Consider the following 59842-nt stretch of genomic DNA (forward strand, 5'->3'; position numbering starts at 1 on the left):
CATTCAGTCAAACTGCAAAGGCATGGACATTAGTTTTGTCTCACTTTAGGTTCCTGGGTACATGTGCACAATTTGCAAGTTTGTCACACAGGAAAACATGTGCCATGGTGGTTTGCTGCACCTACCAACCCATCACCTAGGTATTAAGGCAAAAATGCATTAGCGATTTTTCCTGATGCTCCACTTCCCTGACCTTCCCACCCCCATCGGCAGGCCCCAGTGTGTTGCTCCCCTCCCTGGGTTGATGTGTTCTCATTGTTCAGCTTCCACTTACAAGTGAGAACATGTGGTGTTTGGTTTTCTGTTCCTCTGTTAGTTTCCTGAGGATAATGGCTTCCAGCTCCAGCCACGTCCCTGCAATGGATATGATCTCATTCCTTTCTATGGCTGCATAGTATCCCATGTTGCATATGTATCACATTTTATTCAGTCTATCACGGATAGGCATTTGGGTTGATTCCAGGTCTTTGAACGTTTCATTTTTTAAAACCATTTGTTACATTTGTAAGGTTGCTCTCTAGTATGAATACTCTGTTTCCATTTTGATGTTGGGGTAAAAGCCTTAGCATGCACATTATGTTTCTGTGGTTCCTCTCAAAGATGTATATTCTTTTTTTTTTTTTTTGAGACGGAGTCTCGCTGTGTCGCCCAGGCTGGAGTGCAGTGGCCAGATCTCAGCTCACTGCAAGCTCCGCCTCCCGGGTTTACGCCCTTCTCCTGCCTCAGCCTCCCGAGTAGCTGGGACTACAGGCGCCCTCCACCTCGCCCGGCTAGTTTTTTGTATTTTTTTCGTAGAGACGGGGTTTCATCGGGTTAGCCAGGATGGTCTCGATCTCCTGACCTCGTGATCCGCCCGTCTCGGCCTCCCAAAGTGCTGGGATTACAGACTTGAGCCACCGCGCCCGGCCCCAAAGATGTATATTCTGATGCCTAGTGAGTTCTGATGCCTGGGGAAAGCCTCTGACACACACATTTATATGATTTCCTTTCAGTATAAACTCTCTTATGACAAGTAGTGATTGAACTCTACTAAAGGTTTTGCCACCCTCATTTCATTTCATACATCCCTTTGAATTACCTAGATTCACAAGTTTTGGCTTTTGAGTAGAATTCTTGCCACACGTATTATGCTTCTGTGATTTTTCTCCAGTATGCATACATCCTGGAATATGTATACATATTCTTACACCCAGTGAGTAGTGAACACTAGCTTAAAACTTAGGTATATTTACTGCATGTGTAAATGTATTAGGTCATAACTGCATTGCTACAAAAAAATACCTGAGGCTGGCTAATGTATAAAGAAAAGAGTTTAATTGGCTCACACTTCTGAAAGCTTAACAGGAAACATGGTGCTGGCATCCGATCACCCTCTAGGGAAGGCTCAGGAAGGTTAAAATCATGGTGGAAGGCAAAGGGGGTATAGGTATTTCACATGGTGAGAATGAGAGCAAGCAACAGGGAAGTGCTATGCACTTTTAAACAGTCAGACCTCAAGAGAAGTCACTATTGCCAGGACAGCACCAAGGGGATGATGCTAAATCTTTCTCAATTTGAGAAATCCACTTCTATGATCCAATCACCTCCCAACGGGCCCCACCTCCAATACTGGAGATTACAATTCCACAGGGATTTCAAGAGAAGGGAAAAATATACAAGCTATAACAGTAAGTATGAATTATTCAGTGATTCTAGAAACTAGGACAACGTCTAAGGCCTTGTCACATTGAGTTTAGTTGTAAGGTTCTCTCCAGTATGCCTTATTCGATGTTTAGTGAGGCCTGAGCGACAAATAAAAGATTTTCCACACTCATTACATTTATAAGGTTTTTTGCCAGAATGAATTCTTTGGTGTTTGTTGAGGGAAAACAACCGCCCAAAGGCCTTGCCACATTCAATACATTTGTATCTTTTCTCTCCAGTGTGGATTCTCTGGTGACTTACAAGATGTGAACTGTGCCTGAATACTTTGCCACATTCATCACATTTATATGGTTTCTTTCCTGCATGAATTATCTGATGTGCAGTGAGGTTTGAGCTCCGTTTAAAGGTTTTGCCACACTCATTACATTTGTAAGGTCTGTCTCCAGTATGAACAGTCTGATGAAGTCTAAGATGGACACGCTGACTAAAGGAATTCCCACACTGATTACATTTGTAAGGTTTCTCTCCAGTATGAATTCTCTGATGTCTATTCAGTGTGGAGCCCTGATTAAAGGCTTTGCCACATTCATTACATTTGTAAGGTTTCTCTCCAGTATGAACTCTTCGATGCCCTACAAGATGTGAATATTGACTGTAGACCTTGCCGCATTCATTGCATTTGTAAGGTTTCTCTCCACTATGAATTCTCCGATGCACTGTAAGACGTGAACATTGACTGAAGACCTTGCCACATTCTTTGCATTTGTAAGGCTTCTCTCCGGTATGAATTCTCCGATGCCTTGCAAAAGCTGAACGGTCACTGAAGACCTTGCCACATTCTTTGCATTTGTAAGGTTTCTCTCCAGTATGAATTCTCCGATGCACTGCAAGACGTGAGTGTTGACTGAAGACCTTGCCACATTCATTGCATTTGTAAGGTTTCTCTCCAGTATGAATTCTCTGATGCGCTGCAAGTTGTGAATGTATGCTGAAAACTTTGCCACATTCATTGCATTTATAAGCTTTCTCTCCGGTATGAATTCTCCAGTGCACTGCAAGATGTGAATGCTTACTGTAGACCTTGCCACATTTATTGCATTTGTAAGTTTTCTGTCCAGTATGAATTCTCTGATGCACTGCAAGACTTGAACGTTTATTGAAGACCTTGCCACATTCACTGCATTTGCAAGGTTTCTCTACAGTGTGAATTCGCCGATGCACTGCAAGACTTGAACGTTTACTGAAGACCTTGCCACATTCATTGCATTTGTATTGTTTCTCTCCACTGTGGATTCTCCGGTGACATACAAGATTTGATCTATGTCTGAATGCCTTACCACATACATCACATTTATATGGTTTCTTTCCTGCATGGATTACCTGATGTACAGTGAGATTTGAGCTCCGTTTAAAGGTTTTGCCACACTCATTACATTTGAAGGGCCTCTCTCCAGTATGAACTGTCTGATGAAGTCTAAGATGGACACGCTGACTAAAGGATTTCCCACACAGATTACATTTGTAAGGCTTTTCACCGGTATGAATTCTCTGATGAACAGCAAGGTGGGAACTTTTACTAAAGGACTTACCACATTCATTACACACGTAGGCTTTCTGTCCAGTGTGACTCCTTTGGTGTCTTACAAAATATGAATTTTTTCTGAAGATCTTGCCACATACATCACATTGATATGATTTCCCTCTTGTATGGACTACCTGATGTACAGTTAGTAGTGAGGCCCGATGAAACGCTTTGCCACACTCTTTGCATTTGTAAGGTTTCTCTGTAGTATGTATCCTCTGATGATTAATAAGGCTGGAAGATGCTTTAAAGGCTTTGCCACACTCATTACATACATAATGTTTTTCCCTAATGTGTGGAGAAACTAAGCAACCGTTATTACCTGTCTTCTCCGTTTGATTACATTCAAACATTCTCCCTTCAGTTTGAACTTTCTGCGGTTCAGTCAGACGTGACTGAAAGCTTGATGTAAGCTGGTTTTCAATATGATTGTTTTCTACATCCCCTTGACTATGTTGATCTCTTTTACCAGTAAGATTGTTTTCATGGGGCACTGGCACTTCTTTATAATTTGTTTCACCATCTTTCCATTGAAATTCAAGGTCATATAGATGTTTCTGTATTTCCCTGAAGTATAAATTTTCAATATCACAGCTTTGATGTCTTTCCAGTGCCACTGTTTGGAACCTTTCTCCTGTATTACTGTTCTCTGTTGGTGGTAATTCCTTGATCACACATTTAGGAGAGATACCTGCAAAATATAATGAACATGAGTTTTTTTAAAATAACCACTATTGATAAATACTTTATATTGGAAACATACTACACTAAGCATAATGTTTATACCAGACAGGTGTGAAAGTTCTCCACCATGATCTTTTATTTTTAGAAATACAAAATGAGTAGAAGTCTATAGTAAAGAAAGGATGACTACATGTAATTCAAATTATTTAGGAAAGCCTAGTTTCAAACATCCTATGACCAAAAGATTTATGTTGTGCAAACATATATTGGCACTAAAACAAGTATTTTGCAACCAATGACACCAAATTACACACCAATTGGCAGAAAACGTGGCTCTCTCATAAGAGAATAAAAGTTATATATGTTCACTTCATATTTGCTGTGTACAAACAAATGTCAAACTACAGCAAGATACAGTGTAACAGTAAATATTCACAAGTTCAACTAATTAATAATTATCATAAAAATTAATAAATAAAACACTCTAATAACCCAGATAAAACCAGCACGTAAGTAAAATACAATATACATATTTAGAATTCCATACTATACATTTGTATATTGTATATACAAATTTGCATCATATGCAAATATACAAATTTATAGTATGGAATTCTAAACAATTCTCCCTTCATAATAAGCAAGAACGTATATTCTAGAGACAGCATATGATAACTAGAAAATATGTTGAGATCACTGACTTTTAAAGATAAAAGAAAGATAAATATGTCTTTGGCCATACCACCCAGAACACAGCTGATCTCAGAAGCTAAACAGTGTCAGACCTGGTTACTACTTGGATGGGAGGAAGGTAAATATACAACATAATATAGAATAAAAAGTGGGGCAGGAAGTCAGAAATACTGACTATGACTTCATGCCTACAACTATGTAACAATCAACACAGCAACTCCCTATCTATTGTGCTTTTTTCTTGAGATGGAGTCTCACTCTGTCACCCAGGCTGGAGTGAAGTGGCATAATCTTGCCTCACTGCAACCTCCACTTCTAAGACTCGAGCAATCCTCCCACCTCAGCCTCTCAAATGGCTGAGACCAAAGATGTTCACCACCATGCCCACCTGATTTTTTTGTAGTTTTGGTAGAGACAGAGTTTTATTTTGTTGCTCAGGCTGATCTCAAACTCCTGAGGGCAAGCAATCTGCCTGCCACAGCCTCCCAAAGTGCCAGGATCACATACAGGCACGAGTCACCACACCTGGTCCTATTCATTGCCTCTAATTACCTAATTAACTGGCCACAAAATATATATCATACAGAGATTCTACTTGAAAAGCATATAAAGTAAGATAAAAGACAACAAACATTGTTTGGAAGAAACTACAAAATGAAAACTTACAGATACAATGAAGCCTGCTTTGATATAAAGACTTATGTCTGCCAAAATTCCTATGTTGAGGACCTAATCCTCAATATGATAGTACTTGGAGGTGTGGTCTTTGGGAGGCAGTTAGGTCCTCTGCCACGTAAGGACACAGAAAGAGAAAGTCATGGTAAACCAGAAAAAGGGCCCATGCCAAGACCCAAAATGGTGGTTCTGACATGTTAGACTTCTCATCACCCAGATCTGTGAAAAGTGAATTTCTGTTGTTTCAACCACCCAATCTACAATATCTACTATAGGTAGCCATGCTGACTAAGGTGAAGCCAATATGCTATCTCATTATAAACATGGAACAATATTGATATGCTTTATTTAACAAAGAAATCTGTGAGTCTTTACTAAAAAACACAATTTCTAGACTAGCTAACAGTACTAACTTGTTTAAAAAGTCTTGAGGTAAATTATCACTATTTAACACACAAGCAAAGTATGCCCACGGGATTTATATGTTTACATCCAATTTACAAAGAAAGTAAGATACGCACCTACCTTTGCAGGATCAAACACTGTTTTTTTTTTTTCCAAAAACTGCCCAAGCAGTTTCTGCAGATAACAGGTCACCCCAAATACTAACAGTGTAGAAAGAAATACTTCAAGATCCATGCTGTGTTGCCAAAAGCATTATTCAGCCATCCCTATGAATAACAGTATCTGAGTCATCATTCCCTGCATATAATGATTTAGGCAGTGTTCTCAGAAAGTGATCAGGCCAAGGCAGGTGGATCACAAAGTTAGGAGTTCAAGACCAGCCCAGCCAAGATGGTGAGACCCCATCTCTACTAAAAATACAAAAATTAGCTGGGTGTGGTGGCAGGTCCCGGCTACTTGGGAGGCTGAGGCAGGAAACTGCTTGAACCTGGGAGGCGGAGGTTACAGTGAGCCAAGATCGTACCACTGTACTCCAGCCTGAGAGACAGAGCAAGACTCCATCTCAAAAAAAAAAGAAGTGATCAAGTGAATGAGTAGGGTCATCCCTTACAGAGTGAGAGTAGTGTGGGAGGTGAAGGAGTTATGCAATAATGGGAGTGTAAAACTAATATACTAGTAAGTAGCCAGGTAGTCCGTCTGGAACAAAGTACTATTTTAGGAAAGGCCAGGGAAGAGAAAAGGCAAGAGGAAAAGGGCAAGGAGTAATGTGCATGGGGCAGCAGTGTTTGTGCTTGCAGAGCTGTGGGTATATAATTTCACAAGCAACAGTTAAAATCCTGACTTTGGATGAAAAAAGAAACTAATTTAGAAGTAGCATTATACTGACCAATACTTAAACATGGGAATTATACTATGTGCACAGGACAAGGGAAGACAGTTAAAAAGGAGGCAGTGTGAGGACACGGGAAGAAAGCAGACTTATGTCTTTATAATATATGCTATGAAATTTATCAAATTGAATGTCCCATGAGTTATATTTCCAGGCATATGCTCAACAACCCTACATATCAGGAGAGATGCGAAAAAAAAGTTCCTACAGTATAATCCTGAAGAAAAAATTTGGTAACAGCCATGAAGAGGAGATGGATGAATTCATTTTGTACACATACAAAAAGACAACATAAAACCTTATTGATAGTACAACAATGTTAAGGAGACTTGGGGTACAGAAGAAACCCTAGCAAAATAGGCAAATATTAGTCTGAAAAAACTAAGAAAGCAGGAAACTGCTGTCAAGGTTTAAATACATGTTAATGGAGACACAGTATTTATGGAAGTAATCTGGGATATCAAAAACATAACATGGGAGCAGACCTGTAAAGGAGTCATTTTTGTATGTGACTGAAGTCAAACTGTTATCAGTTTAAAACAAGATGTTATAAATCTAAAGTGTTTTCTGTAATTGCAATGATAACCACAAAAAATGTATAGAAGACACATACAATGGAAATAAAAGTATGTCAAGACGAAAGAATCAACTAAACAAACACAAAGGCAGTAACAGATATGAAGAACAAAAAAATCTAAGAGATATAGGAAACATTCTGCAAAATGGCAACAGTGAGTCCTTCTCTATCAGTCATTACATTAAGTATAAGTGGCTTAAACTCCACAATCAGAAGATACAGACTGGCTGAATGAATTTTTAAAATAGGCTCCAACTACATGCTATCCACAAAAGATTCATTTTTATTTGAAGGACACACACAGGCTCAACTGAAAGGATGAAAAAAGATATCCCTTATAAATGGTAACAGAAAGACATCAGAGGTGGCTAAACCAATATCAGTCAAAATAGACTTTATGTCAAAACTGGTACAAGAGACAAAGAAGGGCATTATATAATAATTAAAGGGTTAATTCACTAGGAAGATATACCAATTACAGATATATATGCACCTAATATTAGAGATCCTTAATATATGAAGCAAGAGAAACATAACTAAAGGGAGAAAATTTCCACAGTAATAATAAAATACTTCAACGGACCACTTTTATAAATAGGACAATCAGATAGAAAAAAAGTAGGTAACTAGGCAACCTAACCTATACGTCAAATTGGACCTAATCTACATATGCATAACACATCACCCAAAAACAGCACAAAAGAATTTTTTCCAAACTCCACACGGAACATTCTTCAAAAAAAATATTTAAAAATAAAACTTTTTAACACTTCTTTTTTTTTTGAGGCTGAGTCTCGCTCTGTTACCCAAGCTGGAAGGCAGTGGTGTGATCTTGGTTTACTGCAACCTCTGCCTCCCAGGTTCAAGTGATTCTCCTGACTCAGTCTCCCGAATAGCTGGGACTACAGGTCATTTTTGTATTTACGCCAAGACGCCAAGGTAATTTTTGTATTTTTAGTAGAGACGCAGTTTCGCCATGTTGGCCAGGCTGGTCTCAAACTCCTTGTGGGGAAAAGAAAGAGAGATCAGACTGTTACCGTGTCTATGTAGAAAGAAATAGACATAAGAGACTCATTTTGTTCTGCACTAAGAGAAATTCTTCTGCCTTGAGATGCTGTTAATCTGTAATGCTAGCCCCAACCCTGTGCTTGCAGACACACCTGCTGTGTTGACTCAAGGTTTAACGGATTTAGGGCTGTGCAGGATGTGCTTTGTTAAAAAAGTGCTTAAAGGCAGTATGCTTGGTAAAAGTCATCGCCATTCTTTAATCTCAAGTACCCAGGGACACAATACACTGCAGAAGGCCGCAGGGACCTCTGCCCAGGAAAACCAGGTATTGTCCAAGGTTTCTCCCCATGTGATAGCCTGAGATATGGCCTCGTGGGAAGGGAAAGACCTGACCATCACCCAGCCCGACACCAGTAAAGGGTCTATGCTGAGAAGGATTAGTGAAAGAGGAAGGCCTCTTTGCAGCTGAGATAAAAGGAAGGCATCTGTCTCCTGCTCGTCCCTGGGAATAGAATGTCTCATCCCTGGGAATAGAATGTCTCAGTGCAACACCCGATTGTATGTTCTATTTACAAAGACAGGAGAAAACCGCCTTAGGGCTGGAGGTGAGACATGCTGGTGGCAATATTGCTCTTTATTGCACCGAGATGTCTGTGTGCAAGCACATTAAGGCACAGCACCTTTCCCTAAACTTATTTATGACACAGAGACCTTTGTTCACATGTTTTCCTGCTGACCCTCTCCCCACTATTACCCTATAGTCCTGCCACATTCTCCTCTCCGAGATGGTAGAGATAATGATCAATAAATACTGAGGAAACTCAGAGACCAGTGCCAGCGTGGGTCCTCCGTATGCTGAGCGCCGGTCCCCTGGGCCCAGAGACTTTGTCTCTGTCTCTTATTTCTTTTCTCAGTCTCTCATCTCACCTGACGAGAAACACCCACAGGTTGTGGAGGGGCTGGCCCTCTTCGCTCCTGACCTGTTTAATACATTTTAAAGACAGAAATCATAAAGTGTAACTTATCCCATCATAACAAAGTAAAACTAGAGATCAACAGCGAAAAAAAATTAGAGTATCAACAAATACGTTGGAACAACATATTCCTAAACAGTCAATATGCCAAATTGGAAATCTCAAAGGAAATGATAAAATACCTCAAAACAAAGGAAAATGAAAATAGAACATACCAAAACTTATATATGCAGAGAAAACAGTGCTAAGATAGAAAATTGTTAGATATACATGCTTCCATTAAAATAGAAGATCTCCAATGGAACAGAATAGGGAACCCAGAAATACAGCCACAGATCTCCAATGGAATGGAACAGGAAACCCAGAAATACAGCCGCATACCTACAACCAACTGATCTTTGACAAAGTCAACAAAAACAATTGAGGTAAGACATTCTATTCAATACAGGGTGCTGGAAAAACTGGCTAGCCATATATCGAAGAGTGAAACTGGACCCCTATCTCTCATCATACACAAACATTAATTCAAGATGAATATAGACTTAAATGTAAGACCCCAGGCTACAACAATCCTGGAAGAAAACCTAGGAAAAACACTTCTGGATAAAATACAATTAAAAAAAAAAAATTTATTCCTCATTCCCTAAGCATGATGGAAAAAAATACATAGGTTTTATAAACATCAGTTGAGAAGTCCTTGAAGTGCAAGAAATGGGCTACATGTATAATAAAGTAAGGTTTGAAAATAATAATTCAGTATAACATGATGGACATGAAAGTAGACTGGAGAATAATTATTATAATATAGCTTTTGTTCCCCACCCCCCCAAAAAAGGGTGATTTAAAGAAAGTCCAGCGAGTTATAATTAGGAAACTGAAACTTACTACAGAAAAGCAATGTGTCTTATATAACAAAGTATGACCAGGCTGGACGCAGTGGCTTACATCTGTAATCCCAGCACTTTGGGAGGCTGAGATGGGCGGATCACCAGAGGTCGGGAGTTCAAGATCAGCCTGACCAATATGGAGAAACCCCGCCTCTACTAAAAATACACAATTAACCAGCCGTGGTGGCACATGCCTGTAATCCCAGCTACTCAGGAGGCTGAGGCAAGAGAATCGCTTGAATCTGGGAGACGGAGGTTGTGGTGAGCTGAGATTGTGCCATTATACTGAGCATGGGCGACAAGAGTGAAAATCCATCTCAAACCCAAAAAACAAAAAACAAAGTATGACCAATCTCTTTCATGGTATTTCTACAATTAAGATAGTAACTATATTTAAAAAATATATTCAAGGTATTAAAAAATTTCCAATGAAAAGAACCGTAATCAATTTCATTAACAAATTTTTTTTTTTTTTTGAGATGGAATCTCGCTCTGTCGGCCAGGCTGGACTGCAGCGGAGCAATCTCAGCTCACTGCAAGCTCCGCCTCCCGGGTTCATGCCCTTCTCCTGTTTCAGCCTCCCAAGTAGCTGGGACTACAGGCGCCGGCCACCACACCCTGCTAACTTTTTGTATTTTTAGTAGAGACGGGGTTTCACCGTGTTAGCCAGGATGGTCTCAATCTCCTGACCTCATGATCCGCCCGTCTCGGCCTCCCAAAGTGCTGGCATTATAGGTGTGAGCCACCGCGCCCGGTCTCATTAACAAATTTAAGAGTAGGAATTAAGTCAGGGGAAACGGGAGTAAAAGGAATAACTGAAACTATCTTATTACAACACTACAGAGTTTGTGTAAGTTTTAGAGAAACTGCTGCTGAACTATACCATCTGTAAAAGAAAGAAATCTTGTAAAATATATAAAATGATACACATTCCCCAATACAACACTACCTCAAAAAGAAACATAAAACAAAGGAAAACTGAGTATCCTCAAAAATATGGAACTGATTATTAAATAAATAAAAACAAAGTTCACTTATAATACATGAAAATGCACCAGATGAAAGTAGCGGTCACTTAAAACAAATTATGTGGACTTAAAAAATATAAGCTTTGGCCGTGCATGGTGGCTCACACCTGTAATCCCAGCACTTTGGGAGGCTGAGGCGGGCGGATCACAGGGTCAGGGATAGGCCACAGGGATAGGCCAAGCGTACTGGCTCAAGCCTGTAATATCGGCACTCTGGGATGCCAAGACCAGAGAATTCCTTGAGCCCATGAGTTCAAGAGCAGCCTGAGTGACATAGAAAAACCCTGTCTCTACCTGGGCATGGTGGTGCACACCCATACTTCCAACTACTTGGGAGGCTGAGGTGGGAGGATTGCTCTGAGCCCAGGATACAGAGGTTGCAGTGAGCTGTGATCACACCAGTGCACTCCGGCCTGGGCAACAGAGCAAGAACCTGTTTTAAACAAACAAAAAAGCATATGGACAGAAAACGGAATTGGATATTTTAACTCTGCCATAAAGTTCTCTGCGAACTTCAGCTCTGGAACCGCCACTGATGTACAAAGAAGGCCGCAGAATATATATACAAAGGAGACAGTGAAAGGCCAGATGCAGCATTAAGAAGCTTTTTATTTTTGAACCAAAAAGGCTTCAGTCTCAAATAATGGAGGGGTTCCTAAGAAAGACAACAGAGAAAATACAAAAATGCACGAAGGCAAATCTGAACTTCTAGAATGAAATTATACTCACCTAGGAAGACCAGGTTCCTGTAGTTCTCCAACATCACATCCTTGTACAAAGCTTTCTGCACAGGTTCCAGGCATTTCCACTCCTCCTGAGAGAATTCTATGGCTACATCCTTGAATGTCAAAGGTCCCTGAAATGAAAAACACATTTCAAAAAGAAGCAATATGAGAGCTCTTTTGTTTACATAAAATGAGGAGAGAACTATCACATCACTTTGAAGTGTGTGTTTTGACATATCTATAAAAGGCATCTGTGAGAAAGTTACGTCCTTAATTTTAGTTTGTTACAAAATACAATAGGAGACTATTATATTCTCTACATCAGTGTATATTTCTCTTTTTGTGGACAATGCAAGAAATACACAAATAAGAAGAACACATGGTTATCCCTTAGAAAGTGTTAGATATTATGTTCTATACATCAACTGTCTAGGTGAGCTAGTATATGAGTGGTGTTTTCAGAGATGACAATGTCTATAGCGGCTTTAAAGAAATGTCATAAACTAAAAACTGTGATGACCAGAGTAACAGCAATGACTAAAGTTTTGGAACACTCCCCATGTGCTGGGCATTACTCCAAATGCTTTACATGTTCTAATTCAAACAACAACATAATAGCCTATGAGAGAGAGACTTGTTCCATGTTACTGTGTCACAGACTCCCTAACAAACTTGCCTAGGTCAACAACCTGAAAATGGCAGAGCAAGCATCTGAACCCAGATGTCTGAGAATTAAGAGTTGAATCAAAACAATCAAACAGTTACATTACGGTTACAGAACGTAGTAGTCTCTCTGTGCTGCTATAACCAAATAAGACTGGGTAATTTATGAACAATAGAAATATATTTCTCATAATTCACAGGCTGGGAAAGCTAAGATCAAGGTGCCAGCAGGACTGATGTCTGCTGAGGGATGATCCCTGCTTCCAAGATAGTGTCTTATTGCATTTTCTGGAGGGGAGGAATGCTGTGTCCCCACATGGCAGAAGGGACAGAAGGGCCAAAAAGCAGTGAACTCCGTAGGATAAGCGTTTTGATATCTCATTGACCAGAACACCATATTCCATTGATGAGGGCAGAACCCTTGTGACGCAATCACCTACTAAAACCCAAACCTCATCATACCTGGAGATTGGGCATTGGGGATTAAGTTTCAAATGAACTATGGAGGAGAGAAAAACACTCAGACCACAGCATTCCATCCCGCCCCACCAAAATTCATGTACTCCTCACATGCGAAATGCATTCCATCCCAATGGCCCCCCAAAGTCTTAACTTTTTCTACTACCAATTCCAAACTCTATAGTCTACAGCTGCATCTAACTATAATCTAAATCAGATATGGGTGAGACTCAAACATGTGTTTCATCCTGAGGCAAACTGCTCTCCAGTTGTAAACCTGTGAAATCAAACAACTTAAGTGCTTCCAACATCCAATGGTGGCATAGACACAGGTTAAATATTTCAACTCCAAAATGCAGAAACAGGAAAGAAGAGGTAGCTGCTCCCATGTTAAGTCTGAAACTCAAATAGGGCACACATATTAAATCTTAAGGCCTGACAATAGTCGTCTTTGACTCTATGTCCCACCTTCTAGACGTCCTGGAGTAGGAGTTAGGTCCTGGGGATCCCTGCCCCATTAGTTTTGCTGGGATCACCCCACATGGAAGTTCTCACAGGCTGTGGTTTCCTCAGCTGCGATCACACACCGGTGACTCTACATCTCTGGACTCTCAGGGGTGGTCCTGCTTCAGGGCTACCCTTGACCTTGCCCTAATAAGGGCTCTCTAAGGTGTCCCTGCCTCCATGGCTAGGCTGACAACTGCCCTAGTGGTGACTTCCTGTGGTAGCACTGAAAGAACAGGATGAAAGGTTAGGGGCCACTGAGCAAAAAGATGACTGACATAAACCAGTGCCTGCAGTAACACAGAAAGACACGAGGGTGAAGATCTAGTACCACAGATATCTGCAGTACTAGAGTCTATCTACAATAGTACAGAAAATAGGGGAGCTTCTGACTAGAAAGCCGCAAACCTCTTCAATAGGGAGATGACAAGCAAAGGCCCAGAGAGGACAGAATCCCCAGGAAGAAAAAGCATGGGAAGTCTCCAGAATCTAGGGTAGTTGATCGGCGTGTCCTCCCTGAACAAAGGAGCCACCAAATCTGGGGAGGCAGCTGATTTTTCAAATGCTGAAGTCACAAAAGAAGACAATAAAACATACAAAGAAACAGGGAAATATGGTCTATAAGAAGAAACCAATTGAATCTCTACAAACCTACATGAAAGAAATGGCGATTTACATTTTGGCTTCGAAGAATTAAAAAGAAATGTGGGCCGGGCATGATTGCTCACAACTGTAATCCCAGGACTTTCAGAGGGCCAGGCAGGAGGATCACTTCAGAGCAGGAGTTCGAGACCAGCCTGGCCAACATGTATTAACTTAATGCCTGAACTGCATCTTTGCTTGAACTTTTACCGAAAAACAAATACATACATCATGTGATGTTTAAAATAAATATAATATTTAACAATAATTGGTGCAGTGGGAGAATTTGGCTCCATCTTCTCTGATAACAAATGCTCAGCTCTTATATCTGAGCAAAATTATAACCTTAAAACTTAAAACAACTGCTGGTAAGAGTCCCCACAGGAACAAAGCAGTCTCTGTGAGATGGATATTCGGACCATGGCTAGAAGAATCTGACATTCAGCTTGATTTCATATTTTTAAATCAATGATGGAATAAAACACGCTCTAATGTCTGTATCTAGTTTTCCATTCAATTCCCAGTCATTAAGGGTGGTGCAGTTAGAAATAGTGACTCATTCATACAGCTTCAAATGTAGTATAAAATCAGGCAGAAAGATCTCCCCTTACAGGCCTCCTTTTCCATAATTTTGTTGTTGTTGTTGTTGTTGTTGTTTTGAGGATGAAGTCTTGCTCTGTCACCCAGGATGGGGTACAGTGGCACCATCTCGGCTCACTACAACCTCCACCTCCGGGTTCAAGCTATTGTCCTGCCTCAGCCTCCAGAGTAGCTGGGATTACAGGCCCCTGCCACCATGACCATCTAATTTTTGTATTTTTAGTACAGACGAGGTTTCACCATGTTGGCCAGCTGGTCTCAAACTCCTGAGCTCAAGTGATCCGCCCAACTCAGTCTCCTAAAGTGCTGAGATTGCAGGCATGAGCCACGGCGCCTGGCCCCTTTCGATAATTTACTAGATATTTATGCACATTAATATGTGACTTCCACAGGCAGCTTCTCTATTCCTGGTCTACAGAGAGCTGACAGTGCCTCCAGTGTGGCCCCCAAACAATCCTTGCTGTCCAACAGCTCTGATACCACGGGGCCCATACCCTGTCCCCATCCATGTCTGGGTGTGAGCTCTCCCCAGGACCATGCTCGGCACAGCCTCTTCCCAAGTTCATGTCACTCGGTCATGCTGAGATGGAATGTAAATAAGATGAGAGGAACTGAGGAAAGGCATGGATGAGCATGAGCAAATGTGTCAGGAAGGAAGTTTCAGACGCAGAGAAGATTCGCAACTCCAATGCCCTGCACTTCACAAAGGAAGGAGACAGAATGACCCACCAAGAATGTCACTTTACCTGAGTAAAATATCACTTTACCTGAGTAGCCATCACTGACTCCTTTTCTTTCCTCTTCTTCCTCTTCTGGGTTTCTTTCTCAGTCAATGTAATTATTCACACATCAAATCTGAAAGTAAAAAATCTGTTGTTTAATGCTTAGAAACAACACATTACTTTCTGTATCACAATCATGCACACAGGGAAGGCCTCAACATGTGGAGCGACAGCCCACTGCACTGGGGGGATGCAAGGATAATACATTCCTACACAAAGACCAAGTGAATCTTTCACCGTTTTCTTCAGCACTAGCTCCCCTCCGGGAGACGCCCACACACAGGCTGCAGCAGAGGGTAGCTGGGCTGGACTGAGCTCCCATTCAGGGCAAGGACCTATCTCTGATTAAACCCCATGCAGAGCGCAGCACTCCCTCACCTCTGTGGGTCACAGGCTGAGCTCTGCCCTGGGAAATGGAGGATACAGAGGCTTGAAGCTCAATGCTGGATACAAATGAGAATCAATTTGGGGCTGGGAGCGGTGGCTCATGCCTGTAATCCCAGCACTTTGGGAGGTCGAGGCGGGTGGATACCTGAGGTCAGGAATTCGAGACCAGCCTGGCCAACATAGTGAAACACCCTCTCTACCAAAAATACAAAAATTAGACAGACGTGGTGGCACACGCCTTTAATCCCAGTTACTTGGGAGGCTGAGGCAGGAGAATCGCTTGAACCTGGGAGGCAGAGGTTGCAGTGAGCCCAGATCGAGCCATTGCACTCCAGCCTGGGTGACAGAGACAGACTCCATCTCCAAAAAAAAAAAAAAAAAGCATCAACTTGGGTACCTCTTAAACATTATGGAGGCTGGGCCCACCCTAACTACTGGAAGGAGAATCTCTATAAAGGGGAATGAACCATGTGTTACAAATGCCTTAGCACTCTAGTCTGAAGCCAGGATTGAGTACGTCTCAAAGGGGGCAAGACTACCACAGCCCCAATCTCCTAGCTCTGATCTCCCCTTGGGGCCTTGTTGTTACCAGTCTGTATAAAGTGGAAAGCAAAGAGCCAGAAAGAAACACATAGAGCAAAAATATGGACCTGCTTTTATTGGCTTTTATTTGCAATCCTAGAATCAGACAACACCTCATTCTTAATATGAAAGGCGTTGAGGGGAAGAGGTCGGCTTCATAAACTGAAAGGGCTGAATGGAGCAAAATCAGGAAACTAAAAGCAGGTTGGTTGTTTCAAAGTTACTTTTCTTTGCGTTGCCATTTTCTCCAGATCCTCAAAATGTAAAAAGAACATAGTAGTAAGTTTTGTTTAAATGAGTAGGAAACCCCATGTGATGCTGGTGGCAGAGGGCACCTTTGCAGCTCGGGATGGGGGAAATCTTGCCAGATTATCTGCAACTGAGGGGCCAGAGAGTTCTAGGCACAGGGACAGCCCAGGTAGACGCCCTCAGGCAGGAGTAACCTCGGCTCCAGGAATAGGAGAGGCCTGTGTGGCTGGAGCAGAGGGAGTGAGGAGGACACAGGTAGGAGGTCAGAGAGGTCCCGAGGCAGCAGATCAGGTAGGCAGGAGGTCTTCAAACATTTTTCTTCCACAGCTCACAACACTTCTAGAAACTATGCATTTCCCTACCATTTTAGGTAAATGTAACTTTTACTTATCATTTGAATTAAAACCCTTCTATATAATGTCATATCTTCTCTATTTCAAATATATGCTGAATGTAAAGCTAAAGCCAGGAAGTATAGGGCCACCGTCATCGGAGAGATGTTCAGGTGTGCAGGCGAATGTACCTGGGGAGTTGGGGAAGTCACTTTAGACACATATAGGTGGAGATGTCTCTTAGACGGTTGAACGGACGGCTGAGGAGACAACAGGATACAGAATTCTAGAGTTCGGGGGACAGGTCTGCAGGGAACATGGAGACATGTAGGTGGGTAGGTGGGTGATACGGATCGGCTCTGTGTCCTTGGCCCAAATCTCACACTGAATTGTAATCCCCACTGTTAATGGTGCATCCTCCCACCTGGTGGGAGGTGGTTGGATTATGGGGGTGGATTTGTGTTGAATGGTTTAGCACCACCCCTTGGTGCTGTTCTTATCATAGTGAGTTCTCGCGAGATCTGGTTGTTTCCAAGTGTGTAGCGCCTCCCCCCTCACTCTCTCTTGCTTCTGCTCCCGCCATGTAAGACGCCTGCTCCTACTTCACCTGCTACCATGTTTGGAATCTTCCTGAAGGCTCCCCAGAGGCAGATGTCGCTATGCTTCCTGTGCAGCCTGCAGAACTGTGAGCCAGTTAAACCTGTTTTCTTAATAAATTACTCAGTCTCTGGAATTTTGTTGTAGCAATTCCAGAACGCACTAATACAGTGGGGTTTAAAGCCATGAGATGAGATGATGAGGAAACACAGTGAGTGTGGACAGAGATAAGAAGAGGTTCAAGGACTAAGCCATGAGTCATTCCTACATTGAGAAACAATTCCGAGTCAGGACACAGCAGCAGAGGAAAGTGAAATGGTCAGGGAGGTGACAAGAAAATCAAATAGAGGCCGGGCGCTGTGGCTCAAGCCTGTAATCCCAGCACTTTGGGAGGCCGAGATGGGCGGATCACGAGGTCAGGAGATCGAGACCATCCTGGCTAAGACGGTGAAACCCCGTTTCTACTAAAAAAATACAAAAAACTAGCCGGGCGTGGTGGCGGGCGCCGTAGTCCCAGCTACTCGGAGGCTGAGGTAGGAGAATGGCGGGAACCCGGGAGGCGGAGCTTGCAGTGAGCCGAGAGCGCGCCACTGCACTCCAGCCTGGGTGACACAGCGAGACTCCGTCTCAAAAAAAAAAAAGAAAAGAAAAGAAAATCAAATAGAAAGCTTCTGACAGGAAAAGAAAGACTAAAGCAGGAAAATAAATACATTGGATTTAGAAATGGGGAGGTCACCGGTGACTCTGAAAAATAAAGTTATCAGTGGAATGGTGGATATGAAAGTTTGATTAGATGCATTCAAGAGGGAATTGGAGGCAAGAAGTGAAGACACAGAGTATAAATAAGATTTTAGCGCAGAAGAGGGGTACTCATACAGGCAGAAATGTAGTTAGTAGTATGTTTTGTTTTAATTAGGGCAGAGTGGAAGGAAACTATAAGCGTCAGGGTCGGTGTGTGTGCATGCATTTAATGGGCAATACCACCATCAGTAAACACTGTTTAAAACAATTCCCTAGAGGTAAAAATAGATGATGCAGTTGTTACACTTTATAAAAAGCCAATTGTTTTTTTCTCTTTTTAACTTATATTTTAAGTTCTGGGGTACATGTGCAGGATGTGCCGGCTGGTTCACAGGTAAATGGGTCATGGGGGTTTGTTGTACACATTATTTCATCACCCAGGTGTTTCTGTTTTTTTTTTTTCTTTTTGAGACAGTCTCGCTCTGTCGCCCAGGCTGGAGTGCAATGGCACGATCTTGGCTCACTGCAACCTCTGCCTTCCTGGTTCAAGCAATTCTCCTGCCTCAGCCTCCTGAGTAGCTGGGACTACAGGCGCGTGCCACCACACCTGGCTAATTTTTGTATTTTTAGTAGAGACGAGATTTCACTATATTGGTCAGGCTGGTTGCGAACTCCAGACCTCAGGTGATCCACTTGCCTCGGCCTCCCAAAGTGCTGGGATTACAGGCGTGAGCTGCCATGCCTGGCCTCGTCACTCAGGTATTAAGCCTAAAGTGTATTAGTTATTTCTCCCGATCCTCTCCCTCCTCCCACCCTCCACCCTCAGGGAGGTCCCAGTGTGTGTTGTTGCCTTCTATGTATCCATGTTTTCTTGTCATTTACCTCCCACTTGTGAGTGAGAATATGCAGTGTTTGGTTTTCTGTTCCTGTGTTAGTTTGCAAAGGATAATGGCCTCCAGCTCCACCCATGTCCCGGTCAAGGACATTATTTTGTTCCTTTTTTTGGAAAGGCCGTCGTTTTGTACTAGCCTCCCGCACTACCAGACCAAGCCAGAATGAAGCCTCTCATGCTAAGCGCCGCATTATCAAACTGACCCTGGAAATGAGCCACGTTTAGGAAAAAAAAAAATTCCAAAAAAGAAAACAGGAACAGGAGTTAAAAAATGAATTTGTAAGAATTTCCCTTCTTTTTTTTTTTGAGACGGAGTCTCGCTGTGTCGCCCAGGCTGAGGTGCAGTGGCCTGCTCTCAGCTCACTGCAAGCTCCGCCTCCCGGGTTTACACCATTCTCCTGCCTCAGCCTCCCGAGTAGCTGGGACTACAGGCACCTGCCACCTCGCCCGGCTAGTTTTTTGTATTTTTAGTAGAGACGGGGTTTCACTGTGTTAGCCAGGATAGTCTCGATCTCCTGACCTCGTGATCCGCCCGTCTCGGCCTCCCAAAGTGCTGGGATTACAGGCTTGAGCCACCGCGCCCGGCCCATAATTTCCCTTCTTATTACGACATCGTAACAAGGTTTGAGGGAAGCACATCTCACATGAGTGTGAAAACCCAATCATCACATTTATGAACTACAAAAGGATCGAATTTGTTGTGATTTTGTCCTTCAACAATAAGAAACTGGTAAATGTATTTCTCTAAGTTCTGTGAGCCATCCTTGGAAATTAATCAAACCTTTAGATGGGGTAGTAGGAATGCCAATTTGGAGTCAGTAGGTCAGAAGTATAGGTGACAACCTACTACTTTTGAATGATAGCTGAAGTGAGCCGGGGCAGTCTTGTGAGACTGAGCCCTTAACCTATGGGCAACCTGTGAGAGATGACTCTAACTCCAGGTAGATAGTGCCAGAATTAAATTGAATTATAAGGCAATCTAGCTGGTGTCTGCTGGAGAATTGTTTAGTGTGTAGGAGAAAACTCCCCAACACTGGCCACAGAAGAGTTCTGTGTTAAGTGTGAGAGTAGAGACAAAAAAGTTTGCTTTTTCCTTTATACCCAGCAATTACTAGGACTGTCATTCTCCAAAGAACATTATCCATCCTCTCCCCAAACTGCCTCCCCAGGACCTAGTGGACCCTCTTGACTGCAGAAAATATCCCTGTTCCACACTGAGTTTAAAGCATTTTGCCTCATAGCTCCCTGTGCCTGTTGCAGCAGACAGAGGTGGGGGAAAGTAATCACCACTGTCCTGGCAGTGAGAAAGTAACAGCTGTATCTTCCAAGGACAGTCCCAATTGAAATCTTTGTGCCGTAGGTCATTGTGATATCATATTCTCTAATTCTTTGAAAAATCTTCCCTAAGTCACCACCCTGCCATAGATCCACCACAGAAAACTCTCCCCTTTTGTCACTAGAGTTTGAGGCCCTAACGTTCCCCTCCTAAACTGAGACAGGTTTACAAACTTCCATGGGGTCCACACCCTTCCCAGATACTCCACAGTGCTCCCCATATCCTGCTACGAAATCCCACATGCCCCAGCAACTCATAAACTCATGCTGACCTCATACATAAAAAGATAGCCGAGGACTCAATGACCCAAGACGCCCTATTCCATTCATAATGACCCCACCCCTGAACACTGGCACCACCATCTACTAACACAGATGTCTCCAGTGATGCACATGCCCCAATGAGATCCCAACATCTTCCAAGGAAACTCTCCACATTGACATTTAGATATTCCAAAATGCATCTATAACCATCTTAACTTGCAGCCCAAAATACTCCAAAATAACAAATGTTGCCGCCAAAGTGATAGACTCCACAGAAGTCACTATCGAGAATGCTTGCTGTGCTGCAGCTCTGGGTTCCACACCCTCAGGACCAATGCACCACCTCTGCGGCTGCCCACCCTGCCCGTGGGCTCAGCTTAGGCCTTGATCCTCAATTCAGCTGACCCTTGAACAATATAGGTTTGGATTGTGTGACTTCACTTTTAATAGAATTTTCCTCCATAAACATCCTGAAGAATATTTTGGAGATTTGCAATATTTTGGCTATTATCAAATAGGCAAGAGATAACAGATGTTAGCAATGATGTGGAGAAAAATGAGCCCTTGTACACTGTTGCTGGGAGTGTATCTCAGTACAGCCATTATGAAAAACACTACAGACATTCTTCAAAATATTAAAACTAGAACAACAATGCAATCCAGCAATCCCATTTCTGGGTATAAATCCAAAGGAAATCCAATCAGTATGTTGAAAAGACATCTAGGCCAGGTGTGGTAGTTCATGCCTATAATACCAGCACTCTGAGAAGCTGAGATGGGAAGATTGCTTGAGACCAGGAGTTAGAGACCAGCTTGGACAAAACAGCAGGACCATGCCTCTACTTTAAAAAAAAAAAAAAAAAAAAAAGGAACATCTGCCCCCTCATGGTCACTACAGTATTATTCACAACAGCCAAGATACAGAAACAACCAAAGTGCCCATCCATGAATGAATATGTAAAGAAAATATGTGTGTATATATATTTATGCATGTGTATATATAGTGTGTGTGTGTACATTTACATAATGGAATATTATTCAACCATAAAAAAGAAAATCCTGCTATTTCCAACAACATGGATGACTCTGGAGGACATTATGCTGGGCGATATCAGACTGACACAGAAAGATAACTACTGTATGTTCTCACAAGTAGAATCTAAAAAAGTCCAATTCATAGTAACAGAACAGAACAGTTGTTACCACAGGATGGTGGGTGGGGAAAGTGGAGAAATGTTGGTCAAAGGGTACAAATTCTCAGTTATAAAATGAAGAAGTTCTGGCTGGGCGCAGTGGCTCACACTCATAATCCCAGCACTTCAGGAGGCCGAGGCAGGCGGATCACGAGGTCAGGAGATCCAGACCATCCTGGCTAACATGGTGAAACCCTGTCTCTACCAAAAATACAAAAAATTAGCCAGGCGTGGTGGAGGGGGCCTGTAGTCCCAGCTACTCCAGAGGCTGAGGCAGGAGAATGGCGTGAACTGGGCGGCGGAGCTTGCAGTGAGCTGAGAGTGCCACTGCACTCCAGCCTGGGCGACAGAGTGAGACTCCAAAACAAAACAAAACAAGACAAAACAAACAAACAAACAAATGAATAAGTTCTGAGGAATCTAATGTACTCTGTGGTGAGTATACCATACTGGACACTTCAACAGTTTGGAAAGTTTTTGAAAAATCTAATAAATTGTGTGGTAAAAGTAAAAAAAAAAAAAAAAGCAATATTTAGAAATTAATGACATCAGCTGATTACAGGATGACATCAAATCTTATTTCAGAAGTTAGTAATTATAGAAGAAACTGAATAAACTAAAATTTAAATCAAGCTTCCAAAATAACAATGAATTAACTGCAAAGCAACTACAAGGAAAAAGGTAAATCCATTAACAAAACAAAAAACAAACACTCTCAACCCTCCTTCAAAGGCATACATTGTAAGCCTGGAGAGGTGGTTCACACATATAATCCCAGCACCTTCAGGGGCTGAGAAGGAAGGACTGCTTGAGCCCAGGAGGTCGAGGCTGCAGTAAGAGGATATAATGCTACTATACTCCAGCCTGGGCCACAGAGAGAGACCCTGTCTCAAAAAGAGAAAAAACAAACAAAAAAACCAAAGCTCTATCTTGTAGTGACAGTCAGTCATTTCTTGCCTCTTTCTCCCCTCCTCCATCCTCTACTCCATCCCTGGAAAGAAGAGTTACAAAATGACTGAATCAAGTCACTCCCCTGTGGCTAAATAGGGATTTCAAATATCTTTTTATACAAATAAATACAAAATGCACAAGCCTTATAGAAAAGAGTGGTAATTTTCATCCTCATGAGTACAATTTAAAGAAACAAATTTTAAATTAGAATATAAAGTCACAAATCAATATATTAAAACAACCATCCATATCCAAGCAACTCGTGGCTCATCAGGATGGGGTCCTCTCCCACTCTCTTCACTGCTATGTGTTTCCCTCTCTCATGCTGCAGGTGTCTTTTTTCAAAACCCTTTTCTGTTGTTCTCCCCTTTCTTTATTCCCTCTTTTATGTCTGTTCTGCCCAGTGCTTCGAAACTTATTTCACCTCTTGTTGTTGTTTCTCCCCAAACTTTCCCATGGTCCCCAAATGGGGAAAAAAAAGACCCTCTCACATTGTTTTACATTGTTTTATACTCAGTACCTGTTTTAAGAAAAAAACAAGGAAGTAAAACCAAAGACAGGCAGCCCCGCGCCAGGCCCAAAACCAGGCCTGGGCCTGCCTGGCCTAAACCCAGTAGTTACAAATCAACTCATAACTTAGAAACCGATGTTATTCATAGACTCCTGACACTGTATAGAAGAACACTGTGAAACTCCCTGCCCTGTTCTGTTTCTGACTACCAGTGCACGAAACCCCTGTCACTATCCCCTAGATTGCTCAATCACGACGCTTTCATATGAAATCTTTAGTGTTCTGAGCCCTTAAAAGGGACAGAAATTGTGCACTCGGGGAGCTCGGATTTTAAGGCAGTAGCTTGCGATGCTCCCAGCTGAATAAAGCCCTTCCTTCTACCACTCGGTGTCTGAGAGGTTTTGTCAGCGGCTCGTCCTGCTACACCCAGCCTCTTTCCCCCCATCTGAGCTCCCTGTCTGCTCTCCCTGTTAAAATCCCTCTTCCCTGTTAAATTCCCTCTTCCCTGTTACATCTCCTTTGTTCCCACTCTCTAGCACCCCCAACTTCCTAGGCTTCCTCGCTGATGTGGTTCTCCGTCTACTCTTCCTTTGTTACCCACTCCCCTCTCCTTCAGTCCCAGCACCACGTGGCTCTGTCAGCCCCGGCTCCAACTCTCTTACCTTTTCCAGCCCCCGCCCCCTTCTCCACCCCCAGTCTGGCTGCAGTGTCTCCTCCTTTGCCGTCCCTTTCTATTTTGCTGCCCTTCATCTCCCTGAAGGTCTCCCTTTCCCCTAATTTCTTTATGTGCTTTTCTCCCCGTGCTACTTTCTCCATGCGTCCTCTTTCACTCTTGCTCTCTTTGCAAGTCCCTAAATTATCATCCTTTATGCCGTATACGCATTCTTTTCTCCCCAATTTTTCTTTCTGTCCCGTCACTCCCCCTCTTTTCCTCTCCTGATCCCTCTCACCCAACATTCAGGAGGAAAGGGGAGGAATAAGATGCCCACCTCCCGGAAGAGCACATTTTCCAGTGGAGTAAAAATTTGGGAGGGAACAACAGTGGATGTCACAAGACAGACTCGAAGACCTCCCGCAACGCGGAGTCAGGAAAAGCAGTGGCTGTGAAGGGGAAGCCTGGAGAGCGGAAGGACCCGGCGTGAGGAGCACACTAGGTGGCGCGGGGGACGGTGTCTCCGGACAGAGAGGGTCTGCAGAATCCCAGGACCTGGGAGGAGAAGCGCCTCCTTCAGGAGCTGGGCAGCGGGCGCTCCCCTCCAGGGGCCGACAACGACAAAGCTCGGGGGTCTCGACTGGTGGGAATCCACCTTGCGAGGGAGCACTTGACTTGGCCCGAGGCCGAAGCAGAGGTCAATAAGGGTTTTAAGCAGGAACACGACCTGAATGGGGTTATCTACATGGTTATCTACCTGGCATAAAGGCAGGGAGCAAGGAACAGCCTGAGAGAGATTTTAAACCGAAAGGGAAGCAATTCTCGGACTTACGTGGGGAGAAGTGGCTGTTGCAGGGGCGAAGGGGCTATGGATATTTTAAGGTCCGTAGCGATCCCCAGATCACTGGTATGGAGAAGTGCACGTTTAATGCACTTCTTCTCAGATGACTGCGAAGTGCACGTTTAATCCAGGCAGACGGAGCGAAGCAATGTTTAATCCACGTAGACGGAAACACACACCGCGATAAGGCCTTTCCCAGGCGCAGTCTACTTCCGGGAGTGACGGAAACTGCTAGCGGAGAGAAAAAACTGGGAGGCCAGGGGACCAAGCTTGGCAAGCCTCTGTTGGCAAGGGGCGGGTCGGAAAGAGGGCCCTAACTCGGGGAGGGACCATGAGAAGGTGGAGCCAGGAGGTGGCGGTAGTGGGCGTGGCTAGGTGGGGCGTGACGGAGCCGCGGCGGAGGATGGGGTGGGGTTTCATGGGGTAAGTGGGACCGAGCCTGTTATTTACTCTGCTTCACAGGCAGCATGTCTGGTTTTCTGCCTACTTCTTGTCCTGTGAAGCAGAGTTGCTTCCTGCCTATTTTAAGTTAATGTTTCAGAATTTAAGGTTAAAGCTTAAAGTTGTGGTCCACTTATATTGGAAACTAAGATGATTTCTTCTTAACAAGTTGAAGTGATTTAAGTCAAAACCGATTTTTACAATCTCGGTGGACTCCATCCACTCTTGCCAGTGATGCTGAAGCTACTCAGTAGTCAGGGAACTAGGATCTCGCTGGGGATTTGATGTGGAGCCCTGGCTGGATCCAGGAACCCGGGAGACATTATGCCAAGCGAAATATGCTAGACACAGAAAGACAAATACTGCATGTGCTTTTACACGTGCAAAGTACAAACGTCAAATTCACAGCAACGGATTAGAAGGATGGTTACCCGGGTTGGGGGATGTATCCTATGCCTTTATCACCATTGTGTTTTGGAAGTAGATAACTTCTCTGGCCTCATAGATTCACAACTGGGCAGAAATTTTGCCTCACGATGAATCACACCTTGATCCTCACCCATGTGTGGTTCAGATAATATTTAAGGGGTATTCTGGCCTAAGAACTGATATAGGAATGGATAAAGACTTTTGAGAGTTGATACTGAAATAGATTAAGTCTTTTGAGATGGACCAGGTGCACTGGCTCAGGCCTGTAATCCCAGCAGTTTTGGAGGCCCAGGCCCTGAGCTCAAGAGTTCAAAACCAGCCTGGGCAGCATAGTGAGACCCTCATCTCTACAAGAAATACAAAAATTAGCCAGGCTTGGTAATGCACTCTTGTAGTCCCAGCTACTCGGGAAGCTGAGGTGTCAGAATTACTTGAGGCCAGGGATTTGAGATCATCCTGGGCAATATAGCCAGACCCTATCTCTACAAAAAATTAAATTATCTAGACATGGTGGCCTGCACGTGTGGGCCCAGCAACTTAGGAGGGTAGGGAAGGAGGATCACTTGAGCACAGGAGGTCGAGGCTGCAGTGAGTCATGATCACGCCACTGCACTGCAGCCTGTGTGACAGAGAGAGACCCTGTCTCAAAAAAAAAAAAAAAAAAAAAGATTTTCATTGGGATGAGGATGAAGAGACCTTGCATGTAAGAAGCACATAAATTTTGGGAGTCCAGAGCACAGAGTGTTACAAGCAGAATCATGTCCGCAGAAAACCGTATCTTGAAGTCCTAACACCCACTACCTCAGAATATGACTGTATTTAAATATAGGGCATTTAAAGAGGTGATTAGGTTAAAATAAGCTTGTTAGAGTGTGCTGTGATCCTACTGACTGACTTCCTTATGAGAAAAGGAGATTTGGTTAGGTGCAGTGGCTCATGCCTATCATCACCACACTTTGGCAGGCCAAGGTAGCAGGGAGCTAACTTGCATTCTTCTGTTAGCTGAGGCATTTGATGATAAATGAAAGCAGAAAGTTTGTGAGTTATTTACGTTCTTTCCACAGAAAGGCAATATGTCCTTGGCCATAAAGAAAAAGAGAACTACAGCTTATCTGCTTCCTCTATTTTGTTCATATGTCCTGGACCATGAAGAAAGACAGATTTATAGCTTATTTGCTTTATCTCTTTGCTTTCTCCTGGTCCTTTCAGGCTGACTCCTTTTCCCCAATTAGGGCTCCACAGACTCTACCCTAAAAGGGCATTTTTTTCTCACCCTCCCACAAATAAACCAGGATCCTATTTCCCAGCATGAAACGTTTGTCAGAAAAAAAAACTGCGGCTGCATGGGACCTTCTTTCTCTTCTTCAAAACTACTTCACCTCTTCTCTCTCCTGTCTCTCTCTTCCTAGACTGCCCTGCACAATTCTAGGTCCCCAGTGAATCCTTCGGTTGACATGCAAGGGAAGAACCCATAGGGAAAGGAAATCTCTGGCTCTCAGAGGTAACTTTTTGGATGTCTGGATGCATTCATAACCATCCCTGTGTTACCAGAAAGGGGTCCTGATCCTGAACCTGAAACTGCCATTGCACAATTATAACTGAGAAAAGTATTACAGTGAAAGAAATCTGACCTAATCAACTCCATCTTGCTTTTAACCTCTAAGCTGCCCTTGTTCATTCCTGGGCATAGGCTGAACTAACTTTGGGAGGAACTTAGTTTATAGTTTGAATCATAGACATTAACAGCCCTTTCCCAAAACAAACCCCCTTGCTGCTTGGGGACTAGACTGCCTTTGTAAGACTAACAAATTAGGCACAAGGTGAGAGATAATAGTTTAGGAGTCACGTAGCTGGAAGCTACAAGATTCTCACCCTTCCCAAATTGTTCCTGGGGATAACATTACTATTATAAAACCTAAGCTCAGTGCTTGAGATATTTTGCAGACCCTGAACTTGATGGCTCACCTGACACCAACCCAGATCCATAAACTGGCTCATCTGGTCTTGTGACCCTACCCAGGAACTGACTCAGTGCAAAATGACAGCTTCAGATCTCTATGATTTCATCTCCTACCCAACCAACCAGCACTCCCGACTCACTGACCCCTACCCATCAAATTATCCTTAAAAACCCTGATCCCCGAGTTTTCAGGGAGACTCATTTGAGTAATAAAAAAATTTCAGGTTCCTGTACAGCCAGCTCCATGTGAATTAAACTCTCCATTGTAATTTCCCTGTCTTGATGAATCGACTCTGTCTAGGCAGCAGGGAAGGAGAACCTGTTGGGGAGTTACAACCAAAAGGAGGGTTTTTGGATCTCATGCAAGAAAGAATTAGGGGTGAGTTCACATTGTAAAGTGAAAGCAAGTTTACTAAGCAAGTAAAGGAATAAGGCAGGGTGCGGTAGCTCACGCCTGTAATCCCAGCACATTGAGAGAGGCTGAGGTGGGCAGATTGCTTGAACCCAGGAGTTCGAGAGCAACCTGGGCAACAAGACAAAACTCCATCTCTACAAAAAACACAAAAATTCGCCAAGGGTAATGGTGTGCCCCTGTAGTCCAAGTCCAAGCTAGTTGGAAGGCTGAGGTTGGAAATTGCTTGAGCCTGGGAGGTAGATGCTGCAATGAGCCTAGATGGCGTTACTGCATTACTGCTTAGGTGATAGAGCCAGACACTGCCTCAAAAAAAAAAAAAAAAAGTGAATTCAGACTCTTTAATTCAACACTGAATGTTTACTCTTGTAACTCATGCCTAGGTTGAGAAAGACTCAATTTTCCTCATGCTAAATACTTTATACATGTCCTTTCTTCATGCATACATAGGACACGTTACACAATATAATTGTTGAAAGTGCTTCTGAAATACTATTTAGACAAATTGTCTATAATATTTTTACACCTGCACTATAAAATTAATATTTATCAGACAATAAATATTAAATAGTTTAATAAAAGATGCATTTTCAAAGGTTCTAACAATGCATGTTTGAGGTTATCATAATAAACACTGTATTCTATGACTTCTCAACTGTAATATAATTTTTTTTGAGAGGGGATCTTGCTCTGTTGCCCAGGTTGCAGTGCGGTGGTGCAATCACGGCTCATGTAGCCTCCACCTCCCTAGGCTTAAGTGATCCTCTCACCTCAGTTTTTGTATTTTTAGTAGAGATGGGGTTTCATCATGTTGCCTAGGCTGGTCTCAAACTTCTGGGCTCAGGCAATCTATCCACTTCAGCCTCCCAAAGTGCTAGGAATACAGGCATGAGCCACAGAGTCCAGCCAAAACTACATTTTAAAAATAATTTTTTAATCATTATACACTCTGCTAGAAACCATTTAACCCAATGCATGGACTTACATTTCTTCCATTGAAGAACTTGAAGGATCCCTAAATCAAGGTGGCATTCTCAGATTTGTGTGGCAAAAAAAGTATAGAGAAATGATAGATGCAAAGAATGTGTTCTACCAATATGTGGAGGATCCCTTTTATTTTAAGTTCAGTGAAAGCATTGGAATGATACAAGAAAATAAACTGAAATTGTATAATGTGGAAACAAGAGCTCTGTTGCTAATGTGCAAGTTTATCACTGAGATTTTAAAAACACAACATGCTAATTATACCTTAAAATATGCTTCTCCCAGTCTGGGCAACATGGCGAAACCCCATCTCTACAAAAAAATTCAAAAATTAGCTCGGTATGGTGATGTACACCTGTAGTCCCAGCTACTTGGGAGGCTGAGGGAGGAGGATCACCTGAGCCCAGGAGGTGGAGGTTGCAGTGAGCTGAGATCGCACCACTACACTCCAGCCTGGGTGACTGAGCCAGACCCTGTCTTGAAATATTACAATATGTGACAGTGCAGCTTCCATCAGAAATAATTTGTTCCTCTTTGCCCACACATAATATTCACCTCCACGTCCTCAAAAAATTTTTTTAAAAGCCCAAACATAACTTTCAGTTGCAGGCTGGGATCCATGATAGTCTCATGAAACGTCTGTTCATTGAAAGCCCAATAGAGTCCTCATCGCTCACAACATTTCATGGTGGAACAGAAAAACAAAACCTGAATTAACCCTCACATTCAGAAAAGAAAAACAAAGAAGGTACCCAGTAGTTTCTGGTCCATAGCAAATGTGCAATTTTGCTGAGAAGATGAGTTAGGGCCTGGTTCCAGGAGGTCAAGAATGAACAACAGTACTTTACACGGCTACAGTTCTCCTGAGAATAGGTTTCCAGTCCATTATATTTTGTTGTTCTTGACTTCACCCGATGACACCCCTCATGCAGTATCAGAAAGTATGCCCTCCTTCTGCAGTAAGCAGCTTCCCCCAGCTACTTCTTTCGCACTTAAATTTACCATCCCAAAGACTATTATAAGTCTAAATTTAATTTTGTTTTCATAAAATACTATGGACTGATAGAGGTCTCAAAAGTATAACACTATGAAAAGTAAAACAAAAGATAGCATTTTATCTGATGCCATTTCAAAATAGGGACATTTTCAAAGCTAAACCCATGACTTTAGCTATACCCACAAGTTTTAGGAACACTTCCTTAGTTTCAGAATTTTATTCCAGGGCTTTTGAACTTCTTGGGCCCCAGTCTAGTATCTATTTACTACACTTGCCATTTCATCCCCCTGCAAAAAACAATTTCACAAGACTTACCTTAATCAACTGGCAGGTTATTTCAAAGAACATTAGGGCTATGGCCTTGATTTGGACTTCGCTATAATTTTAACTTGCTGTTGCCCCTCAAACCACTTCTCAAATGTGAGTTTTATCAGTTGCAGATGAGCTACTGCTGCAGACTTAAACACTTCTTGAAAATCAGCTAACTCATTTTTGAAGAATTTACAAAATATTGTGTTGAGTACAGTTGAAAGCCATATGGCACATTAGCACCTTCTGCTTTCTGTTTTTGTTTTGTTTTGTTTTGAGATGGAGTCTCACTCTGTCGCCCAGGCTGGAGTGCAGTGGCATGATCTCAGCTCACTGCAACCTCCGCCTCTTGGTTTCAAGCAATTCTCTACCTCAGCCTCCTGAATAGCTGGGACTGCAGGCTCCCACCACCACGCCTGGCTAATTTTTTTGTATTTTTAGTAGAGATGGGGTTTCACCATCTTGGCCAGGTTGGTACTGAACTCCTGACCTCGTGATCCACCCGCCTTGGCCTCCCAAAGTGCTGGGATTACAGGCATGAGCCACCACGCCCAGCCCCAGCACCTTCTGCTTTCTTGATCTCTATACTGGCAGGTGGTATTTCCAAGAACAACGCCCCCTCTCCAGGAAACGTTTACAAATATCTAGAGACATTTTTGATTGTCACAACTGGTGGTGTTGCTGGTATCTGGTGGGGAAGGGACAGTGATGTGTCTCCTCCATATCTCATGTTGAAATATGACCCAAATTGTTGAAGGTGGGCTGAATGAAAGGTGCTTGGGTAATGGGGCTGGGTCCCTTCTGAATGGCTTGGTGCTCTCCCCATGATAATGAGTGAGTTCTCACTCTTAGTACACACAAGACCTACCTATTTAAAAGAGGCTAGTGGCTGGGCTGGTGGCTCAAGCCCATAATCCCAGCACATTGGGAGGCTGAGGCAAGTGGATCACCAGGTCAGGAGTTCAAGACCAGCCTGGCCAAGATGGTGAAACCTCATCTCTATTAAAAATACAAAAGGTAGCCAGGCATGGTGGTGGGCACCTGTAATCCCAGCTACTCAGGACGCTTAGACAGACAATTGCTTGAACCCAGGAGGCAGAGGTTGCAGTGAGCTGACATTGCACCACTGCACTCCAGCCTCGGCAACAGAGCAAGATCTGTCTCAAAAAAAAAAAAAAAAAAAAAAGAATCCTTCTTATAGTACACAGATGCATTTTAAAGGGGTCTCCTCTATTGCTTTTTCTCTCAAAATCAATTTCAATTTGGCTTGTCTGTTCACATTTACATGAGGATCCGAACTGTTGTTTTCATAGGTAAATGAGTGACTGAGTATCCTTAGCTTTGAAGAGAAAGAGTATTTTGCTCCTCCTAGCTGATAGGCACTCCTAGGTGACAGGGGGGGCCTCATAGGAGTGTCTGGGAAGTCGACTCACCATGACATGTAGTGGCTCTACAGAGAACCCCCACAAAATTAGTTGAAAAAAGATTAATCCAGGAAGCGCATATGGGTGCTGGTAACTTGTGCTTTGAGCCCTCCTGGAGGTGCTTAGACCTTCAGAGAAGAAACTGAGACACATAGGAGGGGGGCAGTGACTCAGTGGTAACACACTGTGGAGTCTCCTTTGCAAGCAGCACACACTTTGACCCACTCCACAAAACCCTAGGCCACATCTCAGTTTCTCCTTTTAAGGAAAAAAGAAAAAAAAGTGGGAATGGAATAATCTAAGAATGAGGAGAAAACAAGAAGAATGACCCCCCTTTCAGGCACTCTTTTGGTTTTATGGCACCTCTTCTTGCAAGTGTGACATGAACATGAACTTACATGGTCTTTTTGTGCACAAGTACATCAAGGAAAATTCAGAGCCCAAAGGTCGGCCTGCAACTATAAAGTCCCCAAGTTCTCTATCTCTTTGCTTTCTTTTCTGCCTGCTTGAAGTCTACTGTTACTTTTCTACTAAGATAAAATCCACTGTTTGCCATTTCTTTTTGTTACTCTTTTTGAAAACCAATGAGTTTCTACTAATATCTCATGGCTGGAGTTCTGAAGTAAAAGCTATATGATCTTTGGTTATATGAGAATGTATGTTTGTGCTAATGTGTTTGTACACATATTCTGTTGTGTTTTGGACACAAGGTAACAAATTAGCTTAAAGAGTACTCATAAATTAAATAATATGCCAAAATGTTTTTCAAGTTCACATGACTTAAGTAAAATCTTTAATAACTTAGCTTTAAAAGTATTGGTAAAGCCGGGCATGGTGGCTCAAGCCTGTAATCCCAGCACTTTGGGAGGCCAAGGCGGGTGGATCACGAGGTCAGGAGATCGAGACCATCCTGGCTAACATGGTGAAACCCCGTCTCTACTAAAAATACAAAAAACTAGCCAGGCGTGGTGGCAGGCGCCTGTAGTCCCAGCTACTCGGAGGCTGAGGCGGGAGAATGGCGTGAACCCAGGAGGCAGAGCTTGCAGTGAGCTGAGATCGCGCCACTGCACTCCAGCCTGGGCGACACAGCGAGACTCTGTCTCAAAAAAATAAAATAAAATAAAATAAAATAAAATAAAATAAAATAAAATAAAAGTATTGGTAAAATAGGCCAGGCACGGTGGCTCATGCCTGTAATCCCAGCACTTTGGGAGGCTGAGGCAGACAGATCACCTGAGGTCAGGAGTTTGAGACCAGCCTGGCCAACATGGTGAAACCCCATCTCTACTAAAACTACAAAAATTCACCAGGCATGGTGGTGGGCACCTGTAACCCCAGCTACTCGGGAGGCTGAGGTGGGAGAATCTCTTGAACACAGGGGAGGCAGAGGTTGCAGTGAGCCGAGATCATGCCACAGAACTCCAACCTGGGCAAAAGGGCAAGACTCTATTTCAAAAAAAAAAAAAAAAAAATATTGGTAAAATAATATTAGAAACATCTTAAGAATTGCCAGCATACATTTTTGTTTGCACTTATTGATGAAGAAATGTCATACTTATCCCTGCCAAATACTACTGAGGCAGGAAAATAGCAGAGAGAATTGGAGTTTGGATAAAGGGTGGAATGAGTAGGAGCAGAAGCAAGGTGAAGAGGTGGGTGCCCAAGCATGTCATGAATGGTCTATGTAAGTCATTAATAAGGGGATTTATGAAAAAAAAACTTTTATATTTCAAGTTGTATATAAATTAAGGGGAAACTATAATGGTATTTCTAGTGACTGGGTTTTGATCTTTAAAAAAATCACTTATAGACTAAATAACTGGATCAAAATACAAAATTTTCCTAAGGTATTGCTTTACTCTTAATAAACTGCAAGACATTATAATTTTTTTTACAGAAAGTTCAACTTTTAATGTGTCTTGCTGTTTGCAGCTTTCTCTCCTCTTTTAAAAGGCATGAAATAATAACTCTATCCTTCAACTAATTTTCAGCTCCTATAAGTTTTTTTCTTTTAGTTTCTAACTGTTGTGGCCTCATGCCAACAACAACGAAATGGTTTATCCTAGAGGTGTAAAGGAAAAGTTTCCTTTCAATGTAATATTCCCCATAGGAAACAGCAGTTGCACTGCAGAAGGTCTTTTCTTTTGTCTTTCAATAACTGGCCTAATAAACAGGTATTACACTTTATCAAAATAATTCCTATGTCATTATTACTAAGTTTGGTTTGGTTAGAAAAAACTAAGATTAAAAATTTTTTTTTAAATTAAGGTTATTACATCCACGTAATTTTCTGTATGTGGTTTTTTTGTTTTTTTTTTTAAGACAGTCTCACTTTGTCACTCAAGCTGGAGTGTAGTGGCATAATCTTGGCTCACTGCAACCTTGTCTCATGGGTTCAAGGGATTCTTGTGCCTCAGCCTCCTCAATAGCTGCGATTACAGGCACACACCACCATGCCCAGATAATTTTTTTACATTTTTAGTAAAAATGAGGTTTCGCCATGTTAGCCAGGCTGGTGGCAAACTCCTCACCTCAAGTGATCTGCCCACCTTGGCCTGCCAAAGTACTAGGATTACAGGTGTCAGCCACCATGCCTGGCCTGTATGTGCTTTTAAAGTCCTTGTGTCACTAAGTTACAGGGCGTTGACGCCTGGGTCTAAAAAGGACACCAAGTCCTCCTAAATCTTAAACACTGACAGCAGTTAAAGCCTCATCTTTAGACCTAATAGAAGATGCCAATCAAAATAAACTGTGTTCGTGAGACACAGGACAAGAAAGTAAAACTATTCAACTCCTCAAGGCCCAGGGGCTATTACAGCAGAGATGGGCACATGAAATTGTAAGAGCTTACCTAGAAAGATAAAACAAGTTCAGTTTCTCTACAAATTAACCATTGATGTCAAAGGCACACTGATGCAAGACCAGCATATGAGCCTCTGTGTCAGATTAACAAGGTTTTCTTGGAGTATTGACCCACTCCTTGATAAAGATTATAACGGTTGTAAAAAGGCTTATGGAAATCATATCTTATGGGCAAGATGATTAAAATTTTAGATTGTTTATAAAATTTTGAATAACAAATTTAATTGGCCTCATGCTCTCTTTATTAGGGCTTACTGTTTGAGAAATTAAGTGTCCTCTCTCAAAAAATAAAGGTTTTTCCCTTTTTTTGAAATCTTTATGTATCACTTTGGTTAAATGAAGGACTTACTTTACAATGACCTGTGATCCTATTTTGTGATACTAAGCACTTTAAAGTTTGTCAAATATTTTTTGTCAAATTTTAAATTGGGTCCTCATTAATCTTTTGATATTAGTTCCCTAAAGTCCAAAAGAGACACATTCAGTTTATTTGGTATAAAAATCATACAGAAAGCATTGTCATACAGAAAGCTTCAGCCCCCCGAGGAGCTGGGACTATAGGCGCCTGCCACCTTGCCTGGCTAATTTTTCTTACTTTTAGTAGAGACGGGGTTTCACCGTGTAAGGCAGGATGGTCTCGATCTCCTGACCTCGTGATCCACCCGCCTCAGCCTCCCAAAGTGCTGGGATTACAGGCGTGAGCCAGCATGCCTGGCCGAACATTTGATTTTTTTTTTTTTTTTTTTGAGACGGAGTCTCGCGCTGTCACCCAGGCTGGAGTGCAGTGGCCGGATCTCAGCTCACTGCAAGCTCCGCCTCCCGGGTTCACGCCATTCTCCTGCCTCCACCTCCCGAGTAGCTGGGACTACAGGCGTCCGCCACCTCGGCCGGCTAGTTTTTTGTATTTTTTAGTAGAGACGGGGTTTCACCGTGTTAACCAGGATGGTCTCGATCTCCTGACCTCGTGATCCGCCCGTCTCGGCCTCCCAAAGTGCTGGGATTACAGGCTTGAGCCACCGCGCCCGGCCCGAACATTTGATTTTTTAAAAAGTCTTACTACATTTGTTACATTTGTAAGGTAGCTCTTCAGTATGAACACTCTGGTTTCCATTTCGATGTTCAGGTAAAAGCCTTACCACACACATTACATTTGTGTGGTTCGTCTCAAAGTTGTATATTTTGATGTCTAGTGAGTTCTGATGCCTGGGGAGAGTCTCCGGCACATACGTGTAGATTCTCTATCAGTATAAACTCCCTTATGTCCAATAGTGATTGAACTCTGGTAAAGGTTTTGCCACACTTTTCTCATTTGTAAAGCACCTCTGCACTTTGAATTATCTATAGATCCACAAGTTTTGATCTTTGAATAGAATTATTGCCACACATACTGCGCTTCAGTAATTTCTCTCCAATATGTATATTCTTTTTTTCCTTTTCTTTTTTTTTTTTTTTGAGACAGAGTCTTGCTGTATCACCCAGGCTGGAGTGCAGTGGTGTGATTTTGGCTCACTGCAACCTCCACCTCCTGGGTTCAAGCAATTCTCCTGCCTCAGCCTCCCAAGTAGCTGGGACTATGGGCACACGCCACCATGCCTAGCTAATTTTTTGTATTTTAGTAGAGACGGGGTTTCACTCTGTTGCCCAGGCTGGTCTCACACTCCTGAGCTCAGGCAATCTGCGCACCTCAGCCTCCCAAAGTGCTAGGATTACAGGCGAGAGCCACTGCGCCCAGCCTTCCAGTATGTACATTCTTATGATGAGTGAGTAGTGAACACTACCTTAAAACTTAGCTACGTTTACTGCATGTGTAAATGTATTGGGCCATATTTGAATTGCTATAAAGAAATACCTGAAGCTGGGTAATTTATAAAGAAGTTTAATTGAATCACAGTTCTGCAGGCTTTACAGGAAACATAGTGCTGGCATCTGCTCACCTTCTGAGGAAGCCTCAGGAATGTTAAAATCATGGTAGAAGGAGAAGGGGGAGTGGGCATATCACATGGCAAGAATAGGAACAAGAGAGAGGGAGGTTCCATACACTTTTTCTTTTCTTTTTTTTTGAGACAGGGTCTCACTGTCAGCCAGGCTGGAGTGTACTGGCACAATCTTGGCTCACTGCAACCTCTGTCTCCTGGGTTCCAGCGATTCTCATGCTTCAGCCTCCTGAGTAGCTGGGATTACAGGCCTGCATCACCATGCCTGGCTAAGTTTTGTATTTCAGTAGAGACAAGGTTTCACCATGTTGACCAGCCTGGTCTTGAACACCTGGCCACAAGTGATCTGCCCACTTCAACCTCCCTAAATGCTGGGATTACAGGCATGAGCCACCATGCCTGAACTGCCATACACTTTTAACCAACAAGATCTCAGCCGGGCTTGGTGACTCACGCCTATAATCCCAGCACTTTGGGAGGTTGAGGTAGACAGATCATGAGGTCAAGAAATTGAGACCATCCTGGCAAAAATGGTGAAAATCCGTCTCTACTAAAAATACAAAAATTAGTCAGGCATGGTGGTGTGCGCATGTAGTACCAGCTACTCAGGGAAACTGAGGCAGGAGAATCACTTGAACCTGGGAGGCAGAGGTTGCAGTGAGCTGAGATCATGCCACTGCATTCCAGCCTGGTGACAGAGACAGACTTCGTCTCAAAAAAACAAAACAAACAAACAAAAAAACAAGATCTCACCAGAACTCACTATCCCAAGAAGAGCAAAAACCAGGTGGTACTAAACCACTCTTGAGAAATTCACTCCTGTGATCCACTAGGCCCCACCTCCAACACGGGGGATTAAAATTCCACATGAGGTTCAGACAGAAGCGTCAAATATACAAACTATACCTGTAAATGTGAATTATTTGAACCCAGAAGTTAGGAGAACATCTAAAGGCGTTTCCACATTGAGTTTTGTTGTCAGATTCTCTCCAGTATGTTTTGTCTGATGTTTAGTGAGGCCTGAGCGACTAATGAAAGATTTGCCACACTCATTACATTTATAAGGTTTTTCTCCAGAATGAATTATTTGGTGTTTGTTGAGGCAAGAAAACCGTCCAAAGGCCTTGCCACATTCAATACATTTGTATGGCTTCTCTCCAGTGTGATTTCTTTGATGGTACACCAGCTTTGACCTTTCAATAAAAGCTTTACCACATTCATTACATTTGTAAGGTTTGTCTCCAGTATGCATTTTCTGATGATTAACCAGAATTGAACGTACTCTAAAGGCTTTGCCACACTCATTACACATGTAAGGTTTCTCTCCAGTATGAATACTCCGATGGCGTGCTAGTGTTGATTGATGACGAAACACCTTGCCACATTCATTACATTTGTAAGGTTTCTCTCCAGTATGAATTCTCCGATGCCTTGCAAGGTTCGAAGTGGAATTAAAGACCTGGCCACATTCAATACATTTGTATGGCATCTCTCCAGTATGCCTTCTCTGATGGTACGTCAGGCCTGTTATATGACTAAAAGTTCTACCACAATGGCTACATTTGTGTGGTTTCTCCCCAGTAGGATTTCTGTGATATCTTGCAAGTTTTGAACTTTGGATAAATGCCCCTCCAAACTCATTACAATTGTAAGGTTTCTCTCCAGTATGAATTATCAGATGTTTAGTGAGGCTTGATCGCTGAGTATAGGCTTTGCCACAATCATTACATTTGTAAGGTTTCTCTCCGGTATGAATTTTCCGATGACGTGCTAGGCATGAGTAGTAACTGAAGACCTTACCACATTCATTACATTGAAAAGGCTTCTCTCCAGTATGAATTCTCTTATGATTTGAAAGGTTTCCACTGTCATTGAAGACCTTGCCACACACATTACATTTGTAAGGTTTCTGCCCAGTATGAATTCTTAGATGACGTGCTAGGCATGAGTAGTTCCTGAAGACTGTGCCACATTCATTACATTGGAAAGGTTTCTCTCCCGTGTGTATTCTCTTATGGATTGAAAGGTTTCCACTGTAATTGAAGACCTTGCCACACACATTACATTTGTAAGGTTGCTCCCCAGTATGAATTCTTAAATGTCTTACAAGGCATGAATTTTCACTAAAGACCTTTCCACATTCACTGCATTGGTAACGTTTCTCTCTAGTATGAATTATCTTATGTCGAGTGAGTAATGACCCCTGTTTAAAGGCTTTGCCACATTTATCACATTTGTAAGGTTTCTCTCCAGTATGAATTCTCCGATGCCCCGCAAGATGTGAAGTCTGACTGAAGACCTTGCCACATTCATTGCATTTGTAAGGTTTCTCTCCAGTATGACTTCTCTGGTGCCTTGCAAGTTGTGAACGTTGACTGAAGACCTTGTCACATACATCACACGTATATGGTTTCTCTCCTGTATGGATTATCTGATGTGTAGTGAGGCTTGAGCTCCGTTTAAAGGTTTTGCCACACTCGCTACATTTGTAAGGTTTGTTTCCACTATGAACTGTCTGATGAGTTGCCAGGTTGGAACTTTGACTAAAGGACTTTCCACATATGTTGCATTTGTATGGTTTCTCTCCAGTGTGGATTCTCTGGTGGTTTACAAGATTTGAATTCTGCCTAAAGACCTTGCCACATATGTCACATTGATATGGTTTCTCTCCTGTATGGATTATCTGATGTGTAGTGAGGCATGAGCCTTGTTTGAAGGTTTTCCCACACACATTACATTTGTAAGGTTTCTCTCCAGTGTGAATCCTTTGATGTATTGCAAGGTTGTAACTTTGACTAAAGGACTTGCCACATTCGTTACATTTGTATGGTTTCTCTCCCGTGTGACTTCTCCAGTGATTTACAAGATCAGAATTTTGTCTGAAGATCTTGCCACATACATCACATTGACATGGCTTCCCCCTTGTATGGACTATCTGATGTATTGTTAGTAGTGAGCCCCGATGAAAGGCTTTGCCACATTCGTTGCATTTGTAAGGTTTCTCTGTAGTATGCACCATCTGATGGTTAATAAGACTTGAAGACACTCTAAAGGCTTTGCCACACTCATTACATATGTAAGGTTTTTCCCTAATGTGTGTTTTCTCAAGTTGGGTGGGTAATGACAGTTGCAAAAACTCATTCCCATATTTTTTAGAAATGTTGATTTGGACACTTGGAAGAATTCTTTGAAGTGGTGAGACTAGGGAACCATTATTAACTGTCTTCTCAGATTGGTTACATTCATAAATTTTCCCTTCAGTTTGAAATTTCTGCAGTTCAGTCAGATGTGAGTGAAAGCTTAATGGAAGCTGATTTTCAATACATTTGTTTTCTACATCCTCTTGACTATGTTGACCACTTTTACCAGTAAGATTGTTTTTATAGGTCATTGGCACTTCTTTATTATTTATTTCACCATCTTTCCATTGAAACTCAAGGTCCTGTAGATTTTTCTGGATTTCCCTTAAGTAAAAATTTTCAATATCATAACATTCATGTCTTTCCAGCATCACTGTTTGGAATTTTTCTCCTGTATTACTGTTTCCTATTGGTGGTAATTCCTTGGTCATACATTTAGGAAGGATACCTACAAAATATAATGAACATAGGGTTTTTTTTGTTGTTTTTTTGTTTTTTGGTTTTTTTTTGAGACAGAGTCTTGCTCTGTTGCCCAGGCTGGAGCAGAGTGGCACAATCTTGGCTCACTGCGACCTCTACCTCCTGGGTTCAAGCTATTCTTCTGCCTCAGCCTCCTGAGTAGCTGGGACTACAGGTGCATGCCACCACACCTGGCTAATTTTTGTATTTTTAGTAGAGGCAGGGTTTCACCATATTAGCCAGGCTGGTCTCAAACTCCTGACCTCGTGATCTGCCCACTTCGGCCTCCCAAAGTGCTGGGATTACAGGCATGAGTGAGCCACTGTACCTGGCTGAACATGGGTTTTACAAATAACTAGTATTATTTGTTTTTGTTTGTTTGTTTTTAAATAACTACTATTCATAAATATTTTATATTGAAAACATACTACACTAAAAGTAACGTTTATACTAGACAGTTACCAAACTTTACCACAGTGATCTTCTATTTTTACAAATAAAAAAGGAGTAGAATTCTTCAGTAAAGAAACACTAATCACATGTAATTCAAATTAATTTTAAGGAAGTCTAGTTTCAAACATTCAATGACCAAAAGACTCATGTCGTGCAAACATATATATTAGCACTAAAAGAAGTATTTTTCCACCATGCCCCCAAATCATACACCAACTGGCAGCAAACATATGGCTCTCTCAGAAGAAAAAACAGTTATATATATATTTACTTCATATTTATTGTGCACAAATAAATGTCAAATTACAGCTAAATATCAACAAGTTCAACTAATTAATGATCTATGTAAATGGCAAGCTAAATTATAAATCAAAAATAGTACTGGGAAAATGAGAAAGAATTTTTTGAAGTTATAAAACTAAGTTATTTTTCTGAATACTTATTATATAGGTATTAAACCTGTTCTAAAACTACCTATTTCTGGCTGGGTGCGGTGGCTCCCACCTGTAATCCCAGCTCTTGGAGGCCAAGGTGGGTGGATCACGGGGTAAGGAGTTTGAGACCAGCCTGGCCAACATGATGAAACAATGTCTCTACTAAAAATACAAAAATTAGCCGGGCATGGTGGTGGGCACCTGTAATCCCAGCTACTCAGGAGGCTGAGGTAGGAGAATTGCTTGAACCCGGGAGACAGAGGTTGTAGTGAGCTGAGATTGCACCACAGCATTCCAGTCTGGGTGACAGAGCAAGACTCTGTCTCGGAAAAACAAACTAACAAAAAACTATCTATTTCCATAAAAAAAATAGACATTTGCAACACTAACAAGCAATGCAAGTCAGCTATATTGACTTATGTCTGCCAAAACTCATATGTTAGGGTCCTAATCCTCAATGTAGTATTATTTGGAGGAGTGAAAACTTTGGGAGGCAATTAGGTCAGCATGGTAGGTAGAATTTCAGGAATGGAATAGGAATTAGAATAGATGTGAAAAAGCTTTTGCTTTTTGCATGACAATCCTTCTGCCATGTGAGGACACAGAAAGAGTTAGCCATGATACACCAGGAAAAGGGCCCACACCAGGAACCAAAGTGACTGGCTCTGACATGTGGACTGCTCATCACCCAGATCTGTGAAAAGTGAATTTCTGTTGTTCAAACCACCCTATCTATGGTATCTGCTATACCTAGCCACATTAAGTTAAAGCTAATATGCCATCTCATTATAAACATGAAATAATGTTGATATACCTTATTAAACTAAGAGACTTCTGAGTCTTTACTATAGAACATGCAATATTCCAAGCTAGCAAACAGCACTAACTTGTTTTTAAAAATCTTAAGATAAATTATCACTATTTTACAAATAAGGACAGTAAGTCTGCCCATAGGATTTATGTATCTACACCCAAATTACAAAGAAAGTAAGACGTGAACCTGGGTTTCCAGTATCAAACATGTTTTTAAATAAAACTGGTCAAACAGGCAGTTCAGATAACTGGTCACCCAAATACCAAGAGTGTAGAAAGAAATACTTCAAGAGCTGGCCGGTTGCAGTGGTTCACGCCTGTAATCCCAGCACTTTGGGAGGCCGAGGCAGGTGGATCATGAGGTCAGGAGATGGAGACCATCCTGGCTAACACAGTGAAACTCCGTCTCTACTTAAATATACAAAAACTTAGCCAAGTGTAGTGGTGAGTACCTGTATTCCCAGCTACTCAGGAGGCTGAGGCAGGAGAATGGCGTGAACCCGGCAGGCGGAGCTTGCAGTGAGCCGAGATGGCGCCACTGCACTCCAGCCTGGGCAACAGAGTGAGACTCCGTCTCAAAAAAAGAAAAAAAACAGAAATACTTCAAGAGCCAAGGTGTGTTGCCAAAACATTATTCAGTCATCCTTCATGAATAACGGTATCTGAGTCATCATCCCCTGCACATATTGATGTAGGCAGTGTTCTCAGAAAGTTGTCAAGTGAATGAGTAGGCGTCATCCCTTACACGCTGAGTGTAGTGTGGAAGGTGAGGGAGTTCTGCAATAATGGGAGTGTAAAATTAATACGCTAGTAAGTGACTGGGTAGTCCATCTGGACCAAAGTAATATGTTCAGAAGAGGAAGGGAGGAGGAAGGGCATGAGGGGAGGGGAAAGAGTTATGAGCATGGGGCAGCAGGGTTTGTGCTTGCAGAGCTGTGGGTATATACTTGCCTAAAGAATAGTTAAAATTCTGACTTTGGAAGAAAACAGAAAGACTTATTTAGAAGTAACGCAGTGACTCACATCTGTAATCCTAGCAATTTGGCAGGCCAAGGTGGGCAGACTACTGAGCTCATGAGTTTGAGACCATCCTGGGTGAAACCCCATCACTACTAAAATACAAAAAATTAGCCGGGTGTGGTGGTGTGAGCCTGTAGTCCCAGCTACTCAGGAGGCTGAGGTAGGAGAATTGCTTGAACTCGGGAGGCGGAGGTTGCAGTGAGCTGAGTTCATGCCACTGCACTCCAGCCTGGGCGACTGTGGGCGGCAAGCCACCCAGGTGCTGAGGCAACAGACCGAGGGCACGAGCTGTTTCAGTATAATAAAATACATAAAATAACAAGAGTTATACTAGATATAGATCACAGATATGATTATATGTAAGTATCACTAATCATTAGTTTGTAGTAATTACTCTTTATGCAAATATTATAATAATCCTCGCTCTACAATCATAACCTAGGAAAAGCCAGGCCATACAGAGACAGGAGCTGAAGGGACATGGTGAGAAGTGACCAGAAGACAAGAGTGTGAGCCTTCTGTCACAACCTGACAGGGCCACTACAGGGCTCCTTGGTCTAGAGGTAACGCCAGCGTGTGGGAAGACGCCCATTGCCAAGAGGACTGTGGCCTAGTAGTAGCGTCAGTGCCAAGGAAAAACACCCGCTACCTTTCCCCGGGGGAGTTTAGAGAAGACTCTACTCCACCACCTCTTGTGGAGGGCTTGACATCAGTCAGGCCCACCCGCAGTTATCCGGAGGCCTAACCGTCTCCCTGTGATGCTGTGTTTCAGTGGTCACCCTCCTGGTCTACTTTCATGTTCCATCCTGTATACCTGGCTCTGCCTTCTAGATAGCAGTAGCAAAATTAGTGAAAGTACTAAAAGTCTCTAATATATAGAGACTATACATCAGAAATAATGGCGTAAGCTGTCTGCTGTCTCTCTCTCTCTCTGCCTCGGCTGCCAAACAGGGAAGGGCCCGCTGTCTAGCGGACACGTGACCCACGTGACCTTACCTATCATTGGAGATGGCTCACACTCCTTACCCTGCCCCCTTGTCTTGTATCCAATAAACAACAGCACAGCCTGGCATTCGGGGCCACTACGGGACTCCGCGTCTTGGTGGTAGTGGTCCCCTGGGCCCAGCTGTCTTTTCTTTTATCTCGTTGTCTTGTGTCTTTATTTCTACGATCTCTCGTCTCTGCATGGGGAGAAAAACCCACCGACCCTGTGGGACTAGTCCCTACAGGTGACAAAGCTAGACTCTGTCTCCATTAAAAAAAAAAAAAAAAAGTAGCATTATACTGACTAATACTTAAATATGGGAATTATACTATGGGCACAGGACAACAAGGGAAGATATTCCAAAAGGAGGTAGTGTGATGATATGGGAAGTGAAAGTCCAGATGCAGCATTATGAAGCTTTTTATCTGTGAGTCAACAAGGCTTCAGTTTCAGTCAAATGACGGATAGGGCTCCCAAGAGAGAAAACACAAAAATGCACAAGGGCAGATCTTAACTTCTAGAGCAAAATTATGCTTACCCAGGAAGACCAGGTTCCTGTAGTTCTCCAACATCACATCCCAGTACAAAGCTTTCTGCACAGGGTCCAGGGATTTCCACTCCTCCTGAGAGAATTCTATGGCTACATCTCTGAATGTCAAAGGTCCCTGAAAAGAAAAACACATTTCAACAAGGAGCAATGGGAGAGCTCTTATCTATACATAAAATGACAAGAGGAGAGAACTGTCACATCAATTTGATTGAAGTGTGTGTTTTCACATATCCACGCAGGGTATCTGTGAGAAAGTCATGTGTCCCTAATTTTAGCTTGTTATAAAATTCAACAGGAGGTTATATCCTGTAAATCAGTGTACACTTCTCATTTTTGTGTATAATGCAAGAAATACACAAAGAAATGAATAAGTGCTTATGTGTATAAGTGTTAGATATTATGTTCAATATATCCACTGAATGTCCAGATAAGCTAGTATAAGAGTTGTGTCTTCGAGATGACAATGTCCATAGCAGCTTTAAAGAAAGGTCAGAAACTAAAAACTGTGATGACCAGAGCAACAGCAATGACTAAAGTTTTGAAACACTCCCCATGTGCTGGGCATTACTCCAAATGCTTTACATGTTCTAATTCAAATAACAACATAATAGATAGAGAGAGAGAGAGAGATTTTTTTCCCATGTTACTACGAGACAACTATGTCACAGAAAATGCTAAAAAGTCACCTAGGTCAACAACCTAAAAATGGCAGAGCAGGCATCTGAACCCAGATGTCTGAGAATGAGTCTTGAATCAAAAGAAACAAACAGTTAAATCATGGTGACAGTATGTCATAGTCTCTCTGTGCTGCTGTACTGAGTAAAACAGACTGGGTAATTTATGAAGAATAGAAATGTATTTCTCATGATTCTGCTGGCTGGGATATCCAAGATCAAGGTGCCAGCAGGACTGATGTCTGGTGAGGGATGATCCCTGCTTCCAAGATGATCTTGTTGCTTCGTAGGGGACGAATGCTGTGTCCCCCACATGACAGAAGGGACAGAAGGGCCAAAAAGTAGTGAACTCCGTAGAATAAGCCTTTTGATATATCATTGACGAGAACACCATACCCACTGATAAAGGCCGACTTCTCGTGACCCAATCTCCTCCTAAAGGCCATGCCTCATAATATTTAAAGATTGGGCACTGGGGATTAAGTTTCAACATGAATTGCGGAGGAGGAAAAAAAAAACTCAGACCATAGCATTCCACCCCGGCCCCCAAAATTGATGTACTTCTCACAGACAAAATACATTCTATCCCAATGGCTCCCAAAGCCTTATTTCTACAACCAATTCAAAAGCCTATAGTCTAGAGTTGTACCTAACTATGATCTAAATCAGATATGGGTGAGACTCAAATGTGCATTTCATCCGAAGGCAAACTGCTCTCTAGTTGTGAACCTATGAAATCAAACGAGTTATGTGCTTCCAAAATACAATGGTGGGGCAGACACAGGTTAGATATTTCAATTCCAAAAGAGAGAAACAGGAAACAAGGGGTAGCTGTTCCCATGTGAGGCTGAAACCCAACAGGGCACATACATTAAATACTAAGGCTTGACAATAATCTCTGACTCCATGTCCCACCTTCTAGACATCCTGGAGTAGAGGTTGGGTCCCAACATCCTGGGGATCCCTGTCTCACTGGTTTTGTTGGGATCACCCCACATGGACGTTCTCACAGTGCCTGCAGCTCTCCTGAGCTGGAATCACATACCGGTGACTCTACAGTTTTGGGGTCTTATCGGTGGCCCTGCTCCCAGGGCTTTACTGGACCTTATCCTAACAGGGACTCTGAAATTGGCCCTGCCTCCACAGCTAGAACTGAGCATTGCCCTAGTAGGGACTTCCAGGGACAGCCTCACTCCTACAGCATTTCTATGCCTAGGCTCCAAGGATCTCTGAGGCATTCTTTGAAATCTAGATGGAAGTAGCCATGAGTCCACATCTCATGCCCTCTGCACACTTTTAGTAACCACTGTGTTCATGTTGCCAAGGTTTACAGTTTGTGTGTTGTAACCGACCTCGATCCCTGGTGGACTGAACAAAAGGGGCAAACACGGGAACAAAAGACAAAGACAAAAGAGTATATTTGGAAGAAGGGGTCGGGGGCACCTTGCCTCTAGTGGACAAAAGCCCTAAGCTTTTTCAGCCCTCCAAATTTATTAGGTCAAAGAGATAACCAAAAGGGGCGGTGATTGTCGGTAACTGTCAGTCAGTCCTTTGGATCACAGCAGGCTTGCAAGACTGCATCATTCGACCAATAAGCACTAGATTTCCCAGAGATAACTTCAAGGAGCCCAGCGCCAGGGAGTGATGGCCCTCAGCAAACTTGGTGGCAGGTGCAGTCGTGAGTTTGCTCACATCCTGCATTCATGATAAACAGTTTGCTGTTTGATCATATAGCCTCCAGTGGAATGCTGAGTTGATCACGATCCCTTTGGCCTTTTTGGCTCCCAACAGTGTGTGCCCTCTGGAGTGGTGGCTGGTCTGCACCTGGTCCCACGTCAGCCACAGATGGGGTAGCTAAGGACCTCTGCTCTGAAATACAGAGATCACAGATCTGAGGTATCGGAGTTCCCATGTCCAAAGGGCACCCCGGGCCACTCCCTTGAAACTATTCTGCCCTCAAGGCCCTGGCACTCTGAACCTACAATGGGCACAGCAGTCTCAAAGATCTCTAAAATGCCTTTGGGATGATTCTCCCATTGTCTCAATAATCAGGTCCTGGCTTACTTCTATCCATACTAATCTCCTTGTCCAAGGCCACTTGGCTACACCCCTCTTGGTTTTCTCTCCTAAATACACTTTTAATTCTTTACATGGCCAGGCTGAGAATTTTCCAAATCTTTACATTGGGCTTTGAAAACAAATTGTTTTTAATTCATTTTTCTCTCCTCCCATTTTCCTATAAACAGTTCAGAGAAGCCATGCAGCAACCTGAACAATTTGCTTTGAGAATGTTTCTGCCAAACATCTTAGTTCATCACTCTTAAATTCTGCTTTCCACAGCCCGGGTGCAGTCGTTCACTCCTGTAATCCCAGCACTTTGGGAGGCTGAGGTAGGCGGATCACGAGGTCGAGAGATCGAAACCATCCTGGCCAACGTGGTAAAACCCTGTCTCTACTAAAAATTCAAGATGAGATTTGGGTGGAGACACAACCAAAGCCATATCAATTCGTTTCTGTCTTGCCTGAATATAATGACTGAAAGGAACAGGATGAAAGGTTAGGGGCCACTGCAAAAAAGGATGATTGACATAAACCAGTGTGTGCAGTAACACATAAAGACACTAGGTAAGATCTAGTACCATAGCTGACTGCAGCACAAGAGTCGTCAATAGCACAGACAGATAACAGGGGAGCTTCTGAGTAGAAACCAGCAAACCTCTTCAATTAGGACATGACAAGCAAAGGCCCAGAGAGGGCACAATCCCCAGTTAGAAAATTATCATTCTGTGTGTGTTGTTGTTGTAGTAGTTGTTTTAGATGGATCATTCTACTGAACTCCAGCCTGGGCAATACAGTAAAACCCTTCCGCAAAAAAAGAAAAGAAAAGAAAAGAAAGGAAGGGAGGGAGGAAAGAAAAAGAGAGAAGGAAAGAAAAAGTGAGAAAGAAAGAGAGAAATGGCCAGGTGCAGTGGCTCATGCCTATAATCCTAGCACTTTGGGGAGCAGAGGAGGGCAAATCACCTGAGGTCAGGAGTTTGGGACCAGCCTGTCTAACATGGTGAAATCCAATTTCTACTAAAAATACAAAAAATTAGCCAGGCATGGTGGTGCGTGCTTGTAATCCCAGCTGCTCAGGAGACTAAGGTTAAGAGAATCACTTGAACCCAGGAGGCGGAGATTGTGGTGAGCCAAGATCACACCATCGCACTCCAGCCTGGACAAGAGTGACACTCTGTCTCAAAAAAAAAAAAAAAAAAAGAGAGAGAGAGAAAGAGAGAAAGAAAGAAGGAAGGAAGGAGGGAGGGAGGGAGGGAGAGACAGAGAAAGAGAGAGAAAGACAGACTAAAGCTAAAAATAGAGTAACTGAGTTGAAATAGTCACTAGATGAGTTCAACAGAGCTGACTTAGGCAGAAGAAGGAAGTGGTGAACTCAAAGGGGATTTTGACAGGGAGAGAAACAAAAACTACAAAAAACAAAACAAAATGAGGAGAGCATAAGGGGCTCATGGCAAACCATCAAGCATCGAGAACATATGTATTCTGGGAGTCCAATAAATAATGTGAATATATCTAACATTACTTAAGTGTAAGTAAACAAACAAGCTTTACTGAAAGGCATAATATAATCAAAGGCTGGGTTCCATGTCTCATGCCTGTAATCCCAGCACTTCTGGAGGCTAAGGCAAGCAGATCACTTGAGGTCAGTTTGAGTGGTCAACATGGTGAAACCTCCTCTCTCCTAAAAATACAAAAAAATTAGCTGGGTGTGGTGGTGAGTGCCTATAGTCCCAGCTGCTCAGAAAGCTGAGGCAGGAGGATCCCTTAAACCTGGGAGGCGGAGATTGCAGTCAACCCAGATCATGCCACTGCACTGAAGCCTGGGCAACGGAGCCAGACTTCATCACCAAAAAATAAGATTCATGCAAAGAAAATGTCAGCAAGAAAACCTTAGATCTAAAAGAAACATAGTATTTTATAATCACACTGTGAGCCAGGCCTTCCAGAAAAACATAAAGCAAACATTTATTTATTTTTGCTTTTGTGGTATGCCGTCCTAAAAGAGGCACTCACTCTTCGTTGTTTTTTTTTTTTTTTTTTTGAGGCGGAGTCTCGCTCTGTCACCTAGGCTGGAGTGCAGTGGTGCAATCTCGGCTCACTGCAAGCTCCGCCTCCCGGGTTCACGCCATTCTCCTGCCTCAGCCTCCCGAGTAACTGGGACTACAGGCGCCCACCACCTCGCCCGGCTAGTTTTTTGTACTTTTTAGTAGAGATGGGGTTTCACCGTGTTAGCCAGGATGGTCTCGATCTCCTGATCTCGTGATCCGCCCGTCTCGGCCTCCCAGAGTGCTGGGATTACAGGCTTGAGCCACCGCGCCTGGCCGAGGCACTCACTCTTTAAACTGCCCAACCCGGAGGAAACATCAGACATCTGTGGTGAAGATAGCATGCATACAGGCAGCCACGGTGACATTCTTTGTAAAACAGTAAAAGAAAAACGGTAAAAAAGAAAAAAGGTTAAAAAAAGCGAAAAACGGTAAAAGACCCATACGTCTTCATCTAGGGATTGTTCCAAAGAGGATGCAAAACAAACTATTAGTGTTTATTAACATAAAAATATGTACACTTCAAAACCTGCAAAATAAAATTTCACAGCAGAACATTCACTGAAGAATTGTTTTCTGAAATCTCATGATGACGTGTAAATGCAACTCGACACCTCTCACTGACTATTGCCACAGAACCTACAACAGTAGCTCCCCATGGAAACATGAGGGATGGTGGATGATGTGATAGGGAAAGGAAACTGGGTTTCCCCAGGATGGGCACTTGAAAGAGTGATCATTTCCTCCAGGATGGTGCATTTCCTGCTTTGCTAGATCTGGCAAGATTCCCCACTACCCTGAGCTGCAAAGGGACCCTCTCCCACCAACATCACATCAGATTTCCCACTCATTTAAACAAAACCTGCTACTATGTTTCTTTTAGATTTTGAAGATCTAGGGAAAATGACAACTCTCTGTATTTCCATTTCATTATTTTGTAGAAATCAAAATAAAATAATCCTCGTTCATTGCGCAATTTTTTTTTCTGCATTCTAGGAGCCATTTCATATTCTGTAGTTAAATTTTTGGAATATATATGCCTTAATGTTCTTTTTTTATTTTTATTTTTATTTTTTTTTTGGAGACAGAGTCTAGCTCTGTCGCCCATGCTGTAGTGCAATGGTGCGATCTCAGCTCACTACAACCTCTGCCTCCTGGGTTCAAGGGATTCTCCTGCCTCAGCCTCCCAAGTAGGTGGAACTACAGGCATGCGCCACCATGCTGAGCTAATTTTTGCATTTTTAGCAGAGATGGGGTTGGCCAGGCTGGTCTCTAACTCATGACCTCGTGATCCGCCTGCCTTGGCCTTCCAAAGTGTTGGGATTACAGGCATGAGCCACTGCGCCTAGTCAATGTCCTTTTTTTTTTTTTGAGATGGAGTCTCGCTCTGTCGCCCAGGCTGGAGTGCAGTGGCCGGATCTCAGCTCACTGCAAGCTCCACCTCCCGAGTAGCTGGGACTACAGGCGCCCGCCACCTCGCCCGGCTAGTTTTTTGTATTTTTTTTAGTAGAGACGGGGTTTCACTGTGTTAGCCAGGATGGTCTCCATCTCCTGACCTCGTGATCCGCCCGTCTCGGCCTCCCAAAGCGCTGGGATTACAGGCTTGAGCCACCACGCCCGGCCCAATGTCCTTTTTTTAGATTATAAATTTTTTTTTAGCATAAACTGAAACGTTTCCTTGATGTCCCATGTTTTATGTTTGCTCATAAATTTTATGGTGTATGTACGGTATACAACATGATATTACAGTACAGATAGTAAAAAAGTCACTATAGTTTAACACATTAACATATCCATCATCTCACAGGTACCCTTTTTTTTTTTTTTTTGACACGGAGTATTGCTCTGTCGCTGAGGCTGGAGTGCAGTGGTGTGATCTCCACTCACTGCAACCTCTGCCCCCGGGGTTCAAGCAATTCTCTGCCTCAGCCTCCCAAGTAGCTGGGATTACAGGCACCTGCCACCATGCCTGGCTAATTTTTGTATTTTTAGTAGAGACAGGGTTTCCCCATCTTGGCCAGCCTGGTCTTGAACTCCTGACCTCTTGATCCACCTGCCTCAGCCTCCCAAAGTGCTGGGATTACAGGCGTGAGCCACCATGCCTGGCCCAGTACCCTTTTTTTTTTTTTTTGACAAGAACAGTTAAAATCTAACATAGCATCAATTACATATATAATAAAATATTATTTTCCTGTCGTCTTCATGTTATGCCACCTTTTTAATGCCTAAACTGCATCTCTGCTTGGATTTTACTGCAAATAAATACATTATGCGATGTTTAAAATAAAAGAAATATGATGTTCAGTAATAATTGGTGGAATGAGAGAATTTGGCTCCATCTTCTCTAATAACAAAGAAGTTCTGCTCCTATATCTGAGCAAAATTATAACCTTTTTAGATAAAACAACTGCTACTAGGAGTCCCAGCATGAACACCACAGTCTCTGTAGGATGGATATGCTGACAATGGCTAAATGAATCTGACATTCAGGTTGATTTTATATTTTAAAATCAATGATAGGCCGGACACGGTGGCTCATGCCTATAATCCCAGCATTTTGGGAGGCCGAGGTGGTCTTGAAGACCACCTGACCAACATGGTGAAATGCCATCTCTACTAAAAATACAAAAATTAGTCAGTCGTGGTGGCACATGCCTGTAATCCCAGCTACTCAGGAGGCTGAGGCACGAGAATCACTTGAACCAGGGAGGTGAAGGTTGCAGTGAGCCGAGATCGCACCATTGCACTCCAGCCTGGGCAACAAGAATGAAACTCCGTCTCAAAAAAAAAAAAAAAAAAAAGATAAAATAAAACACCCTTTATCACTGATGCATGTATCTAATTGTCCATTCCATTCCCAGTCATTAAGATTTTGAAGTTAGAAACAGTGACTCATTCATACAGCTTCAAATGTAGTATAAAATTAGGCAGAAAAGATCTCCCCTGACACACTCTTTTCCAGAATTGATGAGGTATTGTGCACATTAATATGTGCCTTCCGCGTGCAGCTTCTCTACTTCTGGTCTACAGAGAGCTGACTGCATCCTGATTTTGCCTCTAAACGATCTCTGCTGCCAACAGCTCTGACACTGTGGGGCTCATACCCTGTCTCCATCCGTGTCTGGGTGTGAGCTGCTCCCAGGACCATGCCCAGCAGAGCCTCTTCCCAAGTTAATGTCACTGGGTCTCGGTGAGATAGAATCTAAGTGAGATGAGAGAAACTGAGGGAAGGCATGGGTGAATGGCAGTAAACACGTCAGGCAGGATGCTTCAGACTCAGAGAAGATTCGCAACTCCAATGCATCGCATTTCAAAAAGGAAGGAGACAGAATGATCCACTAAGAATATCATTTTACCTGTGTAAGAGCCATCCCTGACTCCTTTTCTTTCCTGTTCTTCCTCTTCTGGGCTGCTCTCTCAGTCAGTATAATTACTTCTTTACAAGTCAAATCTGAAAGTGAAAAATCTGTCGTTTAATGCTTGGAAACAACACATTCCTTTCTGTGCTACAACCATGCCCACAGGAAAGACCTCAGCATGTGGAGAGGCAGCCCACTGCACCAGGGGGATGCAAGGATAATAAATTCCTAAACAAAGACCAAGTGGCCTGGCATGGTGGCTCACGCCTATAATCCCAGCATTTTAGGAGGCAGAGGCGGGCGGATCAACTGAGGTCAGGAGTTTGAGAGCATCCTGGACAACATAGTGAAACTCCGTCTCTACTAAAAATACAAAAATTAGCTGGGCGTGGTGGCAGGTGCCTGTAGTCCCAGCTACTCGGGAGGCTGAGGCAGGAGAATGGCGTGAACGCGGGAGGTGGAGCTTGCAGTGAGCCAAGATCGCGCCACTGCACTCCAGCCTGGGCAACAGAGCGAGACTCCGTCTCAAAAAATAAATAAATAAAGGAACTACAAAGAAAAAAGTAGGCTGGGCGCAGTGGCTCATGCCTGTAATCCCAGCACTTTAGGAGGCCAAGGCCAGTGGATCACCTGAGTTTGGGAGTTTGAGACCAGCCTGACCAATATGGAGAAACTCCATCTCTACTAAAAATACAAAATTAGCCAGGCGTAGTGGCACATACCTATAATCCCAGGTACTTGGGAGGCTGAGGTAGGAGAATTGCTTGAACCTGGGAGGCAGAGACTGCAGTGATCCGAGATGGCTCCATTGCACTCCAGCCTGGGCAACAAGAGTGAAACTCCGTCTCAAACAAAAAAAAAGAAAAAACAAAAAAGAAAATCCATTACAAAAAAATAAGACTCTCTTGGGCCGGGCGCGGTGGCTCAAGCCTGTAATCCCAGCACTTTGGGAGGCCGAGACGGGTGGATCACAAGGTCAGGAGATCGAGACCATCCTGGCTAACATGGTGAAACCCCATCTCTACTAAAAAATACAAAAAACTAGCCGGGCGAGGTGGTGGGCGCCTGTAGTCCCAGCTACTCGGGAGGCTGAGGCAGGAGAATGGCGTGAACCCGGGAGGCGGAGCTTGCAGTGAGCTGAGATCCGGCCACTGCACTCCAGCCTGGGCGACAGAGCAAGACTCCGTCTCAAAAAAAAAAAAAAAAATAAGACTCTCAATACTCCTACAAAGACATACCTTGTAGGCCTGATGTGGTGGCTTCCCATCTGTAATCACAGCACTCTGAAAGGCTGAGGCAGAAGGAATGCTTGAGCCTGGGCGGTTGAGGCTGCAGTGAGCGGAGATCATGGCACTGTACTCTAGTCTGACAGAGCAAGACCCTGTTTCAGAAAAGAAAAAAAAAAAAACAAAGACATACCTTGTAGTGAGAGTGACAGTCATTTATTGCCCCATTTCTCATTCACTCTATCCTCTACTCTATCCCAGGGAAGAAAAGAGTTACCACAAATGACTGAATTTAAATGCCCTCTGGCTAAACAGAAATTCTAAATATCTTTTGATACAAATAAATACAAAATGCACAAGCCTTACAGAAAAGAGTGGTAATTTTCATCCTCATGATTACAATTTAAAGAAAAAAATTTTAGAGTGTAAAGTCACAAAGCAGAATATTACAACCACCATCCATATCCAATCAACTCATCACTCATCTGGATAGGGTCCTCTCCCACTTTCTTCACTACTACGTGTTTCCCTCTCGCATGCTGCATCTTTCCTCCCCTTTTCTGTTCTCCTCTTTTATGTCTGTTCTGCCCAATAGTCGGCAACTTACTTCACCTCTTGGAACTCTTCCTCCCCAATCTTTCTGATTGTCCCCAATCTCCACGTATTTCTGCCTCTTTTTCCCCATCTAAGCTCCCTCTCTGCTCTGCTTGTTAAATTCCCTCTTACCTGTTACAGCTCCTTTGTTCCCACTCTCTAGCACCCCCAACTTCCTAGGCTTCCTCCCTGCTGCGGCTCTCTCTCTACTCTGCTTGTCACCCACTGCCCTCTCTTTCAGTTCCAGCACCACGTAGCTCTGGCAGCCACGGCTCCAACTCTTTTACCTTCTCCCCACTGTCTGTCTGCAGTGCCTCCTCCTTTGCCGCCCCACTCTATTTTGCTGCCCTTCATCTCTCTGAAGGTCCCCTTTTTTTCTAAATGTCTCTATGTGCTTTTCTCCCCCTGCTTCTTTCTCCATTCGTTCTCTTTCACTCTTGCTATCTCTCTGCAAATCCCTAAATTATCATCCATTTTGCCGTGTATTTATGGGTCTCCCTCATTCTCTTCGGTTTTTCCTTTTGCTTCGTCGTTCCCTGTCTTTTCCTCTCCTGATCCCTCTCACCCACACATTCAGTAGGACAGGGGAGGAATAAGATGCCCAACTCCCGGAAGAGCACATTTTCCAGTAGAGTAAAATTTGGGAAGGAAGAACACTGGGTATCACAAGACAGACTCAGGTCACCTGCCCCAACGGGGGGATCAGGAAAAGCAGTGGCTGTTAAGGGGAAGCCTGGGGAGCGGAAGGACCCGGCGTGAGGAGGATACTAGGTGGCGCCGGGGTACGGTGTCTCAGGACAGGGAGGGTCTGCAGAATCCCAGGACCTGGGAGGAGAAGAGGCTCCTTCAGGAGCCGGACGGCGGGCGCTCCCCTCCAGGGGCTGACAAGGGAGGAACTCGGGGGTCGCGACGAGTGGGAATCCACCTCCCGAGTGAGGGCTCGACTTGGTGCAGGGCCGAAGCAGAGGTCAGTAAGGGTTTTAAGCAGGAACACGACCTGAGTGGGGTTGTCTACGTGGTCCTAAGGCAGAAAGGCAGGGAGCAAGGAACAGCCGCAGAGAGATTTTTAAACCGAAAGGAAAGCAATTATCAGACTTACTTGGGGCGAAGGGGCTGTTGCTGGTATTTTAAGGTCCGTAGCGATCCCCAGGAAACGGGTATGGACAAGGGAAGACCGCCAAGTGCACGTTGGATTCACGTAGACCCGGCGAAGCAAATGTTTAGTCCAGGTAGACGGAAACTGACGCGCAGCGCTGTGACCGTTTCCCCGCGCGATCTGCTTCCGGGTGTGCAGGAAGCTTCACGAGAGGAGAAAAAAAGACTCAGAAGCCTGGGGCGGTGGAGGGTCCTGGGTGGGGTGCGACCCGCAAGGGAAGAAGCAGAAAGACGGACCTGATTTGGGAACCCTGAAAGGGTGGGGCAGGCTCATGCGGTAGTGGGCGGGGCCAGGCGGGCAAGGCAGGACGGGCGGTGTGGGCGGGACCTGTTTGGTGGGCGGGGTCTGTTATTCCCTCTGCCTTCAGCCCACCGAGTCTTTGTTCTCCTGATTTGGGAGTATTGGTGACTGTTTCTTGTCCTGTGAAGCGGTGTTACTTCCTGCCTATTTTAAGTTAATGTTTTAGACTTTAAGGTCAAAGTTTAAAGTTGTGGTCCACTTCTGTTGGAAACTAAGATGTTTTCTTCTTGTCAAGTTGAACTGATTTAGGTCAAAATCGATTTTTGCGAGCCTGGTGGACTCCATCGGGTCTTGCCAGTGAGGCTGAAGTCAGTAAGGCTGAAGTTACTCAGTAGTCAGGGAACTAGGATATCCGTGAAGATTTGATGTGCAGCCGTGGCTGGATCCAGGAACCTAGAAGACATTATGCCAAGCGAATTGTGCTAGACACAGAAAGATAAATCCTGCATGCGTTTACTTACATGTGCAATCTACAAACATCAAAATCACAGTAACAGAGTAGAAGGGTGGTTTCCAGGGCTGACGGTCTATCCTATGCCTGTCCCACCGTTGTATTTTGGAAGCAAATAACTTCTTTGGCTTCACAGTTTCACAGCTGGACAGAAATTTTGCCTCAGGATGAACCACACTTTGAGTCTCACCCATATGTGATTCAGATAATATTTGGATGATATTTGGGCCTTAGAGTTTGATACTGAAATAGATTAAGACTTTTGAAATGGGCCGGGAGCAGTGGCTCTGGCCTGTAATCCCAGCTCTTTGGGAGGTCAAGGTGGAAGGATTGCTTGAGCTGAAGAGTTCAAGAGTTCAAGACCAACCTGGGGCAACACAGACCCTTGTCTCTACAAAAAGAGAAAAATCAGCCAGGCATGGTGGCTCATGCCTATAGTCACAGCTACTTGGGAGGCTGAGGTGGGAGGATCTCTTGAGCCCAAGGGGTCAAGGCTGCAATGAGTTGTCACTGCACCTGGGCAACAGAGTGAGACTTTGTCTCAAAAAATAATAATAATAAGACTTTTGAGATGTTAGGATGGGGGTGAAGGGATCTTGCATGTGAGAAGGACATGAATTTTGGGAGTCCAGAGTACAGAATGTTATGAGCTGAATCATGTCCCTAAGAAATCATTGTCGGCTGGGCACGGTGGCTCACGCCTGTAATCCCAGCACTTTGGGAGGCCAAGGCGGGCGGATCGTGAGGTCAGGAGATCGAGACCATCCTAGCTAACACGATGAAACCCTGTTTTTACTAAAAATGCAAAAAATTAGCCAGGCGTGGTGGCGGGCACCTGTGGTCCCAGCTGCTTGGGAGGCTGAAGCAGGAGAATGGCATGAACCCGGGAGGTGGAGCTCGCAGTGAGCCGAGATCGAGCCACTGCACTCCAGCCTGGGTGACAGAGCGAGACTCTGTCTCAAAAATAAAATAAAATAAAATAAAATAAAATAAATCATTGTCTTTAAGTTCTAGCACCCAGTACCTCAGAATATGACTGTATTTTGACATAGGGCATTTAGAGGTTATTAAGTTAAACTAAGCTTGTTAGAATGGGCTCTGATGCAATCTGACTGATGTCCTGATAAGAGGAAATTTGCCTGGAAGCAGTGCCTCACGCCTGTAATCCCAGCACTTTGGGAGGTCGAAGTGGGTGGATCACTTGAGCTCAGGAGTTTGAGACCAGCCTGGCCAACATGGTGAAACCCCATCTCTACTACAAATACAAAAATTAGCCAGGCATGGTGGCACATGCCTTTAGTGCCAGCTACTGGGGAGGCTGAGGCAGGAGAATTGCTTGAACCTGGGAGGCGGAGGTTGCAGTGAGCTGAGATCATGCCACTGCATTCCAGCCTGGGTGACAGAGCCAGACTCCATCTCAAAAAAAGGAAAAAGAAAAGCAAAGAAAAGAAAAAGTAGTATTCCAGCTACTTCCAGATCTCCTTGCTGACAGGAAAGTGTATATTGTATACAAGAAGGGTGGATATTGGCATAGAAGTTTGGGGGGCCCAGCTGTATTGGAGATGACTGGCATCTGGAGGACTAAAAGCTTGCTGAGATTTTTGGACCACAGAAAGTAAACCCTATAACTTCCAACAGCTTTTGCAACCGTTGCCATTCCAAACATTGGATTTCAGTTGTGACAGACTCTTCCTCATTCTGGGCTCTAGGAAGAGAAGCTTCATAGACCCTCAGTGGATAGAGATATTGGAGGGAGTGGAATGAAGGAATGAAGGTGGGTCTGGGGCTTCACTGGAGTTTGATATAGAAGCTATGACAGCATCAGTATTCCAAGCAAGAGCTGGGGCTGGAGTTTGGAGTAAAGGCAGAGCTGGGGTTGTGAGACTTTGGGGGGGTCATTTAGCCTATATAGGACTAGAGGAGCATTAGATATTAAATAAGTCAAAGAGAGAGGCTGGGCACAGTGGCCTGTAGTCCCAGTACTTTGGGAGGTCATGGCAGGCAGATCATCTGAGGTCAGGAGTTCGAGACCAGCCTGGCCAACATGGTGAAACCCTGTCTCTACTAAAAATGCAAAAAGTAGCTGGACATGGTGGCAGGCGCCTGTAATCTCAGCTACTTGGGAGGCTGAGACAGGAGCATCACTGAACCTGGGAGGCGGAGGATGCAGTGAGCTGAGATCACGCCACTGTATTCCAGCCTGGGCCACAGAGCGGAACTCCGTCTCAAAAAAAAAGGAGGACAAAGAGAGACATCAGTGGGGAAGAGTTACCAGAGACTAGGACAGTAGCCACCAAAGATTTGCTATGCAGAGACAAGAGATCCCTAAAGTTCTGCTAGTCATAGTTTCCAGGATCTCGGGATCTGGGAGTTACTGATGACTGGTCAATTGTTCTGGTCTTCCTAGAGTTCTCTAGAAAGATTGGTGGCTGGAATGTCCTGGTTGCTAAGTGACTCTATTCCCGGAACTCACATGCCCTCAGTTGTTTAATAAATAATGCCTCCTTCTGTTAATAGTTGTTGTAATACCTCAGTTCTTGTCTTCTTAGTTTAAAATAATTTAAGCAAGAGACACACAGCAAAAGAGGTGAGCATAATTTGTTGCAAAGGAAAAATAATATTTTGAAAGTTAAGGGCAGAATAGACAGAACACTCTGAGAGAGACAGAAATCAGGGCAGGTTGCTCATATGGGTGAGGCAGCACAGACTGGCACAAAGGGAATCTTACATGATTATTCATAAGGACGTGGGACGAGGTGTTACTAGTAAGCATGTTCTGGGTGGTCCTCTGGGTGCACATGAGCAGCAGCTATACATGCCTGTAAATATGTCGCATGTCTCATTAGCATCTTAAATCTACATGGAATTGTAATCCTCAGTATTGGAGGTGGGGACTGGGGTCTGGTGGCAGGTGATTGGATCATGGTGGCAGTGGATTTCTCATGAATGGTTTAATACCATTCCCTCGGTGGTATTCTCATGATAGTGAGTTATTGTGAGTTCTGGCTGTTTAAAAGTGTGTGGCAGCTGGGCGCGATGGCTCACACCTGTAATCCCAGCACTTTGGGAGGCCGAGGCAGGAGGATCACCTGAGGTCAGGAGTTCAAGACTAGCCTGACCAACATGGTGAAACCCTGTCTCTACTAAAAGTAGAAAAATTAGCCAGGCGTGGTGTCACACGCCTGTAATCTCAGCTACTTGGGAGGTTGAGGCAGGAGAATCGCTTGAACCCGGGAGGCGGAGGATGCAGTGAGTCAAGATCGTGCCACTGCACTCCAGCCTAGACGAAAAAGCGAGACTCTGTCTCAAAAACAAAACAAAAAAAAATGTGTAGCATCTCCCCATTCTCTGTCTTCCTCCTGTCTGGGCATGTGAAGTGCCTGCTTCCCCTTCACCTTCTGCCATAATTGTAAGTTTCCTGAGGC

General features: G+C 43.4%; 2 protein-coding genes and 1 pseudogene across 4 annotated transcripts; all 3 read right to left on the reverse strand.

Annotated features, from left to right (window-relative positions):
- Nucleotides 1-1292: 1292 nt before the first annotated feature.
- On the reverse strand, nt 1293-25168 carry ZNF616 (zinc finger protein 616). Its single transcript, XM_005590179.4, has 4 exons — nt 24940-25168; nt 15407-15494; nt 11776-11902; nt 1293-3917 (listed from the first exon to the last, which is right to left on the reverse strand). Exons 2-4 carry the CDS (start codon nt 15416-15418, stop codon nt 1711-1713), a joined length of 2346 nt encoding a protein of 781 aa, XP_005590236.3. The 5' UTR covers nt 15419-15494; nt 24940-25168; the 3' UTR covers nt 1293-1710.
- Nucleotides 19799-19891, reverse strand: LOC123570438 (small nucleolar RNA U13; annotated as a pseudogene).
- Nucleotides 25169-36626: 11458 nt separating the features above from the next.
- ZNF836 (zinc finger protein 836) lies at nt 36627-55931 on the reverse strand. 3 transcript variants are annotated; one of them, XM_074024417.1, is made up of 6 exons: nt 55903-55931; nt 55610-55808; nt 53929-54071; nt 52688-52782; nt 44543-44669; nt 36627-40288 (listed from the first exon to the last, which is right to left on the reverse strand). In XM_074024417.1, exons 4-6 carry the CDS (start codon nt 52700-52702, stop codon nt 37620-37622), a joined length of 2811 nt encoding a protein of 936 aa, XP_073880518.1. In that variant the 5' UTR covers nt 52703-52782; nt 53929-54071; nt 55610-55808; nt 55903-55931; the 3' UTR covers nt 36627-37619. The 3 variants fall into 3 exon arrangements, with proteins under 3 accessions (XP_073880518.1, XP_045236038.2, XP_005590237.2); XM_045380103.2 differs by adding an exon at nt 53413-53510 and having other exon boundaries at nt 55610-55931; XM_005590180.4 differs by having other exon boundaries at nt 55610-55931.
- Nucleotides 55932-59842: the final 3911 nt, after the last annotated feature.

This window comes from Macaca fascicularis, chromosome 19 (assembly GCF_037993035.2).
Source record: "Macaca fascicularis isolate 582-1 chromosome 19, T2T-MFA8v1.1".
NCBI lineage: Eukaryota > Metazoa > Chordata > Mammalia > Primates > Cercopithecidae > Macaca > Macaca fascicularis.

What these genes read in the sequence shown, in the direction of transcription:
- ZNF616 (XM_005590179.4), bottom strand. An exon ending in CAGGAACCTGGTCTTCCTAG is followed by an intron (nt 3,918 to 11,775) that starts GTGAGTATAATT and finishes TATATTTTGCAG; the next exon opens with GTATCTCTCCTAAATGTGTG.
- ZNF836 (XM_045380103.2), bottom strand. Translation starts at nt 53,957, where the DNA reads ATGGGAAGCCACCACATCAGGCCTACAAG. An exon ending in CAGGGATGGCTCTTACACAG is followed by an intron (nt 44,670 to 52,687) that starts GTAAAATGATAT and finishes TTTTCTTTTCAG; the next exon opens with GGACCTTTGACATTCAGAGA. An exon ending in CAGGAACCTGGTCTTCCTGG is followed by an intron (nt 40,289 to 44,542) that starts GTAAGCATAATT and finishes TATATTTTGTAG; the next exon opens with GTATCCTTCCTAAATGTATG.